Source organism: Micrasema longulum, unplaced genomic scaffold (genome assembly GCF_059751315.1).
Source record: "Micrasema longulum isolate JH-2025_06_02 unplaced genomic scaffold, ASM5975131v1 h1tg000730l, whole genome shotgun sequence".
Classification (NCBI taxonomy): domain Eukaryota; kingdom Metazoa; phylum Arthropoda; class Insecta; order Trichoptera; family Brachycentridae; genus Micrasema; species Micrasema longulum.
Genome location: NW_028277925.1, coordinates 468,914 through 541,002, shown reverse-complemented (window position 1 = coordinate 541,002; position 72,089 = coordinate 468,914). Strand labels below are relative to the sequence as shown.

Genomic DNA, 72,089 nt, shown 5'->3' with positions numbered 1-72,089 from the left:
AAATAAAAAACTGCAACCCAGATTCTTTTAATGAAAAAACATCAGATATCCCAGATACGCCATTTTAACACGTACTTTTAATACGAAATTATCTTTACGTTATTTTGCATAAAAAAAAATTATATATTTAAATTATCTAATTTGGTTCAAAAGTTACGATGTTTTAGAAATTGCACAATCGCCAAATCTTGTTTTCTAAACATTTCGTTTCATGTGACTTCCGTGGTTTATAGTTCAAAGTACAGATATTCATGTTAGAGTTCATTTTTAATATTGCCAATGGGTTTATACTTAAAATAAATACACTTTAGACGACATCATATTACAACTTAATATCACTTAGACATATTTATTTATTTTTTTATTTATCGAATATTGCAAATTATAAAACAAATACTATGATTTTGTACATTTTATTTATTTATTTATTTTGTTCATTAACGCCCAAAAGGCATTTACAAAAAATAAAAATGAAAAACATGCGTTAGCATACTAAATAATAAACGCAGAATTTACAGAAAAAATATGAGAATATAGTTAAAAAGGATATAATAAAAAAATTACAAAGTAAAAAAAAAAAAACAATAGTAACAAAGATATGCAGGAAAAAACAGTAAGCATATAAACAAAAAATGCAAAGATATAAGCTTATGAAATAAATTCTGTAAAGCAAACAATAAAAAAAGTGTTACGTTACCGTACTTACCGTGCTTACGCAAGAAATATATTTTTAAGTTAAATTAATAAACAAGCAAGCATATATTATCACACAAAAAATAAGAAATGAAAATATGTCTATATGAAATGCGTATTTGCCAATACTACAATGCAATTTGATATAATAGTAAAAAATAAAAAACTAGTATAAGGTAATAAAAATAAAGTAAAGTAAGTATTTTTTTTAATTTATGGAATTGAATTGTCAATAATAGTTTGACGAGCAGCTACAAATAAACTTGATATTGTGGACTTATAAGATAGTAAAGAATTGGACAGAATGTCTGCAGCCGTTCCATAAGTGTTACCTAACCTATGCAGTCTCGGTATCAATGCATTGTTTTGTTGGTTGGAAGAAGTACTGGAGCAATGAAACAATAAAGTACTCCTAGTGTTGACAGTGGGTACTCTAAAATTAATCAATTCAAGTATTTTTGGTGCGTCAAAAAGAGAGTTTACAATTTTATACATTTGACAGTAAGTAGAGAGAGGAACCACACGCGTATACTACACATTTATATATGTGCAAAGGATAAATACAAAATATTTTTTCAATCATATTTTTCGTTAATTATTATTATTATTACTCGTTAAAAAAAAAACTTATTTCAAGAACTAAGTAGTAACTTACCAATAATAAACGGATGTAGAGAAGACATACGAATGTTCAAATATAGGCAAGATGTGAAATATGTCGCAGTATGTAAAACGATCGTTTTAAATCAGCCAAAAACAGTTCAAAACCTTAAATGTCTTTCTTATATATTTATTATTCTCAATTTAAATCACTGGGGTATAATTTAATAGAAATTACGCTTTATTTAACGCAAATTTAAAATCTTGTTAAAAAAAACAAGGAACATCATTGCCGAACAAAACGCGTTTTACAGCAAAAAGTACCAACTGTTGATAAAAAAAACCAACACATCAAAATAGTATATCTGGGACGACTGATGTTTTTTGCATTAAAACGCAGCGGATCCAGATTTTTTTTTTATTGTTTAAAAAAAACGTTTATTCAAAGAAAGTGGACTTAGGTGTTTTATTCTCATATAAAAAAGCTTATCTATTTAAATATTAGAAAAATCTCATAAGCAAAATTACAAACAAATATTTAACTTAATCACTAAGGATAAGTCAAGCAAGCGAAGGAGTGCGGTATAGCGGAATATTTGAAAGGATCTATCGGTTCATATATGGGCAATGCCTGTCCTAAGGAACCAATATACTTTTTTTCTTCACTTTTTTACTATAAATATTTTAATATTTTTTTTTACTATATATTACTTGTACTGAGTTTAACCATAACGATTAACTGTGTTTTCTTTATATTATATAACTTTGTATTTAAGTTTAATTTAGTACAAATTGGTTACGGCTTTAAGTTATAATAACAATCATTATATGATTCGGCAGAAAAAAATATAATAAAAGAACGCGTAGATTAATCCATTTGGTCCATAAAGAAGTATAGAAATTGAAAAAAATATAAAATTTTAGGCGTTGCCTAGTGTGTAGGTAAAATAATTCAATTAGATGAATCTCACCCGCATAAATAAAGGTTTCAGCTCCTTAACTTCACAAACATCAACAGATGAAAGAATTGAAAGTTGTTCGAATATGGGCAGAATGGTGAATGTTACGCAGCGTGTAAAGTGGCCACTTAAACCAACCAATGTCAGGTCACAGGCCCTGTAGATGTCTAGACTTCTTTCTATATTACCTTCTCTAAAATGTTCTTCATCTATATTTTAATATGTTAATATAGGAAGGCATTTGTAAAAGTGTACTCATATAAACCTTTTTCAATTATCTTATCGATCATTGCGATAATTTCTGCATTTTTGATTTCAAGACGACAAAAAGTAGACTCCCGTGTTTTATTTTCGAAGAGTCATATATTATACCAAAAGTTTAAATGTTAATTTTTAATTTTCGGTCTATAAATTATCAAAAGAACAAATTAAAATTCATTTTACAAATGTAATCGAGACGTTTTATTGCATTTTTACATGGTTGGTTTTTATGATTTTCGGCTAGAAAGGTTTTTTAAACCGAAATAACCCAAAACCTCTCTGAATATTTCAAGGGGCAATATCCAGCTGTGAGGTTCATAATGCATGCAAGTATCGTTTCAATGTATCAGAATGCATGTATCCCTACTTATTAAACAGTAGCAGGACGAGTGGCGAGTTCCGTATGGTTCCTATCACGTTCTGCCCAGCGTGATTGCATAACGTAATAACATCGAGTCGCCATTACCAAATGACAGCTATTGCACAATATAATCCTTTGTATTATTCTGGGAATCCATTTGGCATTTACACTTCCAATTATGCTAACGCTTGTTCTGCAAATCGTCAACTGAAATCCGGAGCATTTTAGGAAACAGCGATTATACTAATAATTTTAAAACAACCTACAGCAGTTAGACATTTACAACCCACAGCAGTTAGAATTAAAACATGAAAAAAACTGTAGTAAACATGAACACAATACGAGAATATTAGAAAAATATCATATACAACCTTTTAAAACGAGGAAAGGACAATCGAGACTATTAAACCATGGACCGAAATTATACAATAAACTACCAGACAAAACTAAACAAAAGACTCAGACAACCTTAACAAAAGATGTTCAAAATATTATTATGAACAGTAGAATGTGAATTTTTGGAAAATAAAAACCTTTGTTAAATATATGTAACCCGTTAGGGTTTATCAATGAAACGTTTAAATAAAAAAATAATAAAAAAACACAAATTACAAAATTTTTTGGCCTCCCGGTGTAGTGGTCAGTGTAATTGCCTAACGTGCAAGAGGTCTCGGGTTTGACTCTCGACATAGTTTACATGAAATATCGATTGAAAACGGTGTTTTTACACTAAAATATTTCATAGCCCCTAGACTGGTACCTGAAGCGTTAATCTGATCATCTTACCTCCATGTAACAAACGATGATCAGGATACACTGCGACTGGTGTACCAATGCAGTGCCCTATGCACCATGAGGTGCGGAAAAGTAATGAAATTAAAAATTTAGTGATTAAATTGATTTCAATATAAATTGACTCATTTAATGCATGGATTTATAACAATGGCTGCGTCCGTTTTTTTTCCAAATTTAAAAATGGTCGCCAAAAGTAAAACAAAATTGTAATGCTTGTTTTGACAATTTTAAAGAATAAACGCAAGGGAGCAAAAATAAATTAAATTTTTTTTTCTTACGGACCTAGAAGCGCAAGAAAAGTTTATTGTAGAAATAAAATTAATTTATTATTTTTAATAGCGAAATAATATTGAAACTCTTTCTTTCGATAAAATAAATATTGTAAATAACAAGAAACAGATTGAACACAAAAACCTATAAATGTAATTGACCAATAAGCATTTTGTACAATAAGGAATTCGAGGTAAATGAATCTGAGTAGAAAACGAATCTAAAAAAACAAAAACAAATCCCTCCTAGTCACTAAAGAAACTTTAAAAAAAATGAACGTCATTCGAAAAAAAAATTCCATTATTAATGTTTTAAAACATATATGAAAAACATTTTTTAGAAGGGAATAAAGTAGTCTTGGCATTTACATAGCTTATGACCTGTCGTTGGCTGATTAAAGTGACCACTTTATACACTGCATTACATTCTTCATTCTGCCTAAGTTTAAACATCTACAAAATATTATTTCAGTTCTTCAATGTTTTTCTTTCTACTCCATGAGATGTTGTGTTTGCTTTAACGTTATTATTATTGTCCTATTAGATCACAAGCCTTCAATATCGAATGTCATGTAGTCGAGCATTTTTGACACCTCCTCAATCGAGGAAGTAAAGTTGCCAAAGCTGCTTGCGCTATTTGCGCAGTGCACGATGAAGATGCTATGAATTTTTGACTATTTTTTGTAAAATTATGTAGAAAAATACATTATTGGCGTTAGTCTCATTCAATAATATTCCCAAAGAGATTTAAGAAAAAACTTATTTAGCAATAAACCTATAAAAATGTTTATTATAAAGTAAAGTAAAAAAAAAAGGGCCGATTAACTTCTGAAGTATTTAATGGTTATATTCCTGGCGCCATTCGGACAGTATTTATTTATTTATTTGACGGACTTATGCAGTCCATTTTAACGATGGTAAATACAATTTTTTATAATAAATACAGGCACTAATAAAATAAAATACAACTAAATATAATTAAAGCTAGGACAAAAATAAATTACAACCTCCATCCGGTCTATCTTAGTGATTTTTTAAATCTATAAAGACTTACACCAAAAAAGTCCAGATCTTGTCTCGAGTTTATAATACGACAAAATCGGAATATTGATGCATGCAAACTATAGTTTGTGCTCTGTTGATTAAGGAACAGCACATTTTGTGCTCTGTTGATTAAGGAACAGCACATTTCACGATCGGCGCATTGGAACATTGAATGCCCCTTGTTTCAGTAACGATGGTACATCAATTAAGCCATTCAGCTATTTATTCAGACAGTCCAAACCAAGAAGCACTATAGTTATTAGTGATTCGATTGACAGTAATAATACATAAAAAAAAAAAATACTGAATTACAAAAAATAAATACATGTCAATTCGGACACTTTCGTAAAAAAATAAATTATTTACATCCATACAAAATAATTAACAATCAATATTCATCGCCAAATTTGGCTGATTTAAAATAACTTTCTTAATTTCTATGAAGGCATGGATTATTTCAACGGTAAATTAGGCTGTTGTCCTATTAAAATACAAGTATTTTTTATAATCATTTAATTGTAATTTTTTTGGTGATAATTTACGTGCGTAAATTATAAAATAAAGAATGTTGTGTGTTTAATAAAATAAATATCGATATAATAAATCAAAGGGATTTTTTTTGAAAACGAATTACTAAAAAAACGAGATTTGTAAACTCTTATTATTCTTCAATATAAACAATAATTAATAATAAAAATAGTGTGACTTTACTGGGGTTGCCCATGCCGAGGATATTTTTTAAATATTTTTACATGTAACAATATACAGAGAAGACTTAATATACTGAGATAATTAACAAAATGTTCAGATAGTTTTAAACACTGCGTATATCATTTTTAAACCCCGTTCATGTGGATGTCCTAAGGGCAGGATGAATTTAGTCAAAGGGGTGTAGACAGTTAGGGCTTAGACAGTATACAGGTGATAACAACAAAGATAACTCCATCAGATACATCAAAGACCGAATGCAGGAATCGACGAGTACTCCTTGTTATAATAACAATGCACCAGGCACTCTTGATTATTGAATTGTTTAAGCAGATGTATCGATTTAATCATTTCAATTAGCCAAATTGTAACTGGAATAGTTGTGCAATGTTTCGAAGTAGGTTTTTGTATTTTCGTTATACCTGAAACTCTAACCGACATGCGACATGAAGAAATGCTTACTACTTTTTTATAAAATATTCAGAAAAGGCATTTATATTTTGAAATTATGATCATTATGATTTCTTTTTTTGGTAGCTCGGTTTCCAGAAAATATATAATATACCTGTAATATACAATAAACCTTCTTACTTTTTGCACTTATTGCCTCGTTCTGATTTATGGCTGAATGCTGTCGAGATGCGCCGAATCCCTCAGGCGAATGAATGTGAAATGCTGAGACAAGCATTATCGACAAAATCAAGAAGGGGGTGCTGCGTTGGATTGGACGTGTAGTGCGAATGGACGGTGAAAGAACGGATTAAAGTATTTACGATACGAATGCTGATGGAAAACAGGGAAGACGGAGAAAGACATGGCACGACCAAGCTCAACAAATACTTGATGATGGACATGTAAACAGTTAGAATAATCAGCGTGCACGCACAAGATGATGTATAAATGTAGAGAAAACGAGGTTTGTATGCAAATACAGAGTGATATGGCGTTCTACCATCTCTGTCTACCCCTATGAGAAAACAGAACAGAGTGTGATGATTTGTTTGTTTTTTTTATTTATTTGTTTGCTTGATTGATTAAAAACTGGCAGGTTTGAATTCAATCATTTTACCCAGTTTAACCATTCTATTCATGATTGAAGCCATGCTAACTTACATTTTTGACACGTGACAAGGAATTATCTGCATGCAAATTTCTGTCGTCGCTAGGTAAATTTTTCAAATGAAATTATCGAGCAAATGACTTACAAATAATTCCACCAGTTAATGCACTAAATACTGAATGTATGAAATTCTTCCTAATGTTTAACGCGGGAGTACGTTATTCAGGCCACGCGATCTGAGGATTGGGGAATTTGCAGAGGTAGACAAGTGAAGAAAAGCCTAACCTCGCAGGATTTGCCAAAACGTGTTCTCAAAAAAATGGTTGCTGTCGCGATTTCTCGTAGAGTCTGTAAAATTCTCCTTTGTTTTTCCTCTCTAATTTACTTTGTTAATCATTAGTACTATGTTTAACTCTCAATGTGAGAAAGCTGCGCCATTTATTCTGCTCTCTGGGAGACTTTCTGGAAATTGGCACTCTCAGAAGTGTGTACTTTGCTCTGTTTCAATTCACTGCAACCTTTGGAAGAGTAGGCTGGGGGGTTGTACGGCATTCATCTCATAGCGTCTCATAATTTCCCAGAAATTATTATTAAGAATAATATTCCAGCGCCCTCGAACATACCGTCAGAATAGATGCTCAAATTCATGAAGGTGTTGGTTATCCGACAACTGTACCTAAAAGAAGCACTTACCCGCTTTTGGTCGAACAATAAGGAGAGATCTCAACAAAATGTTCACACGAAGTTTTCCCAGAACACGAATTATGTCATACCTAAAACGGGTACAACTTTTGCTCGGAGACGTCTCTTCTTTATCGTAGTCAGAGTGTTCAATACTCGTATTTTGGAAGAGCGTTTTAAGCTCTCAAGGACAAAAAATATTTTCAAGAAAGGAGTTAAGGGCTGAATTTTTGTTAGTGGGAGGGATTTAAGTAGGAAACTCCTTGATGATTTTCCGAATGTTTATTGTTGCTGTTTACCATATTGATGTGCCATATATTTATTTTTTTAAATTATAAATATTTTTCCGATCCCATATTTTTTTTATATATGTAAATATTGGCGTTCTTATAATTCACCCAAATATTTCAATTTTGGTGGCCATTTTCAACGAGTTGTAAATAACTCAGTATTAGAAAATGGAAATCAAGTTGGGGTACAGTAGAGTTCGAACCTCTGATCCGTGAGTCCGCAACATTAGCCACAGGGCCCACAACCCAAATCTCCGCACAACCAGAATTTTATATTTGTTGTCATATACTCGTACGTCTGTGTCAACTAATTACTCGTCCTAACTCAACACAGAACTTTTAGTCCCATTTATTGGGACCTATGTCTAAAAAAATGGGTAATTTACTAATTTTAAGTAAATAAATAAATTAACAAAGAAAAAAATAAATAAAATGCTTGCCATCTGAAATAAGAATTTTTCAACAAATACTTATCTTCGGCATCCATTTATTTATTACTTACATACTTAAGTTTATTGTACATTATTCGAAACACAAGTCCCAACTCCATGGGACAAAAAGTCCTGTGTGGAGATGGGACATTATAATCAAATGGTTTAGGATACCCAGCACATTAGCATAGGGCGAACATGCCACCTGGCCCGCGCCGCGCCGCCAAACACTCACCTCTGTGGCCAAGCACCAAACGTAGTTCAGATGTCAAAATTAATTTGAATGTAGAATAGAACTTCCAATTTTAATTTTCAAGTCGGGATATTCCTGAGTATCAAAAAATTGAAATTGACTTTCAATGGTTGTGTGTAAACCTCATATCCCTTTTCTCTGCCGGTACTTTAGTCGTAAGATATCTAATAAAAACCCACTTACGAGTATTTTCATCGTAAAATGTTATTTCCATAATACCTTTTAAAACATTCCGAATAGTCCTATAATAACGGTGAAATAGTCGTAAACCGCTCTAAACAAATAAGTAATAAAAATATGGGACCATCGAAATCGGATGGGATTTTAACGCTATTTCTGCCGTTCAATTTGCAATTCCTATGTTAAATTTCCACTCTGTGGCTTCTAATGGCTCTTTATATTGAAGAGGCCTTTCATCTGTACTACGCCAATCGGATTGGACTGATTAAGTTTTTATTGTATGAGTAATTGCGCATTCTAGTCGTAATAATATCTGCGGTCTAAATAACCAGTAGAATAACTCAAGTGACTTAATTTTTATGTTTTATCCGCAAACAATTTTGCACAAACAAATTTAATGTTATTTTAACCAAAATCTTTCTATAAAACTTTAATTTGAAGTAATTAAAATTTACGAACGATTTTGAGTTGAATAGTTTTAGTATGCTGGTAATGTTAACATCGTGCCATTTATTTGCCAACGGTTTAAAAAAACCTTTTACCGAAAACAAATAATAAGTAGCTACGTAATATAATAAATAAATCTAAAATTAAAATCAATCATAAAATATTTATCAATATTGTAAATCAAATTAACAAGCAATATAAAATGTAATAAAAATAAAATAAAATAAAAAGCATAAAAAAAGGAAAACCTTTTATTCAAAGTATCAATAAAAAAGGAGCATAACGGTATCATAATGATTTCCCTGTCCGCACCAAGTGGTGCATGAGACACCGAAATGGTACTCCTATTTCAGCTTACCTTGATCATTTTTATTACATAGTAGGTAAGGCGATCAGTCTTGCGCTTTGGGTGTCCGTCTAGGAACTATGAATAATTGCAGTATAGAACTCTCTTAAAAATCAATATTTTACATCCACCCATCCAGGAATCGAACCTAGGGTCTCAAGCAATTTAAACAAACATCTCCACGTTATCTTCATTGGATATTCTTATTCTGGATTCTTATCTGTGAGCGACCATCGAGTCACGCTCGTCTAGGGTTCCGTTTCTTTTTCACACTAAGAAATGTATTTTTTATCCTTCCGGACACATAAATAAGCATAACATCCGTGAAAAAATAAAGTTATTAAGGCTTTAGATAAAATTATAATATAAAGTTAACATGATTTGCGGTCATGGTCAGCGCGTTTCCTAACCATGCGAGAGGTTTTGGGTTCGATTCCCGACATAGGTGATTTGAAATATTTACCTCAAATACTATTTTCACAGCAAAATATTTCATCGTCCTTGGACTGGTACCCGAAGCGTAAGACTGATCATCTTACCTTGATGTAAAAATGATCAAAATATACTGCGATTAGTGTTCTCATGCAGTGCTCTAAGTACCATTTGGTGTGGAAAGGGAAAAATGAATATAAGCATGATTATTGTGATAAGTAAATAATTTTATAATATTGATAGAATTCTATTTACCTTGTCCATTAAAAAAAAACATAACAAATATGTTTTTATTATTTAAATTCAATTAATTTTTTTTTAATATAAAATAAACATTACAAACATAAATATATTCAATACATGCATATTATAAAAAAAGAAAAAAAATACACGAAAGAGACTCGTGTGAAAGTAACAGGAGAATCCTGCTCCGGAAAACCCCTTCGGATACATGGAACAGATCAATATCCAGAGCGATGTTGTTCAGCATAGCGGTAGCCCTTCCAACAGGCATAACCATAGGCAGGTTGGTTCTGAATATCGGAATATGAAACAATCTTTGCTGACGCTGTCTTAGGTAATTATCAGGAACATACAAACTAAGGTTATCATAATCTCAGAATTATCTATCACACCGCGCAACAATCGATAAAAATGTATAGTCAAATACACATTTCTTCTAATTTCTAAACTGTTGTTGCCAAGAATAATACCCGCACTCTCTCATGTAGAGATATCTCAGAAACTTTTTTTGGATTTTCATAAAAGAGTACTTCAGTTCATATGGCCTCCAAATCATTGAGCAACTCTCGAGTTTACTTTGCATCAAGAAATCGTAAAGAGTTCTCAAAACAAATCCTCAATGCATTACCACTGATTGTCTCTATGTGTTCATGAAATGTCAGAGTGCTCACAAATCTAATGCCCAGATCCTTAACATTAGATGTTCGTATCCGATTCTGGTCATTCATTGTGTAGCGAAGAAAAAAGAAATTTTTGGGCCCTAGTGAAGGACGTGACCGAACACTTGGAAACATTAAACCTAAGTTTGTTTCGCCTTCCCCAAGCAGATATATAAGATACATCCGCTTGGAGAAGACAAGAATCGTCAGAAGTTGTCACCTTTAAGAATAGTTTTATGTCATCCGCAAACAACAGAAAACGCGAGTTCAAAATTACATTTTTAATATTATTAATGAAAATTGAAAACAACAATGGACCCAGGTTAGAGCCTTGCGGGACACCCGAGAGAGTATGGAAACACTGACGCAAATAGACCGTAGGAGACGTATTGGTTTCTGTTTTGGAGGTAGCTCGCCATTAATTTTAACAAACCATCCGAGAAACCGATCTCATGTAGCTTATTTAATAAGACATCATGGTCGACAGTATCAAAGACCTTAGCGAAGTCATTTTATGAACAGTCTACCTGATGTCCGGCATCCACAGCTTTCATGACGTAGTTTGTAAAAAGCATTAAATTGTTTTCAAACAAGCGGCCTTTCCTGAACCCATGTTGTTCATCAATAATAAATGGCTCTACTCGGGAAGTTACGATTCAACAAATGATAATTTCAAATACCTTCGCTGGTGCAGAAAGAACAGCTACAGGTCTGTAATTTTCTACCGATGACTTAAATACACTCTTTTGTATAGGTGTTACTTTTGACGTCTCTCATGTTTTTGGGAAGACCCGCGTATTGAAAGAAAGATTATACAAAAAACAGAGGGCTTTTTTGATCAGTTCCACACAACCTTTTAGGAAGAATGTCGGAATAAAATCTGGTCCGAGAGAATAAGTATAACTTTATTTTGTAATAGTGTCAGCCACATCTTTTTTATTGATATTTTGAACATCAATAAACTGTGCACCGGTCTGTGAACATTGTTAAGTAAATAAAATAAAAACATATAGATAAATTAACAAAGCAAAACTTATTGCCAAAAAAATATTAAAAAGTTGCTTTAAAAATATTTTAAAGGTACGTTGATCAATGCTCATTTAAATCAATGCATGTACACATGTATCTTTGTGTACGAGTATGTATGTATAAATCAATGCATGAAGTACAAAAAAATATACTGAATGAATACGAAAAATTCCTACTGTACATTCACGGAGACTGAACTGCTGTGCACGTACAAACCACGAGCTCACTGCGTGATTTCGCATGATTGGCCCATTTCACACCACGATAAAAATCTACACGGCATGATAAAATACAATACGGTGGATCGATATTTATTATTTTACAATTATTTATTTATTTAAAGCCTGGTAAACGCAATAACCAATACACCACGAGACCGACTAATCTTCACCAATCACATTAGAGTATTCGATAAATTAAAATGATAAAATTATCATAAAAATCTCTTTTGTTAAGTTTTGCTTTATTATTTTAATCGGGTTGTGTTCTTGAGGCTAGTATTTGCGGACTCACGGATCAGAGGTCCGAAGTTCGAACCCCACTTTACCCCAACTTGATTTCATTTTACTAATAGTGAGTTATTTACAACCAAAATTGAAATATTTGGGCAAAATATATGAACGCTACTATTTATTTTTTGAAAATAATTTATTTGCCCAGGCATCCATATTAACTATGGAGTTTTATAAAAAAAATACGAAAAATTTAAATATCATGAAATTTAAATAGGTACAAATCTAATAAATGTCAGTTTACTATAATTTTAACTTGCCGTTTAGATTTAGATGACATGTGTGAAATAGGCTATTCTCAGTCGGGTATCACGCGGCTGGTTTGTTTTTTCGGAAATTCTTGTAACAATTAACAGACTGGTCAGAATACGAAACTTAGTTTGTATCTATCCAAAATATGAAATATGAATGAGAGACCCAATAAACAAATAAATAAAATAAAAATGTCGAAATGCGATTTTCCCGACTTATGTTTTTTTAATTTCATTTGGCCACATTATTATAAAATTTCTCAATACAAAATATCTCAACACGCGTAATTATATTTTTGGGAAGATAAATTGTTGGATGCCAAGTTATTTATAGGACTTTCTTTATATTTGACCGGTGTGAGTAATTACATACCATATTTTTCGTGAGATTTTGAGAAATCAAATCTAGTAGGTACACGTTTACAAAGCTTTAGACAAAACCACTTTGGCAGGAAGTATTCAATACGTACGATATAGTAAACTTATTAATTTATTCTCAATACCACTCTGCATGGTAGACAAAGCAAAGGCAGACCGAAATGAGGATGACAGGGTCTGGAAACTGACATGAGAGAAAATGGACCTGACAAACTAGAGAAGTGCGGCAGGGTGCAGGAAATTGAGACAGGTTCTGGAACAAGCCAGGGTCCACAACAAGCCGTGACGCCACTAGTAATGACGAGAATATATATAGTCAACAGTAAGTCCTTTTGTGTTTTTTCATATGCCAACATTTACAGTTTTTTTACCTACGTTGGCACACATTTTTTTTTGCAGTACACAGTTTCATTACTGCACATTTTTTATGTCCTGAATTGCGAGAAAGTTCCATGTTATATCGGAACTCTTGTCTACAAAAAAATACATAGTTGATATATATTGAGAAAAATCGGAAAATTTACTCAAATAATAAATGGTATAAATTAATATTGTACAACTGTTTAGTAAATTAACTAGTAGGTAGTAATGTAATTGTTTATTTTTGCATTAAAATGTCTGCCTTAAAACCGGTTGTACTTAGTTAGGCAGACTAGACATGATCCAGAAAAATCTATTAGCTAAGTGAATATGTAGCAGATAAAGTAATTGTTATTTTGTTAATAAACTATGAGGATTATTTTTTTTATTATTTATATTATGATACATTGATATGCAAATTCCGTTGTAAAAATTAAATTATTTAAAACATAATGCAGAAACAATAATAAGACCAATGATAGGTCACAAGCCCTGTAAATGCCTAGACTGCCGTATCCCCTTCTCAAAAGTTTTTCCCGTCTTTGTTGAAACAAATTTAGACGAACAAATTACAACAGGGATGGATAATACCTTCAAAAGGGGAATAAGTAAGTCTAAGCATTAACATGGCTTATGGCCTATAATTGGCTGGTTTAAGTGGCCACTTTACTCACTGTGTAACATTCACTATTTTGCCTATATTTAAACATTTATAATTCATTAATTTTTCCATCTGTTGATTCATTCTCAATATGGATGTTCAAACTTAGGCAAAATTGTGTGCAAAGTGGCCATTAAAACTAGCAAATGATACTTCATAGGCCCTGTAAATGCCTAGACTTTCATATTCCTTTCTTTAAGGTATTTTTCATCCCTGTTGTAATTGGTTGATCTTAATGACCCCCGAGGGAGTGAAATCCAGTATTTTGTCTACAAACATTTAGACTTACTCAAATATGGTTATAAATTTAGATAATTTAAATACGTTATTTAATTAGACATGGTCTAGTAAAATTACGATCATGTATCTAAAATTTGTAATTTAACTCCTAATTATAATAATAAAAATACATATATAGTTTTATTCCACTTTTATTTATAATTTTTTACCAGTGACCAGGTTTCGTCGCGACCGACAGCGTCAGACTGGTGGGAGACTAAACAATTTTTTATGTTATATACAAGTACAAGCAGGGGTTGTAAATCATTTTTTTATATAGTTATTGAAATATAAGAGTTTAAATAAATATCATTTAAGTATAAGGTAATTATAATTATATGAATATAAGTTTTGTTTGAATGTATATAATAAAAACTGGTGTAAGATTACAACCCCTGCTTGCACTTGTATATAACATAGAAATTCGTTCAGTCTCCCACCAGTCTGACGACGTCGGTCACGACGAAACCCGGTCACTGGAAAAATTTATAAATAAAAGTGAAATAAAACCATTTACGTATTTTTATTATTATAAATAAAAATGCAGTTACACCAAAAAATGTCGATAGAAAAACTTTATATATTTAATTCTTAGATAATATTTTAAATAAGAACACAACATGTTACTTTAATTCTTGAATAAATAAACTTTTTTTGTTTCAAAAAAGACAAAATGCCATCTGCCATGTTATGTAGTTGGATGCTTCAAAGTATTTAAAAGTTAAAAAAAGTGTACTAATAATACATGGAACATATATAAGATCATGAACGAACAGATTCGTTCTATAATTTGCCAACTTGGGGCGCAGAGATATATCCAAAATACGATAAAGTTTGAATCCAAACAACAGCGCACATCGTATGTCTCTACACACTTTTGTCCCAGTTAGAGACTTATCTTTTGTATCAAGATTCAAAGGCAACGTGTTATTGTTCTCTCTACAAAGGGCAACATAGTAGGGGCGAACATCGGTCCTCACTCGTCTCGCCCATCACTTATGGTAAAAAGGACATTTTTATTCCTTCACGTCGGTCTCTACACGGGTACGCGAACTGTCTCTGTCTGTACCGTTGATGGTAATTCGATCGGAAGACCGTATATTTACATCCGTCGCCACACGTGCCGATTAAATATGTTAATACTTTCTTTATTAAAAAGTAGTTACCGATAGTTTGTCAAGTTTGGCGTGCGAGCGGACGAGAAGTTCGCTGATTTATCATATCGGGTCGTCTAACTTTTACGAACATTATCTCCTAAAACAATAAGTATTCTTCGCGAAGGAACAAATCCTCGCGAGCTTTCCATATTTGAAAAGTTTCCCGCACGATTAGAAGAGCGCGGCGCGCGGCGCGGGGCGCGGGGCGGAGAGCAGCGCGCGGAGAGACGGGGCGCGCGACGCGCCACCTCCGCCGCGAGGTGTAATTTCATTAAGGGAATCAAAGTAAAACTTGGCAAAGGAAAACAATTTGCGTAAGGAATGCAACAATTTAAGTAGAATCAATCGATGTGTGCGGTGCCACTGTGTGTGGTCGCGGGCGGGCGGGGAGGGGGCGTGGCGGGGCGGGGCGAGTTGCGCGCGCGGCTCCCCTCCGCTCTCCGAGGGTATATAAGGCTCCGCCGAGGGGAAGGCGCCTCAAAGCCGCATAGGGGTGACGACGGCAACGTTTTAGTTTTCCGACCGGGGGGGCCGCTCTCTTGATCTCTCGCTCTATTTTTCTACGGTGTGTGAAGTTCCCCGATGCGCTGAGCCCACCGCCGCGCCATGCCGCGCTGCCTGATGGCCAAGAAGTGGAAGGCCTACCCGTGGCCGGAGCGCGCGGAGGACGAGGAGGAGATCGACGTGGTGGGGGTGGACGCGGCGGCGGGCGGCGCGGCGGCGAGCGGCGCGGCGGGCGGCGCGGCGGGCGGCGCGGCCGGCGGCGCGCGCTGGGGCCCTGCCAGCCCCGCGGCGGCCGACCCGCCCCCTTCCATCCTCTACAACGGTGAGTCCATCCTGTTGATCTCTTAACTCTCCTCCTTGTTGATCCCACCTGTACCTGCACCTGTCACTTGTTGACACGATCCAACAACCCCAAATCCAAGTCTAAATGTTTACAAATCTCTAATATCTAGACACCTTTTGATGTTTCTGAAGAGCTTTCCATTCCGTGCCGAATTCTGTAATCGTGTCTTGGAAAAACTATTTGTCAATTATTTTATATATAGTCGTTTTGGCAACAGATGCCTTAACTAGTTGATCATAGAACCACTGGTTGATGATGTGACATCAAAGTTCTTACAAATCATAAAGGTTTTTTTTATACTTTGTGCTTATTCTAGTTGAGACCAGTCAGATCAGCAAAATTTATAATTTTTTTTAAATATTTTTACTTTTCCAAAAAAAAATATCATGATGGTTTATAATTTTTTTCGTCTCTGCCGACAAGTCTTATAAATATACCTTTTAAGTCTTTTGAAATATTATTTTGGTGTTAATTATAAAAATAAATATCGAATATAAATTGTTTTGATAAAAATAAAAGTTAGAATTTTGAAATAGGTACTTTTCAAGTGTTTAATTTTAGAAAAAAAAAATCTAATAATTTCCTTCCTTAGCACTTGTTCCTTTATTCCTCACCTTCTTCTCATTAAATACTTTTATTAAATGATTGCTTTAAGTACACATATGAATTATATGCTTATTATTTTTTATTATTATTATAAACCGTCAACCATTTAACGCTCAACCAACAACATATTAAATTAATGACTTTTTTTTTTTAAATTGAAGCAATATTTTTTTTATTTTTAAATCATAATTTCAAGTTAGTTTTATAAGATTTACTGAATTTTAATAAATATTTACTTAATTTAAGACATTCTTTACTATCCGGAGTCATATAAAATTATTCAAAAATATTTTTTTTGGTTTAAGGAAAAATTATTTTAACATTTTTTTTTTGGATCAAGGAAAAAATATTTAAACATTTCTTAAATATCCAAACCTATATTGCTATTATTCATTTTTTGATTGAATTATTATTAAACTAACTCTTTATTAACAAATCTCATAGGCCTGGAATTATAATTTTATTACAAGTTAAATGTATTTTTAATTATTTCATCTTATTACTTTTAAAAATTTATTACTTTGTAAATTTTATTCGTTATTTCATTTATTGTATCATAATTATTTTATTTATATTACAAATGCATTGATTTACTTAATTTAAATGAAAACTAATAATAAAATGACAAAATGAAAACTTTGTTATTCGTTTTGCACATTAAGTTTATTCTAAAAAATAACACAACTATTGTTTCGGGACAGAACTACTTCTATCCAAACTAATGTTTGTATGAACGGGTGATAAAAAACGTAATTTCCATCGTTGGAATGCTCTCCCGAAACTGTAGTTGCGTAAAGTTAATAGAATGAACTTGTTTGTGTAACACAAAATACAAAGTTTTATGGTACAATAATATATCATGACCCGTTACGAAGTGAATACGAGTACCGATTTAATAAATAGCTTATATATTTTTTAATAGTGTTTTAGTTTAAAGTAAACAAAAAATGTGATTTTTCACCATATTTTACTTAATGCGGCCGCCATACAAAATATTAAAAAATATTTGAAAACACAATTTCATATACATGCGTTGAATTTTTAATTAACAAGAAAAAAATAATAAAAAAATATTTGATACATAAAAGTAAGCATATCTGTTGCTTTCATCGGCAATTTATTAAAGGAAATGAACATAGCGACACTTCATTTATAAGTAAAGAACAAATTAAATAGAAAAAACACAACACATAATTTAAAGAGTTGTTAAAGATATGAATATGTTGATAGTTTGAAAATACCGCATAGCGCATGAAGTATGCACCATATCAGTTATAAAGCTAACTCGAAAGATGAACAATTAGATACCATTTCTGAATACAAAACTGGGTTCGAATACGGAAAACAAAATTTGGGATATTGCCAAAAATGTGCGGGAAACACTGAAATATCGGGGGGTGTATTCGCGACGCACCATACCAGGCTTGGTGCAATGCGGTGGTGCAATTTCAATCGTATAATGCCTAATGATATACAAGCCAATGAGTAAATTACACACAAGAGATATTTCCTTAGATCCACACCTAAAAGGCCCGAAATTTCTCATACGTACAACTCAAAATTTACAAATAAAACAAGTAGCATAAATTGAGGCGTCAAAAAATCAGCGTTGTTGAAATTAGTAGTTAAAAATCCTTTTTTTTCCTTTTTGACTTATTTTTATATATTTTCCCTAATGCGGTTTAAAAAACAATAAATCTGCCTCGTGGTGTAATGGTCAGCGCGTTTGCCTACCATGCAAGAGGTCTTGAGTTCGATTCCCCACATGGTTGACATGAAACATTTAATCAAAAAAAAATCACACTAGAATATTTCATAATTCCTGAACTGGTACCTGAAGCGTAAGACTGATCAGCTTTCCTTCATGAATAAAAAAAGATCGAGATACGCTGCGATCGGTGTACCAATACAGTGCCCTATGCACCATTAGGTGCGGAAAAGGAATAATGGTGATGATGAGTTTTATAAATTAAATGCACCTTAAAATTGGCAGGCTAGTATATTAGTATGCCTTTTATTGTTTTACAGGCGTTAAAAATTATTTTAAATAAATTAAATACATTAAGAGCGTTTTTACCTGCAAAAACACATAAGTAAGGGGCGTTTTATGTAAATCAGACTTGTTTGAAAAATAATGTATCTATACTCAATTTAAATTTATTTGCTTAAAATCTAGGTATGTTAGTCCCGATAATTGCTGAATCCTCATTAAAAGCGAGAATCATTAGATCGTGTTTCATTAAACTTTATGATTATACCTAATAGTTGAAGAAGGAGTAATGTGAAATAGGGATGAATTCCTAACCGCATTCGAACAACCTACCCTGCGCGACTCGGCAGAGGCGCGCGGTTACTTTCAAATCAAATGAGAATATAGTATCATTGAAATCAGGAATTTCCTATTTTTTTTACTTATTTTTTTTTAGATAATATTTTTGGTTCACAAAATATTCGCGTTTCTTAGAACTAACATTTGCAGCTTTCAATGAAACCATCGCCTTTAGTACACCTCAGTACATATCGAGATTTTACTGATAGAATGCATTAAGCCATTAAAACTAGTTCCAAGATAATCGCATTAAAAGCTTTTTCATTCATTGAACGCAATTTTTCTGTCAATTCTTTGGAAGAGTAATCTTTATTCTAGGCATTGCATAAAATTTGAAATCAACAACCTTCACCTATATTTAATATGTAGTCAATTTGTCTGATTTTGTTTTTTCCAGTATTCTTCTGTCTAGTGTTCTAATTTTTTAAAAATTGATATTTATGGTCATTATTTTTCTTTCTTTAACAACCAGTCAAACATTTAAATAGAATCTTTACTGCAGAGGATAGAACACGGGAGCCCATTTTTTGTCAATTTGAAGTTTAAATTGCAAAAATCATAGCAATTAGGTATATTATACGTGGAAAAAACACTGATTTTAATTTTTTTCAATACAAATATCACCAGTAGTCCCAGATACGCTATGATTATTATTACTACTAGTATTATCGGCCTCGTCTCATTTTTGTCGGCCTCGTAGTGTAATGGTCAACGCGATTGTCTACCATGCGAGAGGTTTCGGGCTTAATTCCCGACATGGTTGATGTGAAATATTTATTTAAAAGGGTGTTTTCTCACTAGAATATTTCATAGTCCCTGGACTGGTCTCTGAATCATGAGACTGTGATCATTTTACCTTCATGTAACAAAAATGATCAAGATACGCTGCGATTGGTGTCCCAATGCAGTGCCCTATGCACCATTAGATGCGAAAAGGGAATGAAGAAGATTATCAAAATAGTCATTATTTTACGTTGAAAGTTCTTCATAGATTGAAATTATCTTATTTTGTATAAAATATGTTTTGGAAATCAGACAATGTTAATAAATAAACTGTGGGTTATCCTTTAAGGTTCAAAAATAAATTTAATAAAATTACATTTTGGAAAACGAGAAAAGAATGTTGTGGTATTCAAAGAGTTACTGACGTTACGACACATTTTTTGACTTTTTTTAAAACGTCTTGAAATAATGTATTTAAAATTGAAAATATTATGGTGCATATATATTTTTTAAAGTAAGTTCTAGCGATATCTCACGTCATTGGCTCACATCATTGTCAATAAAAAATAAAGTAAGCCCGCGTGTGTCTCAGCGTCTTTTATTAAATTCATCGGTAGGTGCGCCACTGCCACGCGGGCGCGGTACTATCGCGATAATATTATCACCCTTAGTATCTCCAAAACGGATACAATAGCTATTTGTAAGTTAACGGGGTTTATCCCGGGCTGGCCAAGCCTGGTTTCGGCACAAAATTATCATTCCTACCTCTGCCATTACTAACTCGTTATGCCTTGGATTTACACGAATACCAATGCAACGCTTTCCCTCGAACATACCTGAAAATAAACGTTATTCGTTCTATTGTATTCTTAACTAGGAGGAACTTTGAAATTCTTCCGAACAACGTTCCGTAATGTGATTATTTTGATTAGAGAATTCGCCTTTAGCTTTGCTTAAATAAACGTATACTAAAGAGCTTTTGAAATATTTTGTTTCAATTTATAATACTAAAAATAAGATCAAATTTGTATTTATTGCAGTTTTACGGCTGTAATCTGGTAAAACGAACGCAAAATGAGGAAATCATACGATAGAGCCATTCAAAAACGAATGTTTTTTTTTAAAAGCGCAATAATAAAAAAATAAGATTTGAATAAAACAATATTTTTGAAAAAAAAATAAGATTTGAATAAAACAATATTTCTGTTAAAAAATATACTTTAAAGTTTTATGTAACTAAAATATAATTACTTTTAGACAGGCAGATTATGCCATTTTAAATTTAGACTAAACTTAGGTGTCTGAAATCTCGATAAAGACTAAGTCTTGAACAATTTTTTTTTGAAATGATTTAAAGATAATAAATTAAACATGAAAGTAGCTGAAGTCAAATTTAATTTTTTTGATTTAAAAAAAAAAATACAAGCATTTAAAATCACATACATTTTGTGACATTTTCTTTTATTTTTACGTCAGATTTTGCCTTTGGTAATACTTAAAAAAAATCAAATTTATTGAAATATTTTAGTAAAAACCTTTTTTAATAGAATTGTTCTCCCATTATTTTCAAGCAGATAATTCTGGTTGTAATATTTAATTTAAAACAACATCTTATTAACGTTTTTATGACCTCCATACCGGCCCTGACCGAAAACGATAAGGGCAGGTCTGAAAGTCATATTATCTTTAAATTATTACATCAAATTTTTGTTCAATACTTTTAACCGTATGCAGAGACAAAACTCAAGGTGAGGAAAGTACATTCTATTGTCTTCACCTTCGGGTTATTCTCTGCATTTGGAATTAGAATGTACTTTCCTCACCTTAAGTTTTGTCTCTGCATACGGGTATAAGTCTTTATTGAGATTCCAGATACCCAAATTTAGTCTAAATTTGAAATGGCGTAATCTGCCGGTCTAAAAATAATTATATATTAGTTAGATAAAATTTTCAAGTATTACTTTTAGCAGCAATACCTTTAAAAATATTGTTTTTATCTAATTTACGTTTTTTTTATTTTTTTCTGTTGCGCGATTTAAAAAAAACATTCGTTTTAAAATGGCAAAATCGTATGATTTCTTGATTTGTGTTCGTTTTACCAGACTACAGCCTTAAGTGGTTGTTAAATATAAAATTCTTTAAAAAATATTTTTATATTATCTCGGTACCGGTGGACGAAAAATAGAGTACTGTGTGTAAAAAAGAACAGAAACCCGGACAAAAGGTTTCGACTCGATGGCTGATCTCGGGTGAATTTCAATTAAGATGCCTACTAATTATAACAATGTATACATAAAATATTTTTCATTATTACAATGATGAATATAATAAAGAAATTATATTATTTTTCAAACAGAATAGTATTTCCACAAAAAGGGAAAAACGTCGAAAATACATTTGTATAGCATACAAGTATGGCGCGGTAACGTAATACGTGCCGTTTGTCCAATGAGGCGCGGAACGTCTCGTTTTCAGTTAATTCAAAATAGACAATTTTTCCAAACATAATTTTTCGTTTATAAATAACAATAATATAAAAAGGCCCTACATATTTATGAATAAAATCGATTCCTGTTATAAAATAACAATTTCACGGTCAAACAATAGCCTTGACACCAATAAAAATAATATTGCTTAGATTTTAAAACAAAATTATTTACATAATATGCATATCTAGTGCATAATATTCAAGGGGTCAAAAAGCCATGTGTTGTTTGTTTTTATACTTATGTTACGACACATACAATTTTGATGAGTTGAATATTTCTTATGTAGGAGAATAAATCGATGCTAACTGACAGAATGCATTAAGTCAACAGTCTTTTATATTTCCTTTATTTTTAAATATGGGTGCAAAATGTTGGTTTCAAATGTTATGTTATGTCAAAAATAAAATAAAATAAAATTGTCGGAGAAATAATGCGTTGAAAGAATACAAGAGCTTTACATGCAATTATCTCGGAACTTGTTTTTATGACTTCATGCATTCTGTCGGTAAAGCCTCTGAATAAAATTTTGACCGATTTTTAATTATCTTATTCATTATAAATGCTTATTCAAATTATATAATCAAACTGAAAACGGTGATAAACAAGCGACTAACGCATAATGTATGTAATAATCACATTATATTTTGTCGTTTTAAAGCAAACGAACAGTCAACCTTCTGCAAACTAGATATGAAAATATAAATATACATTCGATGATAAAATTTTATTTAAATCCTAATTTTCTGTGTCTATGCGGATGAAGAATACTATTTTTGAAGTCCTGGAACGCGGACGCGGAATATTAATTTTAAAGTCAGTTTTACTCTGCGACATAACATTATTCCTGTACTCTGGCACTAGAAGCGTACAACTAATCACCATACATTATATGTATCAAAATGATTCAAATACCTACGCTGCAATTGAGCAATTGTGCAGTACCATATGCACTCAATGGTGCGATTAGGGAAACGATGATGATAATAATGATGACGATATGTTTATTTTTTGGGTTTGTTCCGACGTTTCGGCTACGATTGCAGGAGCCATCTCTATACTCTCATATCTACCATATATACAGAATGTTACTGAAAGGATAGCCAAAGTTGCTGAAGAAACATAATATTGGAACAACGTTTGGGACTGTGGAAAAAATAAAGAACCATTTATTTAACCCAAAAGATAAGAATCCCCTAGAAACGGAAGCTGTTTATAAACTAAGTTGCCAAGGATGTGATAAAGTGTACATAAGACAAAGAAAGGGATTGACAAACACAATAGAGCGTGTAAACTTGGGCACCCTGACAAATCTGCAATAGCGGAACACTTTATAGACACCGGACATTTTTTCACCTTTGAACCGAAAATTTGACATAAACCCAGTAAATACAGTGCACGAATAATAAAAGAGGAAATTGAAATACACCGACACCAAAATAACATAAACTAAGACGACAGCTTAAATTAAACTCAACATGGTTCCCAGCTACATACTACAAAAACTAATAGAAATGTGCCTACTGTCGACTGCAACACGGTACAAATTACCAGTAATTAAACACATACTTTTTTCTGCAAAACACTCAGTTTACCCTGAAGATGGCTCCTGCAATAGTTGCCGAAACGTCGGAACAAATCTAACGTACACGGTAGCACCCAAAAGAGAAACAAATTGATAACAGTGACCGTGAAAACCTTCGCACCTATATTATAATGATGAGTTTATATTTTTTCCCTTTTTACTTTTTAACTACTTTTTTTTATTTTGAATCTTGAAACAGGGCACACATAAGCATATTATTTTTCTGCTCTAATGACAACAACGTACATATGTGCATTTTATTTTTAAGTTGTTAAACACATATTCCTGACTATTTTGTTTGAAATGTATTTTTATTTTTCATTCATAAATGTTTTGTTCACTATCGTATCATATTTATAAAAAATACTTATTAGTTTAGTTAGTTTTTTTTTTATTTTGTCATTGTATTAAGTTACATAAATATAACTGAAATTGGTCTTTCAATTTGATTTATTTGTAAACATTGTTTATTTTTGCTTTAGTGGATGTTGTTTTCATTTAATAAATAAATCAATACAACGGATACCGACATTTTGCCATTATTCCGACTTATTGAGCTACATACAATGCAAAATATATTGTGTATGTGTTTATTTAATTCAGATTCATTCCAAAGAGATTATTTGTAAAAGATCGGAGAATATTATGAAATGTGTCGATTTCGTTTAATTATTAATTATATTACGAATTTTAAGTGTAGCATTTAAAAAATATGTACCAAATTACTAATAGCTGGAAACGACGGCCGAACTATAAAACACATCTACTTTATTAGAGCTAACTGGAGTAATATGGAACATAAAGTCTATTACCTTTTACGAAATCCTTCACAAATGGAGTGGGGCTGATTTGAGGACAACCAATTGCTTCTTTTTATGGGATGGGATGTAACTTTATCAGCAGCGCTCAGTCCGGAGCTAAAATAAAAGGCTTCTTTCAGAAGTGGGATTAAACCATTCGATTGTCGCCACTCGAACGGTATAGGGGGCTATAACATTGATTAATTGCGGGAAATGTCGCCCATTCAATGAAAAACTACTTTTAATTTGATGTACAGATGTTAACAAATGCGCAATAAACTTTTTTTAATACAAATTTGCATAGTAAAATGCAACAATTGCGCATTTTTTTAGATAAACATTATCACCATCCCCTTATCCATACCAGATGGTGCATAACGCACTGCATTGGAATACCAAATGCGACGTGTCTCGATCCTTTACAAAATAGTCAAAAACAACTAACATATAACAACAGACAGAGACGAGAATATAGAAGTCAAGGCATCCACAGGGCTTATGACCGGTCATTGGATAATTTAAGTAGCCACTATACATACTATGCAACATTCACCATTCTGCCAATGTTTGAATATCAGATGAATCTCACCCGCTATAAAAAAGGTTTAAGCTCTTTAACTCCAAAACGTCAACAGATGGAAGAGTCGAAAAAATAAGATGTTTAAATATAGGCAGAATTGTAAATTTTACACGGTGATTAAAGTGGCCAATTAAACCAGCCAATTTCAGGTCATAATCCCTTTGGATGCCTAGACTAATATATTCTCTTCTGTAAAATGTTCTTCATGTTTTTTTGTGATTATTAACCAGCTTATTATGAATCCAGCCTTTGTCTGCGAAAATGTATTTAAACTCAAACATTGTTGAACAACAACTAGAAGAAAAATTATAGACCTTTTTAATTTATTCAAAATTATAAATTCAATATGGGATTGCCCTGAACTATTATCTCTCATCAACTTCAGGGTGCCTGGAAGAATGACTAGACAGGCGCCACCGTTTTGTAGCAACAATTTACGGACAGTGTATACTTGTAATGCCGTATTAAACAGACTTCATGAACTCGGCAATAGTTATTCCCACGTATCTGATATATTTAGTGTAGGGTATTGTTCCAATTGAACAAACCGTTTAAACTTTTTTAAAGATGGTGAATGGTAATTTTATTTATTTATTCATGCATTTCATAATAAACACAGTTTTTGGTTCACTTTGCCCAGCTGTATGAAACAATTCTTATAATTTTTTTGTTGTATTACTGTAGAATGGTTTATTATTTAATTTTGTTTTTTACATTTATCCTTGAATTGTTTAAACTTTCTACTGAATATGCTGTATAATTTTCGGTTAATTTTTGTAATGTAAATCTTGAAAAATTTTTAGATTTTATTATTTTTGTTAAATCTTGGGTATAAAGAAATTTATTTAAAAAAAAAAAATATTAAGCCAAATATGTGAGTATTATATTTTTTTATAAAAGGCAAATTTGCCGTTTTTGTTAATAAAATAAATCAAATTATTTTTGTGAAGGGAATATGGAAGTCTAGGCATTTACAGGGCTTACAAACATCGTTAAATTATTTTTGATCCATTTCATACATTTTTATCGGTATTCGTAGTATGTGATATTTGCCAATAGTAGAGCGAGATCTCATGCAATGTTTTACGCACCCAGAAGCCGTTGCAAATGCAAGTAAGAATTCACCCATTAATAGGGCAATTAGCTTGCAAGGTCTAGTTTCTTCGGATAAAATAGACATATTTTTTTGGACATATTGACAGTGAGGCAGCTATTTTCTTTACAGTCTGCATAACGTAATAGGTTAAACAGCCTGTAAAGTAATGAAGACTATAATTGTCAAATAAACCATAAATAAATAAACAGATTTATTTATATTGCCTAGAGGTGTTTTTTTGAACTGCTCTCGTGGCCGTAGAAAACGATTTCATCTTGTGTACAATAATAAAAAAAAACCAAACACATCGAAAACTTTATACAACACTTTTGTACGTAGTAACTTGGAGTTTGTATCCGTTGTGTGGAGCCCACAATATATAACAAACATAGAAAGGATTGAAAAGATTCAACAAAAAAAAATTAAGTACCTTGATTATAAAAACAATAAAACGCTTTGAACTTACAGCCAATTATTAGCTAAAAAAATGGATTTTTTACCCTTGAAAATAGACCCACTCTATCTGAATTATTCTTTTTATATAAATCATCAAATAATAACGTAGACTCTTTTAACTTACTCTCCAAAATTAATCTAAGTGTCCCCTTTCGCGTAACAAGAAAAAAGTATTTATTTCATCTGCCAGTCTGCAACACTAACTATGCACAACACTCTTTCCTTCATGGTTCTTGCTCCAACAATAATACTTTTTTTTCATCTATTGATATATTTAACACGCCCCTTAATTTATTAAAAAATAAATTAAGACGCATTCTTTCTGGCTGCGATACGATCCCACTTGCTATTTAATGATGCTCACACTTACACACACCTGAACACTAACTCCCACACAAATACACAACAACACACCTTTACACTTTTTTTGAACCACAATTTAATATGTATGATTTTTTTTAGAAACTTCGCTGGTCTGTCTTAAAACCCTATTTTTATTATATTATTATATCATTATCGACTGTTTGTCTCTGTAAAATACATAAATAAATACAAAATACACGAGTTAAAAGTGTTTTCTTGAAATATCACCCCAGGGAGCTCAATGTCTCTGGGTATGAACTGAACTATATATTTAGTGCCGTCCTTTCCCATCAAACGGAAGAAGTCTTGCTCACCCTTAATGTTGAAATTGTCAAACGTAGTACCTACCTACTAACAATCCATGCACCGCTACTTGATTTAATTCCTTAGTTGTAAACATTTAAATAAGCGGTTCTGCATGGTTATGTTTTTTTTTAGATTATTTTTTATTTATTTATTTTATTTACAAGATATTTATGTAACATTTATTTAGACACAAATCCTTACTCTATGGAACCAAAGTCCTGTGTTAAGTTGGGACGTTTATCTTTTGTTGACTTATACAAAATGCGTCAGAGTAAGGAAATTTTAAAATAATGATGGTAATCATATAGTCTGACGTTATTAAATTTATATTTTTACTATAATATACGGCTGCGTAATCCTGAAATTCTTCAAAGTTGAGTGTTTTTCCTCGAATACAGGAAATAATAATCCCCTCCCTTGTATGTGCAGGATGTACAGTAATATTCATCAGTGCAACGCGAGAGATAAATACGTTTTTGAAAATTGCTTAAGTCAATTTAAGATGAATTTACGAGTATAATGTATTTTTGAGTTATTTTTACTAATAACCGTAAAGTTTTTTTACACTTCCATTAATGTATTTTTCATTTGATTTCCTGGTTTCTTTTTCCTAAGTTTTCTTCATTCAATTTTTTAAAATTATTGTTTTTTTTATTTTTTTTTTATTGAATATTTTTTTTACAAAATACATTTTTGAAATACAAAATAGGTGAAATACAAAATACAGAACATCTTATATATAACGTTTCTTCCTCTCTAATAAAGTAGATACTTGTGTTTAGAGAGGGAGTTCGTTTCACATTTTTTTTTTTTTTTTTTATAAACAAAGTTAATTAAAATTAAAATTAAAAATAAACAAGGTAAAATAAAAATAAACATTCTTTGGTAAATAGTCTAAGAAGGGGTGAGTATTAAATGTTTTTTAATTTTAGTTTTAAAAGTTTGATAATTTTTTATAGATTTTAAGTTTTCCGGAAGTTTCTTAAAGTTTTTTTTACCTATGTACGTATAATGGTTTAACGCTGCTGTTGTTTTACATCTGTGCAAAATTAAATTATTAGAAAATCTAGAATTACTTGAATTTTGCACTTCAATTGTTTTTTCTTTAAAAGTTTGTAAGATAGAGGCTTTATTAAAAATTTCTTCAATTATTGGTATATTAATAATTATAATACTAGTTTTGATGGGTAAGTTCTGGGCTTTTTAAGAATTATTTTTGCAATCTTTTTTTATATAATAGAGAGTGATTTTAAGTTTGTCCTATAAGCTCCTCCCCTGCCTATAATTCCATACTGCAGAATTGACTGTATTAAAGCATAATATTAAGCGTAATTGTTATTGTTGTAATTTGCATTTAAAAAAAACATGTTTTCTTAGCTATTATATTTTATTATTACTTATATTAATTTATAGTTTGTAACACATTGCATGCCGGGTCTAATAATATATATTGTATGTTATCTTTGTATGTATGTCCAGTCATCTGTCATTGTTTCTTACTAAAATATACAAAAAAAGGGACCTGAGCTTTTTCTATACAAGTTAAATTTTGCTACCATTAATGTTTGCAATTTGGTCATCAAGATGAATGTTGAAGTAGTTGACTTAAATTAAATTAAAATTGGTATACATGAAATATTTTTTTTTTTAAAAACTCATTTATTGATCAAAAATACAAAATTTTTTGTACAAGTTAAATCTATGGGAAGACTCACAGTCTTTAAAGCGGTTTCGGGTATGTGAAAGAATATACTTTCGCTCTAAGTGGTGAAATATTGCAGTGAAAATCCAGTTTCAAAATAGATATCAAGCATGACAAGCGAACGCGCCAACCACTACATTATGAGACGGACTTTTCCCCACTCGACTTAACCGAAAATATTCAACGTGTTTTCTTTCATTTCGGTGGTTCAAAATAAAATATTTTATTTGATGTGGACATAAGTTTTGTCTGTTTTCTTTTCCAAGTGAAGAGAATATGAAGACAAAAAGAAATAAAATTAATTAGTCAATAATGTATTCATCATTATTATTTTACATTTAATTAATCAATTGTTTAAATTTAGAGATGCACTGAGTGAACTAATCAACGGCGTTGGCAAAAATTGGCAAATTATAAACAATATACGTGAATGATAATGTCCTTCTAGCAGATAGTATGGAAAGCCTGCAGCTATTATTGGACAAAAAATACACGGCTAGTTTAAATAAAGGGCCAGAAATAATTATCTTTAAGACCAAATGTATTGTTGTTTTCAAAAAAGGTGTAAAATTATGAAAATGGCTGAACGATAAATGGGATCACTCGCAAGATAAAAAAGTCAGAATACAGATTGCGCGAGACTGCTTTTTCAGGATACATGACCGCAGTAGAGACTTTAATTTAGACCTCTGAATGCGTATATTGTACGATGTTACGTCTTTTCAGTAATTTTTGGTGTTGAAACGTAGATTCTCATCCAAGTCACTTCAAAAAAGATCGAATATTCTGAAATGTTGTGTTACAGGAGGACATTAAAAATTTACTGTTGGGACAGAGTCCTAAACAATGGCATTCTCCGACGAATGAAAACAGATAATGAGGGACTGAAGTCCACAAAGAAAAGATCTCTTGGAAGGCGCAAGTATTGGCTAAAGAACTCGCATGATCGGTTTCGTTGCACCACTCTGTCCTTCAGGGCAGCTGCCAACAAAGTGAAAATTGCTATGATTTCCAACCTCCGTCTAGGGGAGGAAAGATAACAAAAAATACAATAATTTAAAGCATCTTCACCGCTTTGGCAACTTTTGGCAACGATTGAACGCGACCAGAAAGAGGTGTCGAAAATACTCACTTTTGCCTACTTGACATTCCATTTTGAAGGCTTGAAATAAAATAAAATATCATTTGTAACGTAAAAACAAATAAAATTTCCTAAAGGACAGAAAATTTTCTTTAAAATGACATCAAATTTTTACATTTTTGTTTTATTTTTGAAGCTCATTTTGAATTTAAAAAAAAAAGAGAAATAACCTATATTAACATTTAATATATCTTTACCGGTTATTTGGTCTTTATTTTATTATTAAACAATAAATAAAATAATTTATCATTACAGTTTTATTTTATGGGTAAATAAATATTAAAATATTAGGCTATGAAATATATTACACGCATTTTTTTATTTATAGGCCTAATATCTAAGCACACGATGACAAACTGTTGATTTAGCGCTTAAAAATAATGTTCCTTGAACCTTGTTGTTCTTTTGAAAAAATTCTGAATAAAACAATAAATTCCATAATTCAATATAATTTAAGTTGAATTTACTTTATAAAATAAAACGTAGTTACTTTGTACTTTTAAATTAAACCACCCACTCACATTCTATGTGAAGTAACATTATATTTGGGTCGGTTTACTTAACACCCACTTTCATCACACTACTAGTAAATAGTCAAAAAAAGTATTCTACCATTCGGAATAAAACCAAGTTTTAACCAACCTTCGTATATAAACTTCTTCAGTTAATTTGAGTAATTATTCTAATTATTTAAATAAACCATTTACAAAAAACAAAATAATCAATGGAAGGTTCCGAAACTTATTTTATTGAAGCTGAATGTATATCAATGATAAAAAAGCTAAATAGCTGGAAGCCATTTAGCCCATTTTCCTGGAGAGTCGATTAAACGATTTTAAATGCAAACTGACTTAACTAGCTGTAATTTTTTCATTTTTAATTAATCCGAAATCGCGGCAGTTCAGTCGAGTGTTGTGTATAACAATTATGTGTGATAAATTCAAACTGCTATCCAGAATTGAGGAATAAAGCAAGAAATTGGGTCTGGGGATTAACGAAACGAAAACCAAAATACTTACTGTAGATTATAATCTCCAAGTCACCAGGACAAATAATCAAATCAACCTTAAAGTTATCCATGAATTTCGTTACCTCAGTTCTTGAATAATGGACATGGAAAGTTGCGAGCCTGAAATCAAAAGAAGAACTGAAATGGCAATAAGCAATGGCAGTTTGGAAAAGATATGCAAGGACAGAGGCAAATCGATGATTACAAGAATAAGATTGACCAGAATTTGAGTAAACTTAAGTTTTTCTTTTTATTTTATTTTTTTTTATTTATTTTTTTTTATTTTATTTTTGCACCACAACAGGCCAGGAGGCCCAATTACAGTGGTGAATTACATCACAGAACACCCAGGCTTGAGAAAAATCACATTTAATTTTTGTGTTCTCACCGGGAATCGAACCCGGAACCTTCCGTCTGTGAGTCAAGCGTCTTGACCACTACACCACGGAGGCCGCCGTTTTTAATAGTTTTTAATTTAAATTCATATCGATTTTTGTGAGTGCCACACAAGATTACTTTTACTCTGGTGGGTACTAAGAGCAAAGTATATAAAGATAGCACAAGGGTTATAATTGCTCTCTGTTTCGTTTTTTCTCGAAGTCTTTGGTCGTCGTGAAGCGCACTGTGCTTTAAAATAAATATTGTATACAGTCCACCATTGTAAAGATCTTTTATTTAGTAGAGATGACAGCCATATTTAATGAATTGGCTACAACACCAGCACATATTTTTTCATGGTCTTAATCTTAATCGTCGAATACGACCGGATTAAGCATTAAAATTGCATCAACAATTCATAAGAAGACCGATATTGTCACAAACGAGCATATGAAGATTGATTTGATGAAAAACGATTTTTTTTTTTTTATGTTGGTCGAAAAGTGGACAATCAGGGTAAAATAACGCAACATGATAGATGCCTTTGAGATGTGGTGCTAGAGGCATATCCTAAGAACACCCTAGACAGCCAGGCGCACCAACACCTTCATACTTTAGGAACTAAATCTGACGGACAGACTCTCGACCGTATGCTTTAGAAGAGTACTCTGATAGTTTCGTTACCTCGCAAGAAGAGAAAATTGCCTGGAGAAGCTTGTTGTGGTTGGCAGCGTTGAGAGAAGAAGAATATGAGGGATGTCTTCCATGTGCCGGTCTGACCAAATGAAAACAGCAAAAGGCTCTTCCTTTGTGACAGCTCTCAGAAATGCGGGGTGCTGAAACAAGTGGAGCACTGTAATTTCGAGAGCCCGACATGGTGGTCACGATCCTCAATCATAAAGAAGAAGGATAAATACCAAAAACAGATTTCAAGGTAAGCCAAATCCACAATTCGCGAAATTCAGTCCAGTCGTGTGATGTAAATCTGAATTTTTAATAAACGTCGTACATGGGAGTTCTTTTATGTAAACTCCAAAATTTACGTCCAATATATATTGGTTATTTTATTATTATCAGTCACTTTACCTTCTTGCTGTCGGCGTAGATTTGTATTTAAATGTATATTTATTACAAATCGACGGCAAGAAGTAATATTATAAAGTTATTATATTAAAAGTGTAGTTTAGGGTTCAAATATTAGTTTGCGAGAGTCTTTAAATATTGCAAAATAGTGGTTTAGTAAATATTGTAAATCATCTTGCCCAACATTGAAATCGGAACTTAATGTTCTTTGAACACGGTATGATCTTTTATGTGTGCTATAAAAGCTCTGTTCGTTTTGCCTACTTATCAGGTATTTGACAGTCACCCTTCTGACAATATTTAAGCATTTGTATTTCTTAAAATCTTTTATCGAGACATGATTCATATGAAATATTATTATTATACCTGAAGCGTAAGTCTGACCAGCTTACATTCATGTAACAAAAATGATCAAGATACGCTGCGGTTGGTATACCAATGCAGTGCCCTATGCACCATTAGTTGCGGAAAGGGAATGATGATGATGAGGAATAGCGCCGAAACTTTTATTTGCGTAAATGAGATTGTATTGAAACTCGTTTTTAAGAGTTTTAAATATTTTAATTCTTTTTTTTGTTTGTATGATTATCAATATTTTTATTTAGTTCAGGTCTATGCAAAGAGTGCTGGATTTCACCTTTTTATGATTCACGTGACATTTGATAATTTAAGAAACGCTAGTTACTCGTACCATCATAAAGCCAGTATTTTTGTTATGTAAAGCTGTAATGTAATAGAGAGAGAACCGAACCTCGGACTTTTGATCCTGTAAAGTTAGACTTACTACAAATTTTCGATCAGTCAAATGATCTTCATTTATTTTCCCATGTCTATCCATCTCAATTTTCAGCAACAGTATTTACAAAAATAAATACCTATTTCAGCCATGTTGTGTATAAAAATACTAATACATCAAATGCAGACGAAATAATCATTTTGCTTTTTTATCCAAGCCAATTTAATACGAAAATGTACTTTTCATAGGGGAAGGTTGAAACCAGTAACAAATAATTATGGTAAAAGCCTAGAACCGCCGTACGTAAGAGAATCTCTTCATATTATGCAGTATCATTAAGTTTATCAGGATTATTATGGCGCGCCTCCAATCCTATAGAAGAGTAATAATGTTTGATTGAACTCCGCTAATGCCTTATAGATAATTATAGAAGTCGTTAGATAATAATATACTGGGGTATTTTATGTTAGCTCAAACAGTAGGAAATTAGAATTAAAGTGCTTGGTAAAATGTTGCCAGATTTGCCGGGACTATAACCCTTTTTTGAGAATATTAAAAAGACCGAAATCGAAAAATGTAGCAATAAGCCGGCCAAACTCAGAATATGAAAGTTTTAAAATAACATAAAATATTACGTTTCGGAGGAAGGAAATACTTTGTATCGGGAACGAAAATTGCGAGATCGTTAAAAAAATACATATTTATCATATTTGAAGGGTCCGTTTCGCTGTGTAATGGTTGGTCGCAAAGCTGACAAACTTCTACGGTAGTTTTCTCTACAATATTGTTTTTTAGAGCGGTTTATTGTTTTATTTAGATATACTTAGCATCTTATTTACATGTATCAAATTATTTAGTACGCGAGGGAACCCATACGCGCCTTATGCCCGTCAAGTGCATCATTATCATTCCCTTTCCGCACCTAATGGACTATGCACCAAATGAAGCGTATCTTGATCATTTTGTTTTAAAGGTTAGATGATCAGTCTTTCGCTTCGGGTACCAGTCCAGGGACTACAAAAAAATTCTGATGTAAAGAACCTTTTTAAGTAAATATTTCAAGTCAACCTTGTCGGGAAATGTTTCAATCGAAGTTTGTTTGTTTTTGAAAACAGTGTTGTTTAATATTTGCCCTTCATTTAAGATAAATAAATATGTAATAATATGAATAAATAAATATGAAAGTGTTGATAATTAACATATTAGTGTATCTGTATTTTGATCTTTATTTTGCTTGTTATAAACTTTTTGTGTTTGTAAAAAGTGTGTGTTCTGTCGTAAATGAATATTACAAATAAGTAATAAATGGAATAAATTGTAATAAATGGGGAATACGTGTATTGTTTTTTTTTTTAAATTGAAAAAAAACACAAATTAATAAATACTCTTACTCATAATGACTGGCGCCGTTGTGGCCAACTGTGAAACTGACATCACGTGTTTGATTCCTGCTAATATGTAATAAGAAATTTTGTTTTCAATTGGTCTAGGTGTTGTGGTGTATTTTTCATAAATTCCTTCCCTATCTTCTTTCTCACACCTGCTGACAAGCCTCAAAAATTGAAAGTTGGCGGATTATTTTTTTAAATGTATATAATTACACTGCATTCCCGGGAGTTACAAAGCTGTATTTCTGAAATAAACCCAACTGAAGTTATTCTTCATGATTGGATATTTATGTACAATTGCATTTTTAATGTTGCCGTAATGTTTTCAGGAAATCTTGAGTACATAGTTTGTAAGTCTATTCTATGTGGGTATTATGTACTTTGCATTAAGCGAGTCGAGGCGGGGAAATAGAAAAATAAAATGTACGAATAGCTTTTCCATTAGTTCCGTCGGTAGTTTTTTTCGGATTGACGTATCTCTTCTTGTCTATGTTGAGGACTTTTCATTCGTTTTTCATAAGCCGTTATCGTTTGCCAAGTTTTCTCTTACTTCTGCATCAGTTCTCTGAAATAATGAGACCGGAACAAGAAGATTGTACTTAAAGTGTTGGATGGAAATTTGTTTGAAGATTCTGCTTAGTTTCGTACAGCCTGATTAATCTTGCAGTATGCCTAGTTGCATTTTAATACTGCTATCCACTGCAGTGCACAAAAAATACTTGCAACGAAATCATAATTCTTTGACTGATCAAGCGTAAAATTAATATCCGCATCATTTCATATTTACATATATTTCAACTGTTGTTTTTGCCGTAAGTTTTTACTCGATTTCTTTTTTAATCAGCATTGCGATAAAAAAATATTATTGCAACGCCTATCAATATGACTCAAACTCTAAATTTCAAGTTAATTTAAAACAATTAATTTTTAAAGCCATCAAACAAACTATCTTCTGTAGGTATGTCCAACTCTACAACTCGATTTCCAATTTTCTAGCACAAGTTATTTACGACTTTTAGGAAATGGTCTGAAAATTTAAATATTTGTGTAAACAGTAAAAACGCAAGATCTTTTTTTTCTTTTACAAGAAAAAACCAATATGCTGATTAATTTTATACGATATTTTTTAATAGAAAATTTTGGACGCAGGAAAAAGCCATAGGTTTACAAATATATCTAGTCATACGTTAACAAATATAAATATATATTTGTCACGTTATTATAATAAACTAGGTACGACGTCTTTTAGCCAATTTCAATACTGAGATTGTGACACAGACATAAAATTGGTGTTATAAATAGGCCTCCAATTTATTGTACAAACTAAAGGGCACTCGTCCACGTGTGGTCACTCTTTTGAAATAAACCCTTGTCCCGACAACGGAAAATAATGAACCCAGTGCTTTAAACGAAGCGTTTGATAGCTCAAGGACGGCGGTCAAATACCGAAACATTTTTACATGACTTTGGTGAACCGAAAAAATATTATTGCTATAATAAAATTTTGACGGAATGTTACACTATACTTACATATTTATTTTTAAAAAAAATATATGAACATATTTTCATCGAATATTTATTTGTCTTTTTTTCATACGTATCCACAGTGCGTACCAGAGAAATAAGTAAATATACTTTTTTTCAAAGGACCGTACAAACTAAATGTATTCTAAGTAGAGATCATAAAGCCAGAGTTCACCGCTGATGCCGTTATATTAGCGTCCGTTCAGATGCAGCGGTTGTTGCTCGGTTCCAACCTAGTGGTTTGAACATCGCGGGTGCTATTATTTTACAGTGGCGTCTATACATTCGTGCGTGCTAGATCGCGCGGTGCAATCAAACAAAGCGGTAGCCGCACAGAAAGATTACTTCTATAGCTTGGCCAGTGCTCTTTCAGTCACGGAGGGAACCGCGTTCAGTTTCTTCGCGGAGAAAACCCATATAACGACGGTCTTGTGGATTTCAGAACACGACATTTATCGCATAATTTTGTCACATTCTAAAATAAATAATGAATCATTTTTTTTATATATTTCTTTTGTTGGGAAATAAAGTCACAAGTAACCCGTAAGAGAGCCAATCTTTCTATACCAGTCCCTTTTTTCTGATGCAACCACAAACATGCTGCTTCTTCGTTTTTTTATCTTTGTACAACGGTAACTGCATTATATAGTAGTTTGCTCCACTCTGTGAGAACCGCGCCATAACCGCCATGTCAGAAGGGCAACAAATTTCACGAGAATCAAACTGTGCGGTTAAAACGCGCGGTACCTGCATATACCCCCTTTATATCGGGTTTTTAATTGGATCCGTTAAGTTTTTCTTATTTTTAATCGTTGTTGTCTTTTAAGAGTAATTATGGTCACAGTGGTAGGATGCGAGCACATCGTCGAAATTGACCTTCATCTGCCTTTATCTTCAGCACGTGTGAAGTTTTTTGAAGAAATACGCCAGGCGCAGTTGTCCCCAAATAGGTCCATCCGTTGGACTCTTTTCACGAGTTTGAGATCTTTCGATCTTTGATCTGTCCCTACGAGTTTTTCTGCACTTTTTCCACGTTTCTCTATTATTTCTGTTTGTTTTGTTATGTAAGCAAAGTACCTAGGGTCACGCAGTTACTCAGGTGGAAAAAACGCTGCTCAATCTCCAATTCCTGAAGAATTAAAAGATTTGTCTTACGGGCTGACCATTATGCGCTCACAGCACATTTAAACGCATCTAACTTCTTTTGCTGTCTTCCTCTCAGTCTGAGTTTATAAACCGTTTTATGCACACCGTTCAGTTAATCGTTTAAAAATAGAACATACAGCTCGCCTACTAAGCCATTAGATCTATATATCAACACAAGACCTATAACAAGGCCACGGATAGTTGCAAAAAACTTCATTCGATAATCATAGAGAGAGGAAAAGGAACAAAATTACAGGATGTGTTCAGAAGATTGATTAGGATATCCACAGTAGTATGCAGGGAAATTAACAATATTAAAAACAACAAAAAATCTATTAAATTTACCATGACCTGATAAAAACTGCGTAACCCAGTGATCGGAGATAACTCAGGAAGATGTTAATCACTGACAGATTAAAAGTTAAAAAAATAATGGTTACTTTCCCTAAAGGGGAAGATTCCAATTGCAATTACCAAGCATCATGACGAGCATTTAAAAACATTCCTTCAGTTGGGAGTAGACGGACGCCACCAATAACGAAAGATCGTTTTTTTTTAAAGTGGAAATTTGCGGATCATTACTAGATCTCCAGATCCAAAGGGCACAAGCCCGTTAGAAACGAAAATGCATCCGCCATGCATGTTTTATATGCTCTACTAAAAGCCAGAAGAGGTTGCCTTTATCCGCTTAAAATAATTCGCCAAAAATATTACCACTCACACGTTATGCTTAACAGCCAGCTGCAAAATACGCAATTCCTAAGACACAGTCCTCAGCTGGATCTGGCCAAGCGTGCAACTTTGTGGAAAGCCATCTTTCCCAAATTCAAAGCTTTCCTAGCAAGACAAATTTCTTTCAAGAAATACACCAAGGTTCGAAACCGAATTTGAAGCTCGAATAAAAGTATCCAGGAATTATATAGACGGAGGACACACAAAATTGCCATTTAATAGTTTTTTTTTTTTCCAGGAGCAAAACATGATTTGTTTCGAACACTCCAATCGGATACTTTATTTAATGCATTAGCTGCGTCATGCGTCACCCTGCAGAGATCTGCGGCCCTACATAATATACATATGACAATATAAGATAGTATCTACTTTGGTTCCATTACTAAGTTACAATATTATTTTAAGCCAAATTAAGTCATTCGTAATTAAAGATTTCTTTTTGCATTTTAATATGTATTTATTTATTTTATTTTTTGATTAATAAATTTCATAAAAGGTACATGTTTTTCTAAAATTCTACACAGATCTACTTTTATACATCTAGTAAATGTAATCACTGTAACTCTCCAAAAAAAGAGACTAACTCTTGTGCTTGGAGAGTGACTTACACTGTTGTAGTTGTTTATTTATAAGAGTTTATATACTTTTGAATATAGGAGTGTATGAGAAAAAATAATGTATAAATAAAATTAATTAATATTAAAATTAATATATAAAAATTAATAATTAATATATAAAGAAAAAAACATAATAAACATTTAATGCAGTTTTTACACGTGTTCAAAAAGTTTCTTTAGATTTACTTTAAATTTATTTATTGATATTTTATTTTTAATAGTTCTTGGTTCATTTGGGAGATTATTTTAATTGAGTACACCTTTGAAGACTAAGCTACTTTTACCATGACTTGTGTGGAATTTTAATATTATTTTGGTATCCGAGTGACTTATTCATCTCAAATTCTTTTATATTTTCTTATTTATATGAAATATTAAATTACTTGTTGCCGGCAAAATAAAACACTTAAATTCTTTGTCAGTTTCGGATTAATGAAAAATTTTGAACGCCACTGAAAAACATCGATAAATCACCAAGGTTTTAACTGCATTCAAGTCTTTGTAAACAAAGATTAGACAACTTTATTATTCTCCTATTTTCCCAACCAACATTCTGTTTCCTATCCTCTCCCCTTTTATTATTAATATTGTAATTATTATTTTCATTATTACTTAAAATCCGTTGAATGTATTGTTTTCAATAAAACACAAAAAAACTATTTGTTTAATCCACTTGATCAAAGTTAACCAGTCGTATATTTTTAACAGAAATAATATTTTTTAAATATGGATGGTCAAACATGAGCAAAATAGTGAATTTTACACAATGAATAAATTGGACACTTGACGGAAACAGTGACAATTCATTATTGCTCTGTTAATGCTAAAACTTACACATCCCTTTTCAAATATGTTTATCATACGTTTGACCGCAAAAATTACACAATTTTACAAAAAAAAAATCAAAGAACATTTATTTGGAAATCGTGGTTAAAACAAGACAGATCATCATTCGTTTATCCTAACTTTCACACTAAAATATTTCTGAATAACTGATAACTGAAACATAAGACTGATCATCTTACCTCCATGTAATAAAAATGATCAAGATACGCTGCAATCTGTGTACCGATTCAGTGCGCTATGCACCATTCAGAGCGGAAATGGAATTATGTTGATGATGACTGTTGCTTAAAGCTCTCTTTTTCTCATTTTTATTCCGATTTCAGAAGTTCATTTATCATTTCACGAGGCGAACTAATGTCCACTCATCTCCCGTCCAGGAATCACGTTTTATTTCACATGCAGAATTGAATTCTGGATTGCGTCCGAATTTTGTAAAAACATTTGAAAAAGTAACATTTTAAATGTTTGCTCAATCTCTTGTCTTTGTGAGTTCTCAAATCGGAAGAGCGACGAAATAGAATTCGTGTTTATCCTTTGCTCTGCCGAGTCCAGTACCCTCTCGACTGCGGGAAACTAATTCACGCTTCGCGGTGTTCAGTGGTCGAGTCCTCTGTACATTATATGGGCACGGAGTGCAGTCATACGCAGTTTAATAGTCCATAACGTACGAGAGGCCTTGCATTGGCTAACCACTGTATGCACTATAGAAGTAATTAAAGTAAAGACCTTGTAAAAAAAACAGAAAACAGTTAAATATCTCATACTACGAAAACCGATAAAAACATACAAAATGGTTTTAGAAAATTCAATTGTATTTTTAAAATAAAAATGGATATTGTGGAGAAATGATTTTTTATGCACAAGTTTCTTAATAAAATTCTTCAAAAATGACACGTTACTTGTTTGGCGTCCTTAACTTTTATTTATTTGTGCTTTCAATTAGTTCATAACACCTTAAGAACTAATATAAACTTTTAATAACATTACAATTTTTTCATAAAAATTTCTCAATAACATATGTTTTCAAATAAATTTTAAATATTGCGATCTTTTAATAATTCGATAATTGTGACAAGATTGGTGATTGCGTTCTATTTAAGTTTAAAAGGTCACAAACAAAGTTCAAAATAAAAAAACGTTTTTTATGCTATTTTATCAGTACCATTAGTTTTTTATGCTACTTTATAAAAACAATTTGTTTTTTATGCTCGACAGTATTTTATAAACCCTTATTAATTTAAAATTATTTTAATAAACTGATAGTTCTCCATTAGGTCCAAAAACTGTAAACATTTACTATAAATTATTTTATAAATATATTTCATCATGTTCCTATCCGCACCTGGTTCAAAGCGTACTGCATTGGTTTACCAAATATATCGTTTATTTATCATAATATATTACATTAAAATAAGTTGATCAATCTTAAGCTACAAATGCCATTCTAATGCAAGTCCGGTGCAATAATATACTTCAGTGAAAAACACTATTTTTTTCCAAGAATCGAACCGGGACCCAAGCATGATTGGCGAACACACAAACCACTACACTACGAGGCGGAGTTTTCTAATTCGTCCAAGGTTCTGAGTTGTATTTCAAATGCAGAACTGTATTCCTTATTCGCCTGGAAACAAGCTTCTTTATATGTACCTATCGTTTTATTATTTGGGAAAAAATTGCATTACAGAAAATAAATGGATAAAATGACATTTTGTGTCCATCATTCAATATTGAAATAGATCGACCTATAAATTGTTATTACAGAATTTGGACAGGGAATTGTAAAGCGCGAACGTGCACCAAAACAGTTTAGGTAAAACAGTTTAGTAATTTTAAAAATAACATGTTGCAATAATAAAGTCAGCAATGTAAGTATCGATTGTTCTAATATAGGCACCATTTATTTGACCATAAAAACCATGGAAATTCACACAGGACTTCAATATTTGCTGGGAAAACCAAGGGCTAATTATATTACATTATATGATTACAATGACAGAATTAATTCTGTTTGACTAATAAAATACATTTAGTAGGTACTATGTGTACAAATATTTATTAATTTATTAAGGGAATCATATATTCTTTATATAAATACAAGGTACAAAAGAACAATTTAAAAAAGTAAGACCAATAACAGATTTCACATTAATTTATATAGAATACAGGAGGTGAGGGAAAATTAATTAAATTCTAAAAAAGGAAAAATTTAAATATTAAATAAAAAGTACATAAAAAGAAGAAGACATTGTATTGCTCCAACTTTACTTTCCTCTCTCTCTCTCTCTGTTTCCATGAACATTTATATTACTAAGTAAAAATTCACAACCAACAATAATTAATTAGATGCAGGAAGTTGATGTACATATGTATAAGTATAAATTAAGAGTTGAAATTAAAAGTTAAAATTACAATCAAAAGTAAAAGTTAAAATTAACATTTTGAATTAAAAGTTAAAATTTAAAGGTAAAATTAAGAGATAAAATTAAAAAGTAAAAATTTAATGTTAAAATTAAAAGTCAAAATTTAAAATTTAAAATTAAGCGGAAGATAAATAACTTAAAATAAATATACAGATCAAATGTTAAATAAACCATTTTTGCAGCAATACCAATTAATTTATTCAAGAATTTAGTTTAAACCATTAAGCTGAAATATTTTAAATAACGATTCTCTATTATTTTTTTCTGCAATTTCAGTCGATAAGGGCCAATATCAGTTTTCACATTTTTCTTTCTACCATTTTGTATTGATCAAAGACCCCAAATAGCTTATTATAACGCCACAAATTGGCTGAATAATTACTCTCCTGTAATATTACCATTATAACTCCAAGCCACAGGTTTATTAACTAGTAATTATCGTTTTTTAGATGGTTTTAGTTAATTAGTCCTTTACCCTTCAATGCGACGCGATGGAAATTTCCATCATACCAAATATTTAGGTATAATTATATAAAACCGTTAAAAAGGGAGGATTTTTTTAGTCTGGTTTTGTTTAATTTAGAAAGTTTTTTTGGATTTCAGAGAAAATGAAAATAAAAACTACTTTTATTTTATGATTTTTGTCTTTTTTATGAGTTTTGCAATGGTTTAAATTCAAATTTCTCTTTTGTTTAAAAAACAAAATGATCAGCTAAAACATTTTTATTTTTTTACACTGCATATTCATTTTAGGTTAATTATACCAAATTTAATAAAGTAATTATGAATTAATGTCACATGATGTAAATTTATATTATTATGTTATTTTGTTGGTATTATTTTTTTGTATGCGGTGACAGGGTATTTTGATAAATAGGTGATTGAACATTATTTTCATGTAACTGCCTTGAAGATGCCTCCCCGATGCTATGCAAAAAAGACAACTGCATTTCGGACTTTTTAAGCCTAACTTAAACATAATCGACGTTTCCTTGTAACGAAAAAAGACCATGTAACTTTTCATTGATAAGTAGGAAACTAGGTTTACTTGTTTATAATTAATTTTCTTTTCTAAAAAAAGTTAACATTTAAATATTGAATTTAAGTAGGTACCTTAGTACGTGTTTATGTTTGAATTCCAAAACATGAAATAATTCATTTTCAAATATAGGATTCTTTAACAAAAGTCGAACTCTGTTCTTCTTGCCAACAAAGGTACACTTAATTAAGGAATGCGATATTCAAAAATGAATCGAATGTAGGTTAATATTATTTTAGTTTTACCGAAAATCCAGTAAAAATTAATAAATGGGTAGAAATTATTAGAAACTAAAGTAAATAATATGATTGCAATCCATGAAAAACAAATATTGTTTGTAAAAATTTAATAACAAACTTTTTTCATGTACTAAAAAATAACAGCTTCACAATTTTTTATTACATGCATTCTCGTCGAATGCAACCACGGTAATGGATAATAAAATAATTTATGCTCCTTACTGTTTTCAACTTAATAAATTGAAGATTTCAAGCTATAGACACGGTCGTTGCCAAATCTACATTTCGCTGAAAATCGCACGTAAATCGGTCCAGTAGTTATTCAGTTCATCGATGACACACAAACGAACATTGTCTTTCATATATATTATTATTTTATTTTATATTTTATAAACACAAACGGCAAATCTGCCTTAAACAAACATTTATAATATTAACATATTTGGCTTAGTATTTTTTTTTGTTTTTTAAAACATTAATTACCTTATACGCAAGATTTATATAAAGAAAAAATTAAACCAAAAATTATACAAGATTTATATTTTAAAAAGTAACCTAATAATTATACAGCATATTCAGCAGAAAGTTTAAATAATAAAACATTTTACAGTAAAACAACGAGAAAATCATAAGTACTGTTTCACACAGCTAGGCAAAGTGAACAAAAAACTGTATATATATATTATGAAATGAATGAATAAATAAATATAATAACCATTTACCATCTTTGAAAAAGTTCAAAAGGTTTGTTCTATAGGAAAAATGCCCTACACTAAATATATCAGATACGTGGGAACAACTATTGCCGAGTTCATGAAGTCTATTTAATACGGCATTACAAGTATATACTGTCCGTGAATTGTTGCTACAAAACGGTGGCACCTGTTTAGTCATTATTTCAGGCACCCTGAAGTTGATGAGAGATTATATGGATTGTATTATACAGTTACTTAAAACTAGATCAAAAAAATTACAAGAAAAAACAAATATGAAATTGAGTGACATTAAAGGTGCAAGAATTTTTTGAATTTGAAATTATGAGTACAGTTATTTCATTTACAACAAATATTATTTTGATTTTGATTTCAGTTAACAATTCGGTTTATTCTGGGTAGAGGTGCCCGGAAACCATATTTATTAGTCTTACGGTGACCGATAAATAGAATAGGGTATTATATTAAATACTTTTAAAGAACTAGAACATGTGATTTACCTAGGACTCACAATCGACAGACAATTAAAATGGACAAAACACATAGACGTACTCACTAAAGTAATGGCATCACTACATAGCCTCTTCTACAAAATTAAAGATTTTATATCAAGAAAGGAAAAAATTATGATGTACGAAGCCTATGTCAAAAGTAAATTGAGTTACATGATCGCCTTCTGGGGAACTGGTAACAAGACAGACATAACAAAAATACAAAGACAACAAAATAAAATTCTTAAACTAACATACAACCTACCCCACTTGACCTCTACGACTGAACTGTACAAAAAAACACACCAGTTTGACATAAACTACTTGACTAAAATTGAGACCTTAAAAATTGTGCACAAAATAACACTGGGAAACATACAAGACGACGACATAATATTAGTCAAAAATGCTGACATACACAAATATAACACCAGACAACAACAACACTATCATATTGAAAAAGCAAAGACAAACACAGGACACTCAAAAATACTACATAATGGACTTAAACACAACGACCTACCTTACTACTTTTAATGGAGACAAATTTAAAATCAATCTGAAAAAGCACATGATGACTGAACTAACTAGACTAGACGAGACATAAAATGACTAGACAATGTTAAATTTCTAATGTAACCCTAACGGGGATTTAAATTGGAAATAAATAAAAAAATAAATTTAAAAAAAACATTAATTGACATTACGTTTATGCTGATTATAATGTTGAAGGGGAGTTACTCACGCGCCGGACGGCGTCTAAAGCCGGACACTGCTTGTGTCAGTGAAACAAAACATGACGATTGTTTACTTGTACTGCCACAAGAGCGCGTTTGTTAAATATAGTGGGGTTTATAGATTTATGAGCTTCCCTCTCGAGGACCAAAGCGCTTGTTAGATACATGTCGCCCAAAAAAGTATTTAATTTGAACATATCGTGATAATTTTAGACCTTCGCAGGTAAAGTGAACCAACTGATAAAATGATCAAATTTTTGTATTAAATGTTTTAACTCTATGACCTTTTGGCCAATTTTTTAAACTTAACTGTTTTGATTGATGGATGTTTTGTGCACACAAAACCAGAAAATCGGTTTTTAAATTCTGCTTATTACAGAAACGTAATACAAATAATGAGTTTACTTCAAGTAAGTTTGCTTCAATTGCAATGAGCTCATTTGGTACACGAATCATTATTAGTATAGCTAACACTTGTGAAATATTTTGTAAAAAAAAAGCTTTTTGCCTGTCGGCCTGGCCTTACCAGCAATTAAACCGAAGATTTCATGAATAAAATTTGTCAAAAGTTAACTACAAATGTTATTTAATATTTGTATATAACCACATACCGACTTTCTATGGCTACCGGTTTCGAGACGTACCCGTTTCCTCGTCAGGACACTAATTAAACCAACATGCAAACCTCATATACACCTTCACCATAGTTGTTTCACGCATATCATGAAATATTCTAATAACCCAATCAGTGCAAGTAAGGGTTGCTTATTTAAATGCATGTCGTGTTGGTTTTATATTTTTGTGCAACAACTATGGCGAAGGTGTATAGTGCGTTCTGCATGTTGGTTTAATTAGTGTCCTGACGAAGAGACAGGTACTTCTCGAAACTGGTAGACATATAAAAGTCAGTAGGTGGTTGTATACAAATATTTAATAACATTTAGTTAAATGTTTCTCCACAAAATTAATGCTTTGAATATTTATTATATAAATTAACTCATTTATCGTTAATTCAATATCCTAATTAAATGTCCCTCTCTACTTTTATTCCACAATTCCATTTGATATTTACGTTTAATTTCAACGGTAATAATATTTTACTGTCACCACTTTTTAATACTGATTTACATTGAATAAATCACATCTTGCATTGAATAAATTTATCCGCGTATGTTTGTTTTGGTCGTTCATTAATACGTATATTCTTTAACTTTCTTATCCTTGTTTTTAAGAGCTAAATTCACTCGCAAACGAGCGGAGGGGTGTAAGTAAGAGTTATTTTAATGATTATAAATAATTACGTGAAATTGTATGATGTTTTAATACTTATAAATCTATTTTATCATAAGTCAAAATATTATAAATGTTAATTAATAATATAAATATCTGTACCTTAAAGCTGAAAGGCTGGAAGTCATATTTTTTACAAAAATTAGTTCTGAATGTTTGTTTGTTAATATATTCAGATTCTATGAATGCTAAAAACATTGGAGTCCTCCGGTATACCACTACTAAAATAGCTTGTTCTAAAACACTAGTAGTGCAGTCATGCAATAATGCTCATGCTTTCAACAAAATTCAACGGTTTGCTGTTATTAAAGCAGCGGATACCGAATAAATTCTACAATTTGTATAACAAACTCTGATGCAGTGAGACACGTTGCATTAGATTAAGTCCTACTGTCATAATCAACCATACTTAACCATTGTCATTTATTTTGATTTTTTCACATACTTTTTACGTTCAATAACTGTTTTATTGCTATTAATATCATGTCATTAAATTTATATTTACCTGTTATTTTTATGAATAAATCATGGTTTAATTAATAGCTCATAATTTATTGTTTTTGTCTAAAAAACATTTTTGTTTGTTTTGGGCGCGGGCAGGGCGGTTAGATAAAAAAACATTGTAGTCCCATAGTTATTTGATATTCTATACTTAAAATGTTGTTTTTTTAAATATTCTTATCAAAAGCCTATCAATCCAAAAAAAACAGCAATAAATTGTGTTTTTACATCGAGATATACATTTGAAACAGTTTTAAACTTCAAACCGCTCTCCTGAACAATTTAGCAAATATGACTTTCAGTATTTCAGCTTTAAGGTACAGATAACACGAATTATATTTTTTTTTTTTTTTTTATTTTATTTAGGAAACATACAGTACAGTTACAAAGTTTAATTTTTTACACAATTAGACTTAATTCTAATGGACCAGTGAAGTTTCCATATTATAAAGCAATTATATGTAAGGTTAATTATGAAAGTATAAAAAAGAGAAAGGAAAAGAAAAACATAAATGAAAGTTGTTTAAAAATAAAATTTAAGTGAAAAAAAGATATTTTAAAGTTTGTAGTGAGTATTTACAAATGGAAATAATATTAAAAATGAAGAAAATTTGTAAGAGTAATTAAAAATTAAGAATTGAAATAAAGAATGAAAAACATGCTCAGATGTAAAAATAAAATATTATAGTAATAACATTTTTTAAAAAAAAGTAAAAACATAAATATACTATTTATTTTAAGGGATTCAAAGAAACGATGAGAAGAATCTTTAAGTGAAATATAAGACAATAAATTTAAGTCAATTTAAAAAACATCTTCAAAATTAATGACACATTATATTAAGAGCAGAAATATATTGATTTTATTTACATATATAATATTAGTAATTAAAAGTAGTTTTAAAGTATAAAAATAGTGAAAAAATAAAAAATAAAGAAGGAATAACAAGTATAGCAAGTAATCTTTAAAATTTGAAAAAGCAATATGAGGAGAAGATTTTAAAGTTGGTACTTTAAAATATCATACATCATTACTAACGCCTACTGTCACAAATTCTTCGGTCAAATTATTGTTTTTATTCGTAGAAAACATTTGTGATGAAAAAACGAGGTAATAATATTTTTTTGCGAAAAGCAGTTGTTTAAAAAAGGTACAAATTCATAATAAATTATGAAATATTCTCATACTTATAAAACAAATGTGTATTACGTAAGTTCCCAAAAGTTTTCATTTGCCGCAATAATTCTTTCACGATCAATAGTTATGAATGCTTAGACTATGACATTGTGTGGAATCGAAAACAATTGCATAATTATTTCACCGCTAAAGTGGCTAATTGAATTATCTGGAGCGTGAAATTCGAATTATCGTATTTGAAGTAAAACGTTAAATAAACATTCATTTACTCGATTTTAACGGTAGTGTAATTTTGGGTTTTGATTTATAGTTTGTACAAACATCGCCAAATGCATTGGAGTATTTTTTTCGTATAAAAATTTTAGATATTGAGAAAATATTATATGATATGAATCGCTTTTTGCCGGGGATGCTTTTGAAAATTTATGTTTTACCATGCATAATGGTAGCCTTAATTAAATTTTGAATTTTATTTTAGAGCGTAAATTTAGATTATAGTGCCTCGAGTTGCATCACTAGCTCATTAGTTTCCGCCTATCTGAACGGCTTACAAATTGCTTTGATTGAAATATGTAGGCGGCAATTTGACATCAAAGCTTGATTGACCCATCGCGGATAGGCCGGGCTGCCCTTTTGCGATGTACGAGTATAACGGGAAAGTGTGACTAATTGAACCCATGAACGACCACCTAAAATATAATTAAACACTGACAATGCAGCGTTCGCTTTGATGTGTTCTTCGGCCAAAGTAAACTGAAACAACTGATTTCGTTAGCAGCCTTTAAATATTTGAAGTTATCTGTCCTCTACTTTAAATCAACTGAAAATAGCTGTGACGTGGAAATTTCGTTTTATTTTGTCCTTAGGCAGTTGAAAGTAATTTGAATACATCAGTGGAAAGGTTTAAGAAGAAAGAAAATCAGGAAGTTCAGCCCTCTGAGAAATAGTACACAGAAAACGTATTCTTACACGCTGTAAAAATTAGAACATTAAATTGCGGTGCGAATTTTTGTGAAAATGTAGGAATAAAATAATATAACCTATTTTAATAAAATCGGATCCTTTGCATGGCGTCACTAGTTTTTTCGGATCACTCAACGATAAGAGAATCGTGATAGATTTCCGGTTTTTGGTGAGTCAACTGACGAATCAGCAGAACTCATCGAGAAGAGGGGAAGAGAGCTTGAGACGTCACAGGCGTCATTTCAATAATACAAAATTTAAAAAAAAATCATTGCGCTGATAATGTAAAAATTAGAACATTAAATTGCGGTGCGAATTTTTGTGAAAATGTAGGAATAAAATTATATAACCTATTTTAATAAAATCGAATACTATAAAAAAAATCATTGCGCTGATAATACGATTCATAAAAAAAATATTCTATTAACAAAAAAATATTTATTTAAAAAACGTACTTCCTCATTACATAACTTGTATTTTACCCACTTATGTATCTCTGGACCGTTCACACATCACAATCCGATCTGAAGATTTTTCGCTCTGGTAAATAATTACCTGAATCAGCCGAACTGCCGCCCTGGACTGTTTAGAATATATTCTATCTTCCTTTGTGTGTTTAGTGTCTAGCTATGGTGGCAGGGCTGAGCAGGGAAAGTGTGCTTTAATGTGCCTCAAGTTGTAAATTTCCCTGCTCCGCTTTTGTCTGCACTCGGAGTGGCGATTAACTTAACAGCCTGAGCAAACTGCCTTCCTGCCTTCCTGCTACCCTGATCCGGAGGTTAACTTTATCCAACTCATAACGAAACTTTGTTTTTATCATAGTTACCCACATTTACGGAAACGTTATTCTCTCCACTCGTCTAATGTATCCAGATATTTAGTGGAAACACGTAGCCTGTACCGCGAAATATGCCAAACACTGAATTTATTTTTATAGGTAAATAACACGTAAAATTAATTATGTGTTTGGGTAATTGGTTATTTCTATACTCTCACAGTAGAAACGTTTAAGAGAGAAACCTTGGGTATATTTTATTGCGTGTTCTTAAAATAGCATTTCAATATAAAACTCGGTACGAAGATTGGGACGCAGACGTTTCTGCATTTTATGGGATACTTCATAGTTTGCTGGAATAAATCACGTTTCTTTTATTATCATCGAATTTTTTTTTCTAGGGAGACATTTGTCTCGGAAATAGTGAATTTATTTTTGACAACATGTCCAATAAAATAAATCTCGCCTCGCTTATTTTGTTTCCTGCGTTTGGCACCAGTCTAGGAGAAGACGTTTTCTGAATACTAATAGTGGCAGCCTGACATCTCGCTCTCCAGTGGAGGCGGTGAGGATTGCGGGCACACGGCGCGTTAATTCCGCGCCAGATTTGGCTGAACTTGGTTGTCAATTAAAGGAATCCCGTGTATCGTGCGGGCCGCGTGGCTCGACACGGCTCGGCTCGACGTCGCTCCCCGAGCACACCTGAGGAGACGCCGCGAGACGTGCGGCTTATAATGAAAATCCCCCGACGTTTAATTAGCACCGAGCAAAATAAACAACAATACTGATTATATCTGCTTCCTCCCCGTCGCTGTCTCCCTCCCTCGGCGCCAGAGGGAGCGGGACGGCAGGAATTAGATAGCGCAGTCCATAGTAACAGATTTTCCGCACGGAATAAAAGTTGCCTTTTCTTTTCCCGTCGAAAAACGAGTAACAACGTTGAATTTACGGGAGCGCTTCGCTTCACATTTATTCGAATTAAACGCGACCGAGTTTAATTGTACTGTTCCTTTTATCTCAGCTTGTTGCTACTGAAATTCGTATCGCTGCAATATATTACCTACGAAATATGTAATCTGTTAAATTACCTACAAACTGTGTTTTACCGAAACAACGATAACCGCGTGCTTTATTACTAAAGATAAAACCCTGGCACTTCTGTTAACTCCGATTTAATATCATTTATTTAATGTTCGCATTTAAAGTACCTTCGCATGTTGGTTAAATTGTGTACTTAAAGGGCACAACCAAATACTTTAGATGTTTTCAAAGTATATATTATCCACTTGGATTTTTTCCAGTGTATTTTGTGGTATAAATATCACTCTTATCACAATAACGTCGGTAGTTTTATTGAAACGTATGTTAAGGTAAGCATTTTGTTTTTTTATTGTATGTTAATATCACATCTGTAAAGTTTTTTAATATACATTAAACGCCCGTAAAATTTGTTTTTTTCAAAAAAATAAAAGTTTACGCCCTCTAAGTTAGAAAAAGTTTTCGCATGTGATCACATCTAGATTTCATATGTGTATAGGTACATTTAAACGCGTGAATACGCTCCTCTTTTGTACTTTATAATATTAAATGTCTACAGACTCGGCCTAAAGGCTTTATCTTCAAAACATTATATTACGACTATTGTTGTCATATTACAATTTTATTTCATTGTACTTCTTACGGGCTTCGAATCTCACAGAAGTTATATTACACAAATTTTCATTAATTGATAATACTCTAAATTCAATAATGGTTATGATGAATATATTATTGTGTTTCTAATGAATATCTAAAATTTGAATTGCTAATTTTCATTTACGGTTGGAAACCACCACTGATCACCAGCGAACACAAAATAATCACTTTACTCGCTAAAACAATACTTGTCAGCGAAGCATTAAAATGTTCCCTAAATTGTTTTTAAGATGGAAACATTTTTAATTAAATATTCATTCCTATGACACACAAATAATAGTAGAATACTTACAATTTCATTTCCAATAATACCCTTGCACGGAATAGGTTATACGTATAACGCTAGTATGTAGGTGTGCAATAAAAGCGAGAACAATAGGCACGTAAGCAGTTATAACATGAATTCTGTGCTCCGTGGACCGAATATAGGCATATTCAGAACGTACTAAATAGGCTCTACATGTACATTATATTACTAAGTACCTTTACTATGAAGTAATTCAGGCAAATTTGCTACCTCGGCTGTAACGACGAAGGCCTGAAGCATATTACCTGTTGATAAACCACATCTACGGAATTTATTTTAAATTTGGCAATCAAGTACCAAATATTTGCTCATTCAAATATCTCCTTATATATTTTACATTGATTTAAACATACTTTCAAGGCATTTATATAATTTGTTTCAATTCTATTATTCAAGAATCTACTGATCAATCATTTTTTATGAAAATATCACGCTTTTTATTTTAACTAGACTCAATAATTCGATAAAATTGAGTTTTAAATCAAAATAATTTTTAATTTAATAAATATCACTTGCTAATTTACCTTTTTATTTGTTTCTACGATCAACTATTATATAATACAAATTTGAATGATTTTTAATAATACATACATTTACTGTGGTATTGTTTTCAATAATTTCAATAATATCGAACAATGTATTCTATAAATATAATTGTAACAATGTTGACTCAGTTAACAAAATATCGTGTTATTACAAATTAGTCGGATGGATAAATCAACACGATTTTGATTAATAGTATGATTTTCAGGACAAATATTTGTTTTTAGAGATATGTTTACTGTACCGAACGGCGTGTACAGTGTCAAAATTACAAAATCTATATTCATTGATGAAATTTTCCCAATATTCTCACTGCTCATTACAATGAAAGAAATATGTTTTAATAAAATCTCGTCAATTAACTTCTTATACCATTTTGGTATCAACAATCTGTGAATATATATTTTTGAAAGTTTAATGAATAGTTTTTCGTTATAAATTTGCTCAACAAATTGTGTTATTTATTGGCTTAAAAAAAATTCATTTTATTTTAACGCCACTAATATTCTTTACCAATTTGGGTTTTTAAAAAATAAATAAATATTTTTTGTTTGTGCTATCAATTTTTTCTTCTGGTTGACATAGAAAATCTGTTTATTTTCTATACGTAAGTCAAGTAAACGTTTACAATTGTCCAATTCATTTTCAAATTATAAGGACAGTATTTGCTGAACAATCAAATGTACGTACCATCATAATATCCGAGAAAACCTTTTTGAAATAAAATTTCAGGTACAGAGCACTAAATGTATATATTAAGCACATATTGCATACCTTTAAAAGTAATTAATATATTATGTTCGTACGATATCTTCTATATAAGTTCAATACCGCGGTAAAACCATTTGTCAATATGTTCAGGACGGACGAAAAAGATAAAAATAAATTTTAATGCAGTTTTTTTGTGTTGTTGATTTATAATAGAAAATCTATCTTACCCATCTCATGCGTCTATACGAAGTTAGTTGTGGTAGTTAAACTGGTAGTTATGCATGGCGTATTCGCTGAATTGCCTTTACGCAAATCGGGTGCGTCCTCTCCGCTGTATTGGATTTAGGGATATACTCGGTATTGCCTGCTTCTTTAGTGGGGATGATTCATTTGCGGTATTGATTTTAATTAATCAATCAATTAATGCAGGCAATCTGTTGGTCAATTTCAAAATTTAAATTCTCTAATCAATGCGGTTTGTCCCATTCAATTGAGAACGCCAAAATACACGTTTTTATTGTCATACATGACGAAATATATATTACTGATTAAGATGTTACAACTGATGAAATCCAAAGAATTAGTTCAGCGGGACCATAGAATTAAGAATAGTCCAGAAACCGCATACGCACATCAAACAGAATGCAACTCAACTACTCATAAATGAGTAGGTTTACGTTTTGATCCATTAGTTTCTTTGTAGACGTCGCTCAGTACGCAAATCCTGATTTTAATTTAACCATGCCGTGTTGTGTCCTTTTAAAGTGTAGAAATACTGCGAGGATCTTATAGAAACAGGATGCAATCACATTTCATGTGTTATTATCAAATGAATGTGTTTGTCACAAATGCATTACTTGAAAATTGAATTATTTTTCCATCTGTCAGATTGTCAAAGAAACAAAATGGAAGTTTCGTTAGTGTTGCCAGGGTAGTAATTTATTTTACCCTACTTTGCTCATATAATAAAATAAATAATGTCAATTGAACCTCGGATTAAACAACGCCGTAGTAGACATTTGGCCGACGTTATATTTAAAACGTAAAATATTATTTAACATGATATAAAAATTTCCGGTTTTTGTCAAATGAAATTTGTTTTACATTTTAAGTTCAAAGTTCATTAATTCAATTACTCTTATTGTTTGGGTCGTTTGACCCTTTACTTATCTAATCAGTTGTCGATCAATGTTTCCGAGTGCACAATAAAATTTTAGAAAAATTAACAAATAGTTTTTTTTTACCTTATATTTGTGTTATGGTTATATTCTTCGCGATCTGGCAATATTATCCGGTGACTTCAAGTATGCGCGCGGCGAAAGTATGTCTAAGTGGGGGAATTATTGAACACAGCCCGGTGTACTCGAATATGATTCTACGTTCCTTCTGGACTATTCTTAATTCTATGAGTGGGACTAAAAAACAAAATTTAATACATGTATTTTTTATTTGTTCATTTATATTCATCATTCTGCACACAGTGATATGATACATATTATTGACTATCGCAAAAAAAACATCAACGTTGCACAGTACTAATTACGTACATAATACAATATTATATCCAAAAAAAAAATTTAACATGACAACAAGATGTATTGATAATAGGTATCTACAGATGATTTAAAATAAATAATAGTAAAAGTAGCTACTCAATAACAGACTAATATAAAATTTTCGGCGCTTCCATTTCAATTTGTTAGTCCTTTTCAAACTTTGTGCTCATTTACTTTACACGGTTAACAGAGATATACAAAATATGTTTTCTAAATAGGGGTATTTTCAGCAGGAAGGGTTATTTTATAATTCAATCTGGAATTAAAATCGGCAATGGAAATTGCTAATGCAAGATGGGGAAGAGTTTGGGTTGAACGGTGTTGTTTTTGTTTTGGTATTTGTCAACCCAACTCCAGAATTCAATTACAATATAAGCACCGTTTTGTATTGTAATCTAGAACTGTACACTCCAACTCTTATACCGACCGGCGAAGAGTCCCAATCGCGAAAATAGAATTACCTCTTAATAAATGCACAAGTACTTTAATTAAAATATTATCTGAAATATTATAAAGGTGTTTCAATGGGTGCATGATTTTAATTTTGGGCCATTTTTTTCTATTAAAATTTGGAATAAAATATTCTACAAATGATGTCTAGAGATATAGAACACTAAAAATGGAGCATTCGCTACACCATACATTCATCGATTGGATACTAAAGGAACTCGAAGTTAATGCTATTTTTTTCGAAAAAAATCGTCTTTGGCAATGAGGCTTATTTTAACCTCAATAATATATTCGATAATAAGCAGATCTGCCGTATTAGGACTGCTGAATATCCAAGTTTAATTGTCACTAAACCTTTGTATTGAAAGCCTCACCCACTTACCCGGATTTGTTTTAAAGGTACTGTGTTCTCTTTTCAGATCCGTATATAGTAAAAACAATTTTTATTTTAGCTGTAATTAACGATTTTTTATTTGAAATCTCCTTTGATCACAAAAAATTCACATTTTTTTATTTTTAGAATTTACATTTACTGCTTTTAATGCCCCTATCACCATCAAAGAAACCTTGGTATACACAGTCAATTTGTCTTTCACCCTCAATTTAATTTTCTTCATTCTGACGGCGATAGGGTATGTTAGTTCATTAGCTTGTTAGTAAACCGGAAGAAACAAGTCCGATCGGGAGAACCAGGACCGTGCCCATTCCTCCACTGGCCTAATGATTGGTCATAAATTCGCTCTATTTATTCTCAAAAAGTCACAGTTTGTTGCAGTTTTTGGACTGAGTTTTTAGATATCAGACCAATTTTTTTTAAAGCAAGGCTGGCCAAGTGATTATGAGAATTGGTAGATGTTATAGAGACATGATCACCAACTTTTCATGGCCTAAGTAGCGTCGTTTCGGTGTCAACGATCGGTGGTTTGAACAAAATGGTGCCACCTGCAACGCAGAAAATGAAACATAGGCTTTATTGCGATTTAAGTTTTGAGGTCAGATTATTTCTCAAGATATTGCGATCTGACACCGAGGAAATTTTTCCTTTGTGACTTTTTGATAACAAAAATGTATGCCAATGAGCCAGCAACAATGCCAGAACTAAAGAACCAGGTAATCTGACATGTTGGTGAGATAAAGCCCCAATTATGTCGAAATATCTCAGAAAATTTAAACAAAAGGATTGTGTCATGCCAGAGAAGCCGAAGAAGGCATTAAAGCGATGTTGTGTTCTACTCGAAATTTGTGTTTTCTATGCTTTATATTAAGATTAGTTAACTTAAACATTTCTAAACTATTTGAGTTTTTTTTGTAAAACAAACAGTTCGCCTCATATTGTCACGCCATTTAAATACTATGATATAGTTGTGTAAATATTTCAAATTTTATTCTAACTAAGGTAATGTTAAAAAAAATTCCAAATATTGATTAATAAGTGGTTATGATCAAAAAATGATCAAAATCAGTTAGGGTGATGATTCAAACGAAGTATTTTTTATGACAAAAAAATATGTGTTTATCACTTGTTTCAAAGGGGTTTAAATGCCGTTAGATTTCCCAGTAAAAAAAAAATGTTTTTAGTGAGAAATTATAAATATTTTCACTAAAACCCGAGAGAAAGACGAAGCCAGTGATGGTTCATAAAACGTTAAAAATGCAAGAATCATGGTATCAAGTTGATCATTAATTTAATATTAACTACATGTGTAGGTACTAGGGACTTATATTGATTACAGGTTTTCCCAGCGCTGTTGTTTGTTGAACTACGTGATTAGAATGGATAATGTAAATCCTTGGAAAAGGACCGCCATCAATCTTACAAGGACGACAGTCGTTTAAAGGACCGTTCAATTTTAAGGCGAGCGACTGTAGGCATTTTTTCCCTTATAAATTACGAACACCGCGACACATTGTCTTACAAAATGGAAATATACGTACCGTTTATAAAAAAAAAGTTAAAAATACAGTTCTGCCTGTAAAATAGAACCAGAACCTTGAACATGCAATTTTTACTTGGTGGCTACCCTCAGGTAAAAATCCAGAAAACAAAATCGAGTGAACAAAGGTCTGTCTCATCCACTATCAAGGACAAATAGGTGTTTGATGATAATTAAAGAAAATAAAAAAATATACCCAATTTATTAAAATAGTTCACCTTTAATAGTTTTTAACAATGGGGAAGTTTAGTGGTACGGTAAATCTGAAATATAATACATTTTTGACAAGCTACGTGGACATAGATGGCATATAAATATTTTTCCAAAATGTTCATTATTATAACAAAATGATATTTATTGCCTTTGCTCAACGTAGCAAAAACCCATGATAAGAGAAAAAAAAAATTTTTTTGGAGAAATATTAGAGCGTTTTACTTTTTTGTTGATAAAAGATAATTAATGTTGTGAATTTCTTTATATAAATTTCAGAAAGATTTGAGGGTTGTTTTTATTCAGAACAAAGATGCAAAAATTTTGTAGATCTATAGTTAAGAAATGTTTACCAGAATTCAGAAATTTCTTTGAATGAAAGTTGTATTTCTGAGAGAATTTGTCGTCATGAGTTGAATCGTGGTTAAATCTAAAAATACGTCGATGTGTAGAAAATATAAAGAAATATTTAAATATCAAACTGGTAAACGTATAATGTAGATGTAAATATATATAAATGAATATTCATGTGAACCGATATTTTAAACTATAAGACCACAAAATAAGTATTAAAAAAAAAGTATAAATACTGTTAAAACACAGAAATATATAGAATACCGTAAATGTGTTAATGAAAAACAAAATAAGGTTTTTTATACCAGTAATTATATCTTAAAGTCTATCTGTTTACTTGCAATTAAATAAAAAAAATGTTTTTTTTTTCAGATAATTAATGATCTTGAAAAAATTATGAGCGTCGCGTCGTTGTTTATAAGCGTCGTGGCGGCGGCGGCGTCAATTTTCGTTACACACAAGTTGCCGGATATGACACTCGGTGCGCTGTCATACTAAAAGAGTTCTGTTGCAGTGAAAGTATCCTAAATTTCGTAAGCAGCAGTTTAAAAACCGAACAAGAAAAATACAATTTGAAATATTTGTTAACAATAATTTAACCACACAATTAAAAATTCAAGATAAAATTTAAAATATTTTTTTTCTTTTTTATTTTCTTTTTTATTTTTATTTATTTATTCATATTTTTTGCTTACAAACTATAATTGATAATAAAAATAATGTGACCTCACTGGGGTTTCCCGTGCCGAGGACACTTAACAATTTAGTTTTTTTTTATTACATTTATTTATTTATTTATATACGGCATTTCTGCCATTTACATATATGTGGTATAAAGAGTGCTTAAAAATAAAAAGATTAAAAATAAAAAAAATCGAGTATGAAATATTAATATACTCGTACTATACACATTATTAATTACTTGAAATACATACATATTTTAAAATACATTAATCAATCAAATTATAACTATTCCAACCCAATCTTCTGAAGATGATTTGCTCTTTTTGATAAAAATATGTTGGTCACTTTATTTTTTAAGTTAGGCAGAGATAAACTAAATATATCAAAATGTGATGCATATTCATTCCCGGTATTCTGTAATCTAACAATAGGTGAGTTATATTGAGCTACCGTTCGAGAATTTTGACAATAAAATATTGTAGATGTTCTGCTTAATCTAGGTGGTACATAGAATGAAATCAATTTCAGTAGATCAGGGGTATCAACCATTGGTTTTATTATTTTATATAAAGTCATAAGATCGGTCGATGTTCTTCGTTCTTGCAATTTAGTTAATTTGAGAGAGTCTAAAATTTTGTTATAATTTAATTGATTAGTAGAAAAACCCTTCTTAAAATTAATATATCTAAGAAATTTATTCTGAATTCTCTCAATAGAATCTGAGAAAGTGATTTGATAAGGTGACCATATTGGAGAATTATAATCTAGTTGGCTTCTAACAAGAGAAGTGTAAAAATATTTTAATGTGTTTATATTATTAAAATCTCTTCCGGTTCTAAGTACAAATCCTAATAATTTTACAGCTTTGTTAGATATTTTGATAATGTGCTCTTTAAATAATAATTTTGAATCGAACAAAACACCCAGATCGCTCACGGTAGAAACATCAGTAATTTTAATTTGATTTAACATGTAATTAAATAGAATCGGATATTTTATGAGAATAAACAAAGAAGACTTACTTAAAAAACAAACATAATTAACAAATATTCAGACAGTTTTAAAAACAAGGTATTTATATCCATCTATATTATTTATATTACAAAACACACAATGAAAACAACAAAAACCTGTGTCACGATAACCTATCTAATATGTGTCTTGTATACAATATTTGGGTATTACACTTGACACTAAACTTCCTTTTACAATTTGTATTGAACATGTTGTCAATAAATCCTTAAAACTCCTTGGATTTATTAACAGAAGCACAACTGATTTCAAAAATATCAATACCCTTAAAATTATCTTCTGTTCCCTAGTTCACCTACACCTAGAGTATTCCTCCGTTATCTGGTCTCCATATTATGATGTTTAGATCAAAAATATTGAATCAGTTCAACACTGATTTTTAAGAAAGAAAAGCTGGAGGTTAGGGTTATTCAGAGGCCAATATACGTATAATGAGTTAGGATTTATCTTAAATATATCTTTTCTTCAAGACTGTCAAAATAAATCCGATCTTCTAGTCGTATTTATAGTACTCAACTCACTCTTTGATGCGCCTGAACTACTACATAAAAATATTAAATATTCCATATAGAAACCTCAGACAAAACTTACTTTTCCATACTAATAACTATAGAACTAACTAAGGTTTTCATTCCCCTATACCCTGAATTCTTAGGTCTGCCAACAATCATCCCAGTCTTGATTTCTTTGATAACAAGTTGTTTTCTTTGATATGATCACTGAATCAAATTATATTATTGAATCAGGTTGTGGTCCTGTGGCTAGTGTCTCGGACTCACGGACAAAAGGTCCGTGGTTCGAATCCTACTCTACCCCAACTTGATTCCCATTTTCAAATAGTGAGGTATTTACAACTCGTTGAAAATGGCCCTCAAAATTAAATATTTGGGTAAATCATAAGAACGGAAATATTTATTTCATTATAAAAAAAAATAAATCATAAACGCTTCCACTCCCTCCCTCCAAGTCTACTAAGTACCATTGTGTCTTTCTAATTTCTTTTATAATTATTTTATATGTATGAATATGCACAATAAGTTTTTCTGGGTTATTATGCCGTGTGTCGTTCGTACTCTCTACCGACGTTTCGGATCGCGTTACAGCGTCCATCATCAGGGTTGACATCAACATTGAAATTGTCCAAATATTTGTATACAAAATAACTTACATTTCCCCAGAGGGGTAGGCAGAGAGGATAGAACGCCACACCACTCTGTCCTGGCACACTTCCTTTGCTTCCTTCACATTCATACATCTTCTCATGCACGCACGTCGATTATTCCGACTTTTCACATGCCACTTTCAAGAATTTGTTGTACTTGATCATGCCATGTCTTTCTCGGCCTTCCTCGACTTCTACAACCAGACACATTCGCATCATAAATCTTTTTAGCCGTTCTTTCATCATTCATTCGCTCCACATGACCGAACCATCGCAAAAGACCTTTCTTAATTTTGTCGATAATGCTTAACTCAGCCTTGCATTCTGCTCTAATTTCGACATTAGGGCACCTATCATACATTGTTTTTCCGCACATTCGCCTGAGGGATCGCATTTCAACAGCATTCAGTCTACTTTCGTCCCTTTTTTTCCAACTCCATGCTTCGCTTCCATACATTAGGGTTGGTACCAGAACTCCATTATGAGCTGCTAATTTAGCCTCTTGCGATAGACACTTATTTGCTACGACAGACTTTAAGGCACCATTAACTCTGTTACCGGCACTAACCCTCCTTTCAATATCCTTGTCCATATTTCCATCTCTAGTAAACATACTACCCAGATATACAAATTCTTCGACCTGTTTCAAACTATCTCCATTTACTACAATCTTACATTCAGTCATAGTTACATTTCTTTCAAAGACCATGACGTTCGACTTTTGCACATTCATTTGCAAATCACTCTCCTTGCACACTTCGTAAACCCTTGTAACCAAGGATTTGTATACAAAAGACTAGATTTCACGCCTATAATTACAACAGAGATGGAGAACATTTTAGAGAAGGGAAAATAAAAGTCTTGCCATTTACTGGGCTTATGATCTATCGTTGGCTGATTTAAGTGGCCATTTTACACACTGTGTAACATTCACCATTCTGCCTATGTTTGAACATCCATATTTCTTCAATTCTCCTTTCTGTTGATTTCAGTGAAGTGAAAGAGCTGAAACCTGTATTGTTGTGAAGAGATTCATTTGATCGAATTATTTTACATACTAGGCAACGCTTAATTTTGAATTGAAAAAATATGGATGTTCTGACATAGGCAAAATTGTGAATGTTACACGGTGTGTAAAGTGGCCACTTAAATCAGCCGACGACAGGTCAGAAGCCCAGTAAATGCCTAGACTTCTATTTTCCCTTCTTTAAAATGTTCTCCATCTCTGTTGTAATTTTACGTGTAACTTGTTTACGAAAACCCAGAGAAAAAGTGAAGATGGGAGGTCACAGTAATAAGAAAACGAATTTTCCTAGCCTCTCATTCCTTCCTACTCTCTACTCTCTCTTGGAGTGGTGTCTGCCGAGGTCCCCCCTCCCTAACTACCCTGCCGCCGACCGCCCCCGACCACCGCAACCCTCCCGATTGAACGTTGCAGATTGTGTTGGGCCGAAGATTCCCCTTGCGTCGTTTCAACTTATTTGTTTTTTAAACACATTTTTTAATACTTTTTATGTTCGAAGAATTAACTTCGAGGTCAAACATTTTGATAAATGTAAGTAAATATTAGAATTCAACCACTTGCCGACTTTTTAAGTCTACCGATTTCGAGACGTAATCGTCTCTTCGCCTACGCCTCGAAACCGGTAGATATAAAAAGTCGAAAAGTGGTCCAATGCTTATGTTCACTAACATTATTAGAATTGTTTTAATTTTGTATTTTTAAAATAATAATAATAATTCTTTATTAACCATAATACACAATGTCATACATACAAAAATAATAAAAAAATGATGCATAGTTAAATGGCGGACTTATTGCCACTAGCAATTTTTTGCGGTACAACCAAAACTAAATAAAAAATACAATAATAAAAATTATTTTTTTAACAATATACATATAAAAATACTTTTTTTTCAAAAGATAAAGTTAAGAAAACATTTTACCAAAATTATTTATCTATTTGTTTCATTTTATTTACTAAAAGAAAACAACAGCCATTAAAAAAAAAACATAAATATTTTGAATAAACCAAAATTATAGGCCAATTATAGTTTTCTATACATTACTAAAAACAATGTCAAATAAATAAGAAAAAAATATTACAATAATAATAAAATTAAAAAAATAATTTTAAAAAAAGTTTTTAAGTGTCTATTGCTTACATTATTTATATTTAAAACATTTTAATTTATTATATTCCATCTTCCTAATATTCATTAACAGTATAGAAACATTTATTTATTAGAAACACTTTTAACACTCCTGCAAGTTTTTTTTTTATTTTAGAGTTTATTCCCTTTCTATTTTGGGAATTTTATTGTAAATTTTTACAGTCTTTGTATAAATGATTGATTCGCCAATGGAATTTTTCATTTACTTTAATTGACGATAAAGATCTGTTACTTATGCTATCGTATTTTGTTGCAGGATATGGAGGTGAAATTTCATCGATGCACTTCACCGCCTACCTTCCGCGCGCGGAGAGTGAAGATAGCTCAGCGGCCATGTGTCCACCCAACCAGCCTTCGTACGCCACCCTGCAGCCTCCAGACGCCGGCGAAGTAAGGTCTTTCCACCCTCCTCCTCCTCCGCCCCCCAGCAGGAAGTCCCTGGCCATGTGCTTCACCAGCACTGGGGCAGCCCTTTCCCTGCCGCCCAAGAAAAAGGACATCTACCGGCCCTACTCGCTGGACGACAGACCCGTCCGGGCGCTCGAGTACCGGGTCCCTGCGGAGGAAGACTTGCACGCCGCCCACGCTATCTTGGACCTTAGCCAGAGTACAGCTTTCTTGCCTATCCCTCCTCCGCCCCCCACTGTACTGCAAGAGGTTATCATTGACGACAGGTTGCACGAATCACCGGAACCGGAAATCTTCGAGGACGATAAGCCGCAGTCGCTAGATATCAGGACGGGTAAAACCGTTGCCTATACTTACGAGGCATTTTTCGTGAGCGACGGAAGATCGAAGAGAAAAAACGTAGCTTCGGTGGCTGGATCTGTCATCGATAAAGTTGTCGTACCGCCAGACAGCAAAACCAAGTATACATGCAGCGAATGCGGGAAACAGTACGCCACCTCCAGCAACCTGTCCCGGCACAAGCAGACGCACCGCAGCCTGGACTCCATGGCGGCCAAGAAGTGCATGACGTGCGGCAAGGCGTACGTGTCCATGCCGGCGCTGGCCATGCACGTGCTGACGCACAAGCTGTCGCACGCGTGCGGCGTGTGCGGGAAGCAGTTCTCGCGGCCGTGGCTGCTGCAGGGGCACCTGCGCTCGCACACGGGCGAGAAACCCTACGGGTGCGCGCACTGCGGGAAGGCCTTCGCGGACCGCTCCAACCTGCGCGCGCACATGCAGACGCACTCCGCCGACAAGAACTTCGAGTGCGGCCGCTGCCACAAGTCCTTCGCGCTCAAGAGCTACCTGAACAAGCACCTCGAGTCCGCCTGCTTCCGGGAGGGCGAGCACGACGAGGCCGCCCAGGAGGACTCCGTGTGAATCCCCCTTTCCCCGCCCCCGCCGCACACCCTTCCTCCTCTTGGCGTCTCCCTTGCTCTCGCGTTTTCTTGCGGCCGTCCCGAGACACGTTCTCACTTCGGCCCCTTATGCAACTAACTGTACATACTTTGTACTAATTCTATACTAAACATCGCTCTTTATTTGCTCGTTATTTTGCGTGGGTTGTATATTATAGATACAGTACATATAATAAAGTAAATCGCGAAACGTCCAACTCCCAATGTGGGAAATAGTAATAGTATCTATTTTGAATAGGCCATAAATTAATATGAAAGTAATAATTGCGAAATGATAGGTGAATAGGTTTAGGAAACTTTATGATTATGTACTAAAAATACTTTTGTTGCGAATTAAAAACATGACTACATCCCTCCATTTATTCACAATACCTTAATATATTTATTATGATAATCATATAAAGAACCCCGTCACCCTCTCACCTCTTTCGTATTTGCTTCATAAATTTGTATTTTGCACTAAACCTTAGTGTAATAGGTTAAAATAGTTTTACTAAAAATACTCGCTGAATTACAAATGGTGAAATTACATATTTGTTATTTTCCAAATATCTTGAAATTTATTTCACATAATCAGCGAAGAAAGCAGGAAAACATAAAAATTCCCGTTATTAGTATATGCTGGTTTTCAAAAGTCATGGACAATTGTTCGTCTTACTGTCTTACTGTCTTAATGCACCAGTTGTAATTTAGCTTTTATTTCGAGTATCTAGTCATTTATTATCATCTAGTCTATCTCTTATTTCGGTTTGTCTCTTATCTAAATGAAGACAGTTTATTTCTTCTCAAAGGGTTCTACAACGAACTTGAGCAACGGTTCACACACAACGAATAAACTAATATAATACTTGTAAAAATTACGAACATAAGGGTAAAATATTGTATGGTAATATAGGTGTTGACGAAGTATGTTTGTCTCCGCTACGTAGTTATTTTACTATGGTAATGATATAATATTATATTATGTATCCCATCTAGTCGAATATTCTAGTCCGATAATGCGATAAATTATAGTAAAATGAAAATAATTGTAAATAATTATGAGTCTGAAAATTATCTTTTGTAGGCCAATTTTACAAAATTATAAAATATTTTAGTAGGACGTGCTCGTTTGAATTCGGTCGGAAGCAAAATATAAGAAAATTCCTGCAGGAATCTGTGTAAGCAATATTCAGTATACTTAAGACCTAAGATTTTGAATGTATCGCGTATTATAAAATAAAAAACATAATGTTGTGTAACTTTGGTATAACTTTAGCTGCCTACATGAGGCACTCTGTGAGAAGGGACTATCCCTTTCATGAAACATGTATCCGTCTTTAAAATCCACAAATAATAACTCATTTAAGCCCTTAGTATCTTCGGCACTCCTAAAGTTACTATATTAAGTTAAAAAATGATAAAATATTTTGTTGATTAAGGTCACTATTGATTTCATGCGTTACGTCCTTTTTAATTTGACATTCCCGTCACAATGTAAATTTTTAAAAATTCAATCATTTTGATTCATATTTCCTGTAAATTTCTGCATTGTTATTATTAATAAAATCGTTTTATTTTCCAATGTTAACCATTCTTAAATATGATCGCTAAAAAAATACTTTAGTTTGATAATTTATTAACGGTGTCAATTCCATTTCAATTAATATAAATATTGGATTAAAAATTCCATCCATCAAAAGAAATTAAAGCAAATGTTTTATTATACTATCAATATTAACTAAATTTAATAATTTTCATAATCACGAGTCATGTATAAATTTTTGATATATTTTCATTCATGATTTCGCTCTGGTTTTCAGTTTGGGAGTTATTAGACTGATAGTTTACTATGAATCCAACAATTAATCGTGATTCGTATTATTTCATCATATTATTTTCTCTTTATGTATAAATCTTCGTCTTTTCAAAAACAAGATACTAAATTTTTGTTTTAGATGCATGAAGTTGAGGTTAACTAAATTAACGCACATGTAACTTTTTACACAAAATATGACACAAGTTTTTGAATTAGTTATTTAGCTTTCTTATCTAATTTTTTAGGTTTCGTTTCCCTGTCAATTTTTCGAATGTTTATCTCAAGAAAGGTTTGTTTTATATTATTTAACACGATTTTTGTGTACATACGTTTTGTTTGCAATCACGTGTGTGGCTTTACATGGTTTGAGTGTTTAAATTATTTTGATCAAACAAAATAATTCCAAAGATGGGTGATGACCTAGTCAGAAATAGTTTTAAGTTACAAGTATTTATTACTTTATTTATAATCATGTACATTGTTTAAAAACGGCTTCGTTGATCTCATAATATAAATTTGTAATTATTTTCTTCTATAAGGTAGATACCTTACTTACTTGTATAATATCGTAGGACACGTGTTGATCGAAAGTTGTTATACAACACTCGATCCGTTTCGGAATGTAAATCAATTTTTACAGAAAAAATTCTTATGAAAATAATTTTAGAAATTAGAAAGCTCATGTTTATTTAAAGTTAAAATGTCACACGCAATGTTCCTTATTTCTTGATTTACTTTGAATCCTCTTAAATTAAGGATTCAAGTAAATATTAATGTAATATTTTTTTACTGTATATTTATTTGTGCAAAACGAGCCTTATGAATAAAAAAGCGTATATTTAGTGAAAAGAATACCAAGACTTTATTGAAATTGTATAGAATCTTTTAATGTTAATTTTAAATGAATTTGGCTAAAATATTTATATTAAGAGCAACCCACATAACGAATGGTCGGAGAAATTAATAGAAATTATTTATTTTATATACCTAGAATAAATACATTAAGATTGGCTAAGAATTCATTTATCGGTGGCTTAACGAAATTAAATTTAGTAGGCACATTGCTAATAAAAGCACTCAGATTGAATTAATTCTCTTAATTGATATTATTTCATGGAATATTTGCTGAAGCGTATACGTAGATAATTATGTGTAATATGGCGGAGAGGGAGAATCATCCAACAGCGTACGTACGTAGCCTTAGTTCTATCTGTGCCAGTACTTTTCTCACTCATTTTGCTTAACTTTCATTATTTGAACATACAGCTGTAGATATGACAGTATTTAAGATTCCAGTGAGTGGGAATATATTAGTCTGAAGTAGTCGTATTGTCTAGAAAGTAACGGTAATTTACACGTGAAATAATCAACGCCTCACTTGATTCTTCCAAACGTTTTGTAACCGGCTCTATGGAATAAATTGGATACGTGGAACTATTAGATCGTAATAAATTACTCTTGAAACACCATTTTATACTACCTGCCATGGGGTAGTAGTTATAAGAACTTGTTTTAAATCATTTCGAATTGTAAGAAGTAATGAGCTTTTTGTGTTTTGTTACTCGCCTACTTCAAATCTATCGTTATATCGATACTCCCAGTTCCGCAAAATCAGATTCAATTAAATCCATCCCTGCGCATGTGTGCCTTGCTTAAAATGGATGTTTTATTTTGTTTGTACGATAGTAGCAAATTTATAGTTTGACGGCAGACTTCAGAACTACCGCGTGACGTGCCGTTATCAAAATTAAACTTACCCGACCATTTGATATAGTATTTGTAGAGAAAAATAGACCCTTAACCAGTATTAATTATAAAAATACATTTTAGAGATTAAATGTTGTCGGTTTTGTACATATATATATACACATATAACCAAATATATCGTAGATTTTATGTGTGATTAAGTATAATTTTGTATAAATTTTTGCGGCAGTAACTGAGTCGTGAAAACTGAGTAAATGCAAATGAAAAACGGAACAATTATATTTCCTAAAAACAATCGCCAAAACAGGCGATTCTGCAAGGAAATATGCAGATTCATCGGCATGGATTTTCGGACGCGGAATAAAAGCGTCATAGTTATATCGAAAAGCAAAGCAATAAAAGCAACGAAGTAATAATTATTAGACGATAATATTAAGGTTAATTATATTGGCGTACCATTTGAATAAAATTCAAAAATCAACACAAAATTTAGCATTGGAAGATCAAATGAAATTTTTTCTCAAAATCTTTTAAAATCGTTTCTCAAGCTAAAAAATATCAAACACAGTGTCAATTAAACGCAGTATTTCGATAGTTGCCTTTACGCACTTCGAGATTTGTTAAATGGAATAAACGAAATTTTGTCTTATGACTTCAAGGTAGATTCGAGGGAAAATGTCTCAAAAATTGCCGACTTTCCACTGTGATCGGTTAAAACGAATCTTTTTAGATTTAAATATTCAAAATTATATGAATACACAAAATGTGATCCTGAAAAGCAATTCCATATTTATATACGTGTAATTATATTGTACGGTTATTCGATTGGCTACTATCCGTGGGGGTTCAGCTGCATGTTTTCGCTTGTACAGAGCGTGTCGGAAAATGTTCGTTGTAAGCGCGTTTCCCGGTAAGTAGCGACTGCGGGAAAATGTCGAGTATTCAGAAGCAATAATACTGTAGTCGGTCCGGGCGCGGACCACGGTGCCGCGTCCGGCGCCCCTAGCGATATTTACACTAAGCTAGGATAACGTAATTACCACATAATATCTCCCACTCGTATCGTCCCCGCATTAACCGGGACTTCATTCCTCGAGACCGGGATAGCCCGGGGCTCCTGTTCGTTTCCCTCCGTTGCGGGTTTTTGTGCTCTCAACACGACGTACTTATATAATATTATCAATTACTAGGCGTAAGCCATATTGTGCAGTCTATCCGACAAAAGTCTTTCATCAAAACGTTGACTTCGGTCAGCTTATTCTGAAAGGATTGAAGTCATACAAATTCCACTTTAAGGCCATATTTCTTAAATTATTCCAAATTAATCGTATTGTGGTATTAAGGTAGTCGAAGCAATAAATTATTAATTAAAGAAATTATAAGCAATTTTAGAAGCGCAATAATTTTTGGCAGTTATAGAAAACAAAATTATTTACACGTTTTGGAAGTGGAGTGACTAAAGTATTGTGTCAAATGCTTTGATTTTGGTGATGTTGAAATTAAAAATAATAAGCAATCCTTTCGGTGATTTAGGTAAATGGATGCATATTTGTAGTATTTAGGAAGTGAATATTAAAAAAATATTATTATATTTAATAACTGTATGAAATTATTTATCGTGTACTCTATAAATGTTACTCATTACTGTTATACAAATATATGTGTGTACTTATTAGATGTATCAATTTTCCATAAAATGATATTAAAACCTATCAAATAGGAAAACAAATAATAATCCCAAATTCATTACTGCGACAAATGTTTGTAAAATAGTACTTTGACGTTCTTCGTTTAATATTTATTCCATGAATTTATTTTGAACATAAAAACCATTGTTCCATTTTCCTAAACTCCAATTAGTATTTTGTGGAAGTTTATATTCTTTATTTTCGTTGTATAACTTTGATGTTATTAAACCATTTAAGGTAAATGGTGAATGACAACTTTATGTAAATTTACCAATCGTTTCCAGAGAAAAGTGAGTTATTTTAAACGTACGATATTAATCCAATGAATGAAATGTTTATGTGCTATTGAACCAACATATTTATGTACAAGATTAGTAAATGTAACTGACTCTAAATTAAGTTAAATATTTCTTACACTATGCTGTACGTGTGGTAGAGACATAGCATTCGCAAATATTATATGGTAGATTTGAAGCTATCACAATAGTTCTGCTTCATAAGAAGATAGATCTTCATTCATGAGTAGCGTCAAGAATTTATTGTTATAAAATGGATTTTTTATTTACTGTAAATTTGTGAAATTCTCAAACTGAAAGTAACGTTAGTGAAAACCATAAGAATTCAGATCAGTAGTTGCACTAGTTTAACTGAATTTTAAGATCGTACCAATATTGCATTTACTATAAAGTAGCATAGAAAAACGTAAGGATTCATAAAAGCTGTAATTATGTACATTAAAGTATTGTTTTAAATGTACCGAGCAAAATTTACTCAGACTACCCAATTGTAAGAACTTCAGGTTATGATTCCTAATTAATTTGACGACTTTTCTCTAAATACTGTTTTTTTCATCTTTCAAATTTACGAATCTGAGATATTTTTATCTTTTTCTTTTTCAGATGTCAAAAAGTAGATTTTAATTTTATAATTGTAATATTCCTTACAAATATTTACTTTACTCAAGGAAAATCCTATTCTCTCGAAATCATTTTTTAATATAAAAATAAATTAATATATATTGACTCTTGTATTGCCATTCAGCCGCGCAGAGCTTTTTACTGTCTTTTTTTTAAATGAAACACAATAAAACTACATTTACCATACACCGTTAAATGTGTGACACCACAAAAACAGACTGACATGCGTTATTGTTTACATTGTATCCTACACGAATAAAACGAATCTAATTATCCAGAAACTGCACAGCAATTAAAAGATATATGAGTAAAAAGTATATCGCGCGAATTTTGCCTGTGATCTTTAAATTTTCTCTGTATTGATGCAAATTATGGAGTTTGCAGCAATGAGCGAAACAATGTGGTTGGATTTTCTTGGAAAATATGACTTAATTGATCATTGTATTTATGCGAACTTGCGACTTTGACTATATGAATATTTAAAACACTGCAGGTGTTGCAAAGTAAATACGCATATGACGTGATTTCGATAGAGCCAGGCGCATTCGAGCAATTAAAGTATTAGAAAACCGTGCATTTTCTGGAAAATTTTTCAAAAATTTCGTAACCTCACTTTTACACTCAAAGCTCTTGCGCAGTCCCTTTTGGCTACCATTTTCAATATATGATTACAACAAATTTCTAGTCATTATCAGTTATAACTTTGCAATCACGTCACTTGTGGACTAAAGTTCCCTTATCTGTATTTCTTTGTCAACATCTGCCGTGTTTGTGCGGCTGTTTTTACATTTTGTGTAGATGACTTAATTCGGCGTAGATTTTGCAATAATTTGTTATGCTTTTAGGCAACTTGTTTAGCTGTCATTTAGTAGATGAATATAAGTATTTCTTAATCATATTAACTTCTACATTTTTTTTGAATCCGATATATAGTTATGTAACCCTACTAAATTTTACTGGAAGAATAAATATTCCTCTATCGACCTACCCGTTTTGATAACTGAGATATTATTTTTGGTATAAATTTTATTTCACATGAATGGAGATATTTAAATTATCATTAATTAAAACAGCGACTCATTATATGCCAGTCTTTAATTGAATTAAAGCGATTAATTTTGACAAGAAATCAATGTATTTGTGTAATCATGTTATGTAACCTTACATTTATGACTCAGGTTTTCTTCATTTATCCATGGATGTCAGTGCTTACCGTTCTACGGGATATTATTATGGTTCGGTTGACAAATGGTTACAAGTAAGCCCTTTTTGTATTTTACTGTACAGACTCATACATTCCAAAAGTTTTATTATAAATATGATCAAAATATTGGAAATCAATTGAATAAACAAGTAGTATTTAACCAATTATTATATTCAAGCATGTACGTATTATTTAGTGATTACAATAACCTATGAAACAAAATGGCGCAATATTCTATGTACCCTATTATGAACATCATAATATAATACATAGTAAGTTTTGTATTATATTTTCGTAATAAATAGTGTAGAAACATATTTGACTTTTATTTCATTATTTATTCCCTGTGTTCTCTAAACCTAAATGTTTGTAAAAACGGAATCGGATAAATGGTAAAATATCAATGATTTCAGTATTTTTTCTGGAAAAAAATATAAATTTCATTTGTTTCGTTTCCCTAAAATATTTG

At 31.8% G+C, this 72,089-nt stretch overlaps 1 protein-coding gene across 1 annotated transcript; it reads left to right on the top strand.

Moving 5' to 3' along the window:
- The first annotated feature begins 15,880 nt into the window (after positions 1-15,880).
- scrt (scratch) lies at positions 15,881-64,799 on the top strand. Its single transcript, XM_088230102.1, has 2 exons — positions 15,881-16,165; positions 63,196-64,799. Exons 1-2 carry the CDS (start codon positions 15,946-15,948, stop codon positions 64,266-64,268), a joined length of 1,293 nt encoding a protein of 430 aa, XP_088086228.1. The 5' UTR covers positions 15,881-15,945; the 3' UTR covers positions 64,269-64,799.
- The last annotated feature ends 7,290 nt before the right edge of the window (positions 64,800-72,089 follow it).

What these genes read in the sequence shown, in the direction of transcription:
- scrt (XM_088230102.1), top strand. Translation starts at nt 15,946, where the DNA reads ATGCCGCGCTGCCTGATGGCCAAGAAGTGGAAGGCCTACCCGTGGCCG. An exon ending in CCCTTCCATCCTCTACAACG is followed by an intron (nt 16,166 to 63,195) that starts GTGAGTCCATCC and finishes ATTTTGTTGCAG; the next exon opens with GATATGGAGGTGAAATTTCA.